The 72089-nt window shown below is 37.8% G+C and overlaps 1 protein-coding gene across 2 annotated transcripts; it reads left to right on the top strand.

Annotated features, from left to right (window-relative positions):
* Positions 1-14127: 14127 nt before the first annotated feature.
* NAMPT (nicotinamide phosphoribosyltransferase) lies at positions 14128-49945 on the top strand. Of its 2 annotated transcripts, XM_081101795.1 has the most exons (11): positions 14128-14439; positions 19961-20117; positions 22298-22401; positions 27042-27170; positions 32983-33141; positions 33677-33813; positions 38018-38243; positions 40180-40299; positions 44764-44904; positions 46111-46245; positions 48627-49945. In XM_081101795.1, the coding sequence occupies exons 1-11, from the start codon at positions 14383-14385 to the stop codon at positions 48735-48737; spliced, it is 1476 nt and encodes a 491-aa protein (XP_080957921.1). In that variant the 5' UTR covers positions 14128-14382; the 3' UTR covers positions 48738-49945. The 2 variants fall into 2 exon arrangements, with proteins under 2 accessions (XP_080957921.1, XP_080957922.1); XM_081101796.1 differs by lacking the exon at positions 32983-33141.
* Positions 49946-72089: the final 22144 nt, after the last annotated feature.

Raw genomic sequence — 72089 nt, 5'->3', positions numbered from 1 at the left:
AAAAGGTGGTTGGGAGAGGACATATAACTCTACACCAGGGGTCCTCAAACTTTTTAAACAGGGGAGCCAGTTCACTGTCCCTCAGACCGTTGGAGGGCCGGACTATAGTTTAAAAAAAAAACAATGAACAAATTCCTAGGCACACTGCACATATCTTATTTTGAAGTAAAAAAACAAAACAGGAACAAATACAATATTTGTATTTGCATATGGCCTGCAGGCCGTAGTTTGAGGACCCCTGCTCTACACTATGTCTTTTGCAGTGCTGTCAGATTTAATCTGAAAAGAAAAACACCTCCCAATAATCAATTCTATAAGAAAACTTTAAAAAAAGGACCAAGAGAAGAATAGCAGTTTATATTAAAACTAGTAGTCCAGTGCATGAAATTCATGCACATTAAAAGGGAATTAATTGCCCTAACTGGTTTGACTCAGTGGATAGAGCATCGGACTGTGGACTCAAGGGTCCCAGGTTCGATTCTGGTTAAGGGCATGTACCTTGGTTGTGGGCACATCCCCAGTGTGCAGGAGGCAGCTGGTCGATATTTTTCTCTCTCATCGATGTTTCTAACTCTCTATCCATCTCCCTTCCTCTCTGTAAAAAATCAATAAAACATATTTTTTTTAAAAAGGGAATTAATTAGCAGAGATATTTTAATATTGCTATTTGCCCTTTCTCTGTAATAGAAGTGTGAGAGATGAAAGGAAATTAGTAAGATATATATGAAAATAATATATAAATTTATTAATAAATAAACAGTAACAAAAGGATATATAACAACAACAGAGGCATGATATAAAAATGACAAAAACATGATATGAAAACAACAGTTATGCAAACAATGACTGATAAAGTGATTAAACTTATTCTAATATCTCCCTGTACACCACATTAAGAGTGAAAACACTTTCAGAGTGCTTGACTAATTTCCCTTGTGAAGTATTTAGAACTTTAACTGTAACATCACATGCTCGAGAGAAAGCAATATATAACTGACCATGTGCAAAAACAGGTTCAGGTAGGAATATGCCTATTCTGTCTAGAGTTTGTCCTTGTGATTTATTAACAGTCATCACGAGAAACCATCGTCAAATCAATTTAAATGGGAGGCCAGTGTCAGATGGGGACAAATTAATTCTTGGAATCAGAACAACCTTTCCCTCTGCAGATCCTGTTAATACTTCAGCTTTGATAATGTTAGGTCATAATCTTTTGATAATAAATCTGGTACCATTACAAAGACCCCATTTACTATTGAGATTTCTCAATAGCACGATGATTGCACCCACTTTCAATTTTAATTTATGACACGGCATTACCGAAGGAGTAATACTATTAAGAAATTTGATGGGAAAATAATCCTTTTCAGCATCATCTGTGGAATCAATGGAATCATCACTCAAATATGTGTGAAAATCTCCACTGAGTATATCCAAATTTTCTTCATTTAATTTTTGAACATGCTCATTTTTTGGACAAAGAATTGCACGTTTAGATATATTTTTAACACACTGTATGCGGGAAACGTATTTATACGTTTTACTTATACGTTTTATGTTGACTGGTAGTAGAGCGCGGGACACATATTAATACGCTTTTTATAGACTAGCGGTAGAATGCAGGTAACATATAAATATGTAAACTAAAGTTATCGTAATTTTACTGAACATTGACATTTGCGCAAAAAATTAGCAAAAATGGCCCACGCCACCTGTTAGCGCGCAATAAAAACTACCCGCAAACAATGTGTTAATATTATCTATAGCAGTGGTTCTCAACCTTGGCTGCACATAATCACCAGGGAATCTTTTTAAAATCCTGATTCCTGGGCCTCGTCCTCTGGAAATTGTTTCTTTGTTATGGGGTGGGACCACAACATTAGTAACAAAGAAACAGAATTAACACTTTATTGTGGGGAGCCACTACAGTGTTTTGGACAGGTTCAAGCCTTGTACTGATGAGAGGGCACAGTCCTCTCATTGCCACATGCAAGTCCAAGATTGGAGGGCAGGGCCCTCCCAGCACAATTATAGCCAACAGCTGTAGTTGTAAGCTTGAACCTATGGTCCGAACATGTGGCCCCATGTGCCTGAGTGATGTAGGCTTGATAGAGTTCAGGTGCATGTAGTTGAGTAGGATTGAAACCCAGGAGAATGTTGTAAACATCTTGGTCACGCCCTTACTTTGCCTCATAGCTTCTGCTATAAAATAAAGGCATGGCTGTGGGCATGGTCACTGTCTCTCAGAGAAGCAGCGTCCCACCAAGACCTGGCTTTCATTCTCTTGTCTTTTCTAAGCCTTTCCACTGCCCCCACTCAGGTTCACCCTTGGCTGTGCTGGCGCGGCACACTTTATAAAGAGATGCCTCCACCCTCCCAGGGCAGGTTCCTGCCTCAAAGCCCGCCCTTACAGGAAACAGCTCTGGGAAACAGCTCCGGGGAAGGCGCAGCCATTGCCAAGACAACCCCTGCAGTACTGACTTCCTTCCGCTTGGTCACAGTTCTGGTGGTCGTGATGAACATCACCCAGGGTTTTTATATAAGTAGATGCTATATTTCAAACTGAATTTTCATTAGATTTCTCTATAAAATAGATCTACCTCTCCTCCTATCCAAAATACCTAGAAAAAAATAATTTAAAAAATAATGAATCACAAAATAGAAAGGTATGATCAGATTGACAGGGAGAGCCCAAAGTAGAAAACCATGATCCATGTCATGTGCAGGAGAAGACTATTCCAGAAACACAAACAATTTCAGAGAAACTCTAAACCAGGAAATCAATTTCTGTTGTGAGCCACATAGTAAATGTTTCAGGCAGAGTGTAAAATAAAGTGAGGCTAGTGAGCTTTACAAAGGAGCACTTCCTTGGTATTACATCCTAGGTGCCTCTCTTTCCTCACCTTAGTCCTAGTCTTGAGTTTAGGTTTTGTGAGTTATGCACTCTATAGCAATTAATCAACTCTGTCATTGCATACTAAAAGCAGTCATGGATATGTAAATAACAGGGCCTTGCTCCAATAAATCTTTATTTACAAAAACAGGTAGCAGGGTGGGTTTGGCCTGAGGGCAATAGTTTTGCTGACTCCTGCCCAAGTTCAGGATCCACAAACACAATGAAGCACAATTGGGCAAGAATACAAAAAAACAACAGTAAAAAGAGTTACACCAGAGGAGATCCTCCCCTTACCACTGGGTTTTCTCCACTCCATACTGAGCAGTGGGCAGCAGTAGAACTTCCCAAGTCCTATAGAATCATGACATGCTCAAAACTGTCTTTTTAAAATGCTCTCACGTTTAAATGCAGTCACATTTGACTGACTATAGAATTCTAACCTATATGTAAAAAAGCCTAAGCAACCTTTACGACTGAACAACTGGAACGTCCAGTTGACCAGTTGCTATGACACGCACTGATTACCAGGGGGCAGATGCTCAATGCAGGAGCTTCCCCCTGGTGGTCAGTGCACTCCCACAGCCAACCTCCCATGGCCGGCCAACCTCCCCTGGTCCTTCCCCCTGGCTGCTCCCTCCCCCCAGATGGCAGCCAACCTCCCGCCGTCCCATCCCTCCCCACCCGCCATGCACAAATTTGTGCACTGGGTCTCTAGTGTAAAGTAATTTCCTCTCAGAATCAGAGACTGTTCTGTTGTCTTCCAGTACCCTGTATTGATGATACAAAAATCCATTGACATTCTGCTTCTTATTTTTTTGTAAGTAATCTTTCTTTTTACTCTGGGAACTTTTAGAATTTTCTTTTGATCTTAGAGAGAAGAGAAAAAAATCAGCAAGAAAGTATAGAAGATAGGAAACATAAAGGAAAATGTCAGGATATGATCTGATCTGATTGTATGAATGGATTAAATTCCTCTAGCAATTTACAAAAAAAAACCTCTATTTTTTTAAAAAAATCAAATCATATATATCAAATGAACTACAAAATGTCTGTAGGCTATGCTAAATATAATCAATAAATATTTACTCAAGGGTCTTAGAGTTTACCGACTGGGAACATAGCTAAGCAGAAACCAAGAAGTGTCCCAAAGAAGAAAGCAGAGTAAAAAGTTCAGCAGGAATGTTATTACACAGCAATAAGTAAATAACACATGCCAGAAGGCTAATGATCACTCCCAAAGGGAGGATGATGGAAGTGATGGTGTGTAACTTCTAAGGCTAGGTCATAAAAGACAATGTAGCTTTCCACCTTGCTCACGAAAATATTTGCTCTAGAAGCCTTCAGCCACTATGTAGGTATCTGGCTACCTTAAGCTTGACATGTTGTGAGTAGTCCAAATAAGCACATTTTGGGTGAAAAGGCCCTGGGACTATAAGAAAAAAGAGAAATGCCCAGTTGGTCCTCAATTGTACCAGGACCCTCCTGATTCAGCTCCAGCATCTATCTGACTACAACACAAACATTGAGCCAAAGTGTACATGGCTAAGTCTGTCCTGAATTCCTGACCCACAGAAACTGAGAGACAGCATGTTTTTATTAAGTGCAGGGTGTCTTATAGTCGACAGTCAGAGTACGTAAATGCCCTGCTTGCCTCCTTCCACAACCACACCAAACTTACTACTAATTATAAAACAATGCCAGAGAACCACCTGAAGACTAGCTAAACAGAACTCCTATAACTAAGGAAGTAAAGAGTAAGCCGCATGGAGACTAATAGGAGGGTCGAAGACATGAAACAGTTTGGTCCCACACCCATGTTTGGCCATTAAGAATCAGGAGTGATGGACACAGACACCAGGGGGGTAAGGGCATGAGCAGGAGGTGGGGGGGGGGGAGCAAGCGGGGGTAAGGACACATATGTAATACCTTAATCAATAAAGAAAAAATAGAATCAGGAGTGAGCCCAACTGGGTGGCTCAGTTGGTTGGAGCGTGGCCCCATGCACCAGAGATGTTGCAGATTTGATTCCCCGTCAGGGCCAATCAGTGATTCTCTCTCATCATTGATGTTTCTCTCATCTTCCTCTCTGAAATCAATAAAAAAAAAATTGTTTAAACAGAAAACAAAACAAAACAAATAAAAGAAAGCAGCATGGAAAGTTCTTTCACAGAAGAATCCTAACAAGGAACTGTTATGGTGTATAAACCTTCCCAGAAGATAAGAAAAGATACAAAGCTTCTCAACTCATTCTTTGAGACTATTATAATATAAAACCAGACAAGGATATAGCTTAAGATAAAGAAAATAAAACTCTAAGCTAATGTCACTCCTGAACCTATGAAAGTTATAAGTATAATATTAACAAATTGAATATAACAATATATCCTATATAATAAACGGCTAATATGCAAATTGTCCCCTTGGGAGTTCGACCAACCTGGGGTTCAACCGCTTGCTATCACGTGCACTGACCACCAGGGGACGGTGCAGAACGAAGGAAGGACCCGGCCAGCGCCCGGCAGCTGGGGAAGGAAGGCCCCGATCAGCCCTGATCACCAGCCAGGCCTAGGGATCATACCCGTGCATGAGGAAGCGGGGTTTATTTCAGATAAACATGGTGCATTCGATATTAGGAAATGATTCCATGTAGTATTTTTGCACTGAAAGATTAAAGGATATAAGCCATGCGATTATTTCAATAGATAGCCAAAATAGAATTTTAGAAAAGTCAACACCCATTCATGTTTAAAAAACTTAAATGCCAGGGCTGACCAGCAACCCCTGAATGACGGATGATTAGATTACTCAGACACAGTTTCACTGTCGGGGAGAGGGCTAAGGGGTTTGCCCAGCTGAAGAAGCCAGGCCACCTTGATTGCCTGTCTTGTTAGGCCTTTATTGGAATTTTTATCTTTAGATACAATCAGTAGGGTACATAATCTTGGGAGGACACATGTTTACATTATCCTCTAGACAAGGGCATCCAAGGATTAAGCATAAGGATTCCAGTAACACCCCAGGGTCTGCATGTGCACAGGCTTGTTTGGAAAGGTCAAGGAATAATTAGGGGCTCCGCCTTCGACACTCCCTTAAGTCTCCCCGAAGTCAGAATTCCAATAAACAGGGCAGGTGGCCTTCCACACACTTCCCCTTTATCAGAATGTCCTCCTTACAACTTTCCAACCAAGTCTCTTGTGCCCCCCAACACTTAAATTCATAGCAAGCTAGAACATGCAAATCAACTTTTATATGCTTCTAAATTCTATAAGTATTTAAGGTAAACTTATGTGTTCATGCTTGTTTAATTTAAAAACTAACAAGCCCTGGCTGGTTTGGTTCAGTGGATGGAGCGTCGGCCTGCAGACTGAAGGCTCCCAGGTTCGATTCCGGTCAAGGGTGTGTACCTTAGTTGCGGGCACATCCCCAGTGGGAGGTGTGCAGGAGGCAGCTGATTGATTTTTCTCTCTCATTGATGTTTCTAACTCTCTATCCCTCTCCCTTCCTCTCAGTAAAAAATCAATAAAATATATTAAAAATAAAAAATAACAAGTCATGCACAAATGATCAAGTTATATGATCAAATTTATTGCATAATTTCCCAGCTCTTCACTTTTACATCACTTTTTCACAGACTTTGTTACAAGATCAAAAATAATACACACTTCCAAATGTGTAAAAATAATTGGAATGAATAAGTATGATCTGTATAAATTTATTTCTTCTTTGATTTTTAAAACATATTTATATACTAATTAGAATTCAGGGCCAACATAACTCATTACATTTCAGTATACTCACACACATGAATAATTAGTTTGAATAATTTCATTGTAAAGAAACTTGTGAATTCTTAGTAAATATGATGGTTCTGGCAACAGCTTTAAAGTCATTCCTAAAACCTGAATATTCTTGGCACATGAAGAACTACACTAGAATATCCAGAACATGGGTATTCTGTAAGGAAAAGATCATCTTCTGAAAGTGAAAACAGAAAGCAATGAAATTATAACACCAAAAGCTGAAGAAACAGCTTACAAATGTACTGTTGGAAAACTTGGAAGATGACCAATACCCACGTCAAGAACATGGCTCAAATGTCACTAATGTAAAATGAAATGGCACTGTAACTTGCCTGGCACATTGAAATGGTGCTTATGGAATTCATCACTGTTTTCTAATACTATCCAAGAAGAGGGTGCATTGATTCTAGAAGACAAACAACCCTAACCTTGACAGAAATGTCCCCAGAATTTTTAAAAAGTGAATTTTTAAGACTTAGATGGCTTAATGGGAGTATTTTTTAAGAGGCTCTAACAATCAATGTCTTATTCTGTATCCAGCAAACAAATTATTAACATGCAAACTGGTTTTCAGAGAGAACCTGCTGTACAGGTAACAGGATCCCATTGTCAAGCCAGGTTTATTTCACATTGCAATTACTTTAATTTTCCATTGAAGAGACCAATGTATTGCTTGTCAGTTTAGTTAGTGTTTCTCAGTCCTCTATAGTTCGATCACCTTCGAGCCACTTGATAAAATTCTTTCTGAACCAGTATCTATGGGGCATGCAGTGCACATGCCCAACTCAAGAATTCTAATTTCAGAGTAGACCACAAGGATTCCTCTCTGCATGAGGAGCCCCTCAGCCTCATATTAAAAATGGGGGAAAGCTTTTTGGGATTGATGGTATGACTAACACCCTGGACAAAGATGGGATCCAAAATGTTCCCTTGCCTCTCATTACCAGGTATTTTAGGAGAACAGAAAACTCACCACTAGGAAAGAAAGAGATATGTAGTCCAGGCCAAGATAAACAGGTGGTTTCTTCTGGGACCTACAGCCAAGTTCCATGGCAGATGGACTGTGGTTAGACTTCTTTTGGAGGAAAATGTTCTCTCACCCTGTTGTCAGAGAGAAAAAAAGAGGAATAATGGTTAAATGAAGAAAAGAAAAGAAACTTCTTTTTCTTTTATTGGTGTTATTAGCCAATATCTGAGAACTACACCCATTGGGTCTGCCAGCTTATATGGCCACAGACAAAAGCTGGTAAAATGAGGGAAAAAGTAGTAGAGATGGGAGTCAGAGACCTCCTTTTTGGAAAAGGAAAGAGATATTGTGATAACTGGGAAATGGAGGTTTTTCTTTCGTTTTATTTTTTCTTTCAAATGAGAGAGGTTCAAATATGTTTATATGCCAAGGAGAAGTCAAGAGAAAGGGGGTGTCTGAAGGTTCAGAAGAGAGAAGGTGTGATGACTAATGAACAGGACCTAAGGAGAGAGGTGGGGAAGGGGAGGGGAGGATGTGGGATGGATCCAGGGTACAGGTAAAAGAGATTTACCAGGCTCTTTCCTTGAGCCTGAAGAAAAAAAGAAAACATGCGTGGGTATCTACATATGTCAGGGTAAACCTGGTCACGCTATGGTAACAGCCTCCAAAATCTTCATGGCTTACAAGAAAGGTTTATTTCATACGCTACATGGCCAGGGCAAGTTGGCTCTGATTGGGTCCACATTTCAGGATTTAGGCATGTGGATCAGGCCCTCACTGGAATACTGCCATCTTTGTGGCAGAAAGAAAAGAGAGAATGGCAAATCATGCATGAGTGCTTACAGCTTCTGCTGGGAAGTGATGCACAACACATCACATCAGTTCACATTTCATGGCTAAAGCAACTCCCGTGATTATGCCTGAGTTCAATAGCACGGGCACATAGGAGAGGAATGAGGAATATGGGTGAGCAATACAATAGAGAGGGGCTTTGAATATGGGCAAACAACGCAGTCTATCACAAGATCCATCCTTCTTTTGTTGGTGATAGAAGTTGCTCCTTCATTCATTCAATAAATATTTATTAAGCACTCCTGCTTGCCTTAATCCCAGCCTCTAACGATCATTGATCTGCTTTCATTGTAGAACTTCTACAATTTTAAAAATGAAATCATACAGTATGTAGCCTTTCATGTTTAACATCTTCAAGAAAACTAATCTTCTGTGGAGGCTATGAAAACAACTTACAGGTTAAAAAGGGCAAGGAAAGTAGTAAGGCTCACCAGTCTGAGTGCCCACCTACTTTGGCTTCATCCTAAATACCAATTCCCAGGAAAAATTGAGTCTTATGTGCTGGTTATATTTTTCTAGAACTCATTAAAATAATTACTAATGTTAAAAATGTTAATTTGAGCACATCTCAGATAAGCAAGCCTCACTTAGGAAAACACTTCATTAAAAGATCTTGACCACCATTTTTTACTTCTAAACTCTCATTCTCTCAATCATTAATTTTGGCCATTGAGTCTTAAATAAAGCGGCCATTAGCAAAATGTATAAGTAATTATAACTCCCAAATCTCCACATATAGCATCATAACATGCAAGTCCACATTTACTTTACTTTTAAAGATAAATTCAAACCTTTTTCTTTTTGCTTTCTACCTTTATTTCCCATTTTATTTGGTTGGGATAAGCAAAATTTGTTTGGATATAATGGAAACCAAAAACACAACTAATAAAGGTGGGAAGATTGAGACTTGCCATGCAGCATACATAGATTGGGAAGACGTCCTGCAGAATATGAGATTTCAAGAAGGTTCTAGAACTGGAACTTTGCTAGCCAGGGCTTATGTACTCTAATGTAATTGGGAGAACTCTACAGGAAGAGTTCTAAGGTTGTAACTCACCCTTTCCTTAACTTCCTTTCCCCCCACCTTATATAAATTCTCCTCTATCTTGGCACATAGGCCAGAATGTGCATGTAGCTTGCTATGTCTGCTTGTACTGGGTTGCAACCCTTTTCTTTTTCCCAAATAAATCCTTTTTGGTGATGAAACACCTGGTTGATATTAATATTCAGTTGAAGACAAAAATAAACTCAAAATGGATAAAGGACTTAAATATACGACGGGAAACCATACAAATACTAGAAGAATCCAAAGGCAACAAAATCTCAGACATATGCCGAAGCAATTTCTTCACCGATACAGCTCCTAGGGCATTGGAAACTAAAGAGAAAATAAACAAATGGGACTACATCAAAATAAAAGGCTTCTGCACAGCAAAAGAAACCATCAACAAAACAACAAGAAAACCCACTGCGTGGGAAAACATATTTGCCAATGTCATATCTGATAAGGGCCTAATCTCCAAAATTTAAAGGGAACTCATACAACTTAACAAAAGGAAGATAAACAATCCAATCAAAAAATGGGCAAAGGATCTAAATAGACACCTTTCAAAAGAGGACATTCAGAAAGCCAAGAGACATATGAAAACATGCTCAAAGTCACTAATCATCCGAGAGATGCAAATCAAAACAACAATGAGGTACCATCTCACACCTGTCAGACTGGCTATCATCAACAAATCAACAAACGACAAGTGCTGGAGAGGATGTGGAGAAAAAGGAACACTTGTGCACTGCTGGTGCGAATGCAGACTGGTGCAGCCACTATGGAAGACAGTATGGAGTTTCCTCAAAAAACTACAAATGGAACTCCCATTTGACCCTGTGATCCCACTTCTAGGAATATATTCCAGGAAACCAGAAACACCAATCAGAAAGGATATATGCACCCCTATGTTCATAGCAGCACAATTCACCATAGCTAAGATCTGGAAACAGCCTAAGTGCCCATCTGTAGATGAAAGGATTAGAAAACAGTGGTACATCTACACGATGGAATACTATGCTGCTGTAAAAAAGAAGGAACTCTTACCATTTGCAACAGCATGGATGGAACTGGAGAGCATTATGCTAAGTGAAATAAGCCAGTCAATGAAGGAAAAATACCACATGATCTCACTCATTTCTGGATAATAAAGACCATTATAAACTTATGAACAAAAATAGATACAGAGGCAGAGCTGCCTCAAACAGACTGTCAAACTACAGCAGGAAGGCTGGGGAGGGTGGGAGGGCGGGAGGGGGGTGGGTAAGAGATCAACCAAAGGACTTGTATGCATGCATATAAGCATAACCAATGGACATAAGACACTGGGGGGTAGGGGAGGCCAGGGGATTGTCAAGGGGGGGGGAAAGGAGACATACGTAATACTCTTTGTAATACTTTAAGCAATAAAAAAAAAAATTCAGTTGAAAACAGGAACATTTTGCAACATAATGCCTGTAGAAGACCCATGTAGGTGCAGTAATTCTTCCCCTATGTGGATTACTGTATCCGTTTCCATTAAACCACTTTCTTTCCCAGTTACTCTGACACTTCCATACTTTTAGGGTAAGAGTCATCAGTTTTCTGTGTGTTTTTTGTGATTGTAGAGGATGTAGCAGCCTGAGTTATTATTAAAGAGTGCTTCAGAGATGGTTAGCAGATAATCGGATCTATGAAAACCCTTTCTGTAGATGAGGCCTTTTCTTTAGCAAATTAGAACTCTAACGGAGGTTTGAATAAGAAAAAGGTCTAACCAATTAAAAAGTTCCTTTGTTATTGTCTGTCTTTGTGGTCATTGTTGCTGCTTGGTAAGGCTAGAGGGAGTTTTGAAGGTTGATGGATAGGAACAGCAGGGTGATGGATAGGAACAGCGTCATGACTTGCAGCGTCATGTGGGTGAGACCCACATCTATTTCTCCAGTGTTTTTTTACTGAGATGAAATCAGGTCAGGTTGGAATTCTGAGGCAACTTAGAAATACAAAAGTGTACCAAAGGCTGTCTGGAAGGGTATGTAGGAACAGGAATGGTGGAGCAACACCCACTTGGCTTGATCAAATGGACGTGTCCAGGCACTCTGTGGGATATAAACACGGAGCTGGATGCCCAATCCACCCTGCTTAGATTAATCCAGGGCTTTGAATAAAGGGGCGGGTCCATTTGAGTCTTTGTACTTGTTGGGTTTTGTCAAGTTGTAAGGACCTATGAGAAAGTTTCTCAGACTTTCCTACATGCTACTAGGTATGCTAGCTGTTATTCTTTTTAAAATGTTTTAATTGATTTCAGAGAGAGGAAGAGGGGGAGAGAAACATCTATGAGAGAAAACATCAATCAGCTGCCTCCTGCACCTCCCCCCACGCCCCCAGGATTGAGCCCCCAACCAGGAATCAAACTGTGACCTCCTAGTTCATAGGTCAAAGCTTATCCAATGAGCCACACTGGCCGGGTTAAATTGTCTTTCAAGGAAGGCCATTTCAAAATGAAATCGTGACTTTGTATATGGTGATAATGTCATAGTTCTAGTTCTAAACCCCGATTAATTCAAAACTGGTCCTGCTTATGCACGTAGTTTCATATAGAGCAGTGGTTCTCAACCTTCTGGCCCTTTACATATAGTTCCTCATGTTGTGACCCAACCATAAAATTATTTTCGTTGCTACTTCATAACTGTAATGTTGCTACTGTTATGAATCGTCATGTAAATATCTGATATGCAGGATGGTCTTGGGCGACCCCTATGAAAGGGTCCTTTGACCGCCAAAGGGGTCGCGACCCACAGGTTGAGAACCGCTGATATAGAGTGTGCCTAATTCTATCATAGACCAATGGTGATTTCTATTGGTAACATGACTGCATTTTCCTCTGGAGATTGCTGTGAGGGTTTAAGTCACTAATATGTGAACAGGTCTATGACTGTCCCTACATTTAACAAGTTAGTGTAATAACATTTTTACCTGTACTGACATTAAACTTTCTCACCTTAAAACTTCCAATTCAATTCAAATACTGCAAGATCGAAGTTTATTTTGCTTTTTAAAAACAAAAATGGTACCATAAACAAAGCCCACTTTGTAATTAGAATCCTTTCCCCCTTGTATAAGGCAGCATAGAAAAATGGTGTTATACAAATATGAATTCCAAGAAGCTAAGCAAAAATAATTTGTCACTTAAGTAGGCTATGAAAATTTTAAATGAATAAAGAAAAAAAGCACCAAACTGAAAGGGACAAAAAGGATCATTTACCTTCTCTGAACTGCACTGCTTGAACTAAATTAACAAAATCTCCCAAAGTAAAAATATTTAAGTAATTTATTTGCATGCTTTTAAAAGTACTTTTCCCCAGTAAATACCGGGTCAACAAAAACAAAAAAACAACTGCTTCTTTGTTTTATTTTAAACCTTGTTGCTGAAAATAATTCTAAGTGTATCGATATTATTTACTACTTTAGTGAGTGTCTAGCGACATCCCGCCCCTTCTGTGAATTTTGACTATGGAATCTATCTGTAGATGGAGGCAAATGTCAAGAATCTGCAGGGACTCCAGAACACAGCTGGACCACCGTCACTTTTGACTGAAGAGGTCTCCGTTTTCTTGTGATGAATCTCTCTCAAGTCACACTCCTCTCTTCACCCATAAAATAAGACTTCCGCCAACTTGAAGGACAGTCTATAAAGTCCCTGTATCCGTTTCCATTAAACCACCTTCTTCCTAGCTACCTGTGTCTTGTAAAACCTAAACCTTAAAATTTAAAAAAAAAAAAAAGCAGGAATTGACTGCGTGGACAAAGGGAATCGTAGTTTTACGCAAAAATGCAACCCCATACGAGCAAATGGACGTTTGCATCTGAAGTCATCCGACTGGTCACTTGCGTCTTCATGTGGAGGTTTCCCAAGAGTTAACGATCGTAACCAGGATAAGTCAGTTTCGCACCGTCCAAGGCTCGGCCCGTTGCCCTTTACCTCTAGGCAACATTTGTTTCAATCAGGTCTTGTCTCCTCATTATCTGTGAGGACGGAATTCATCCCCTGCCTTTCGGTGCAGGCGATTTTTTCCGGGAAAATTAAAACATCCCTCCAGGGATCAAAGAGCTCCACGGTAGAGCCGGAGGAAGGCGGGGCCCACGTGTCTGATCGGAGGCCCTCAGCCCCGTTCCTCGCCGCAGCTGCCAGAGCGAGGCTTCGGGGTCAGGAGACCAGGGGGATGGCGGCCACAGGCTCGGTCCTCCCGCCACGCCGGGGACAACACAACGGGAGTAACCACGGGACGGAGCGACAGGCAGTGGCGCGACTGCAGGACTCAGAACACGGGCCAGGACTGGGCACGGCAGGAAGGGGTCCGCGAGGCTGGCGCACAGGGACTGCAGGAGCGGCGAGGCTACCCCCGGCGCCCTCCGGTCCCGCCGGGAAACGAAACCCCAGGTCACGGGCCCGAGCGGCCCCACGGCCTCCGGCCGCCCGGGGTGGGCGTTCCCCGAAAGGAGCGCGTGCCTCACGTCCTCCCCGCCGGCCTCGCCCCCGCGCACTGCGCACGCGCGCCCCGCCCCGCCCTGGCGCCCGCCTCCACCCCTGGGCGGTGGGCGGGGCGAGGGCCGAGGTGAGGCCGTCCGACTCCCGGCTGCGTGCGCGCGAGCCGCCGCCACCCCCGCCGCGTCAGGGCCGCCGGCCCGCCCTCCTGAGGCCCCGCCCCCGCGCTCCGTTTCCCCTCACCTCCCCCTCCGGCCGAGCGGTGACTTAAGCAACAGAGCGCGGTGAAGCCCATTTTTCCTCCCTCCTCGCTGCGGCGCTGGGCAGCCCCCCCGGTACGCGGTCGCCACTCCGGCCGAGATGAATGCTGCGGCAGAAGCCGAGTTCAACATCCTCCTGGCCACCGACTCCTACAAGGTAAGGCGGGGGCGGGGGCAGGTGAGGGAGAGGAGAGGCGCCGGGGGGCGAGCGCGGGGCGGTGGGGTCGGGGGCGGCCGGTCTGGGGGCGTGCGCCGGGCCGCCCCGAGGGAAGGTGCGGGCGGCGGCGCGGGCAGGTGAAGCTGGCGGCGCCTGGGGAAGGAGGTGGATGGAGGAGGGATGGAGGGATGGACGGCAGGAGGCGGGGCCTGGCGGAGCGTGGTGGGGGGGCGCGGCGAGGGGCTGAGGCGGGCCCGCCGGCGCTGCCGGCTCGCGGGCTCTCCCTGCGCCCTGGGCTCGGGGTTCCGAGCTCCTGGCTCGGGTCGGCGCGGCGGGCGCGGGCCCGGCTGGCTGGGGCGTCTCCGGCCGAGCGGACGCCTGACCCAGGACCTCGGCCTTTTGGCGCCGGGCCGGGCTGGGCGAGGACTCGCCCGAGGAGCGGTCAGTTAAGTAACAGCCCCTGGGACTCGGCGGCGGAGAGGAGCGGGGTTGGAGGAGGGGGGCTCCCGGCTCAGCCGTTCCAGGCGGATTCTGGCTCTTTGCGGAGAGGGTGTGGGCGAGGTCCTGCAGGGGTCCCGGGCGCCGGCCCGTCGCTCGGTCCCGAGGCCGCTCGGGTGCCCCCGGCCGCCCGGGTTTCTCCGCTCCGCTGCACGGGCTCCGCTGCCGATCACTCCTGAGCTTTAACCCCTGGGTGCTCGCCAAGGCCGACCTGCCCTTCCTCACCCCGCTCAGGCCACCACGGGATTTCTGTGAAACGGAAAGTGAAACACGACAAGTTCAATGAACTGCTGCAGTGTTAATTCTGGGGAGTTTATATGCGTCTTGGACTGTTGCATGCATAGCTGCCCCATTACTTTTCTTTGAAACACACACGTTAGTGAAGGAAAGAATGATGGGAACAATCTGCCAGATGTTGACTCCCCTGCTTTCTGGGTGCCGTTAGATATCACAGCGGTAACAGAACTCGCTCTGTGACCTTGGGTATGTCACCCCCTGTGCTCTTTTATGTGCATGGCATTGTTCAAGTGTTGGCTTGTGATTACTTGTTAGAAGTGAAAAAACTACAACTGGAAAAGTGGGTTAGTAGTAGTTGTCGTTGGTCATGTGATCCACTGTGGTAGGAAAGTTCTTGGAAAGATAAATCAACCTGGTGGGAAATCTAGAACCCAGGAGCGACTTTGCGCTCACAGAATTATTTTATGCAGCTTAAATATTTCTCATACTTCTCTTTAAATGTCATGCTTGGGGTTACAAATTTTAGAAGCCTATCTTTTCATGAAGTGCATCAATTACATAACTGAAATTAAGTTTTATTAAAAGAGCTACATTTTCCTGTGTGCCTGCTTTTTATGACACATATATTTATGTACTGTAGTGCTCTGTTAGCTACAGGAAGGCCATACCAGTTTAGGAAACATTTTTAGTGGAAAAGGTTTGCTGAAGATATTATGAGAGATTTCTTTTCATCTGTAAATAATTTTAAAGTTATTGTGGAGCCATTTTCTCTAATAATCTAAGTCAAAATAGTGCTTTAAAAAATATGATTTGGCCCTAGCCAGTTTGGCTCAGTGGATAGAGCATGGGCCTGCAGGCTAAAGAGCCCCAGGTTCAATTCTGGTCAAGGGCACATGCCTGGGTTGTGAGCTTGATCCCCAGTGGGGGGCGTACAGGAGGCAAGCCGATCAGTGATTTTCTCTCATCATTGATGTTTCTATCTCTCTCTCCCTCTCCTTTCCTCTCTGAAATCAATAAAATATATAAAAGGATTTGAGCTCCCTTTTTGTAGTTCACTTTAATTTTGAATACTATGAAACTTTTTGTTAGTATTGCTTAACATTTCTTAAACTGAGCTCTCAATTTCTAGTCTACCCATTCATTCCAAGGCCTTCCACATCTCAGTAAATGGCAGCATTTACCCAGGTGCTCAACCCAAACATTTAGGAGACATCCTTAATTCCTCCCCCTCCTTATCCTCCAGATCTAATCTATCAACCTAATTTCCCTTTACCTCCTAAGATATTGAGCCATTTCACTCACCTAGCCTTGTCTTTAGCAGTAGCCTCTCACCTGATGCCCTCTTCCACTCTGGTCACCCTGTCGTCCAGTGGTTCTCAACCTTGGCTGCACATTAGGATCACCTGGGAATCTTTTTAAAATCCTGATTTCTGGACCTCATCATTAGTAACAAAAAGAATTTCCGGAGGATGAGGCCCAGAAATCAGGATTTTAAAAAGATTCCCAGGTGATTCTAATGTGCAGCCACGGTTGAGAACCACTGCTGTAATCCGTTCTCCACCTCACTGCCAAGTTATCCTTGTAAAATGTAAATCACCCAGCTTAAAACATACTAATGGCTTCCCTTTGCACTTGATATAAATTCAACTCCTTGTTGTAGCCTGTAAGCCTTACCTGTTCTTGTCTCAGCATCTCTCTCTGACTTCAGGACCATGTACCTCTTCCTCCTCCCCATTCTCTAAGCACCAACCACTCTAACCTTCATTCTTTTCTGTCCCTTGAGTCAAGTTATTTCATATCTCCTTGTCATTTAGGTTTTGCTCACATGTCACCATCTCAGAGAAGCCTTCTGGCCTCCCATTTAAAGTACTCTCCCAGGCTCCCTTTAGCCCACCATTTTCTTTTCATTTTTCATAGCATTCATCCAAACCTGACATTATTTTGCTTATTATTTTCTGACTTTTCAGTCTTCTTTAGCCCTATGAGGATAGAAACTACTTTAGTCTATTTATTTCTCTGTCCTCAACATCTGAAACATTGCCTGATATATAGTAGATACAGCATATACAGGGTGGGGCAAAAGTAGGTTTATAGTTATGAGTCCAGGAAACAATTTATTCTTGTATTACATATTCATTATTGAATTATTTCCCATATGAACAACTGTAAACCTACTTTGCCCTGCCCTGTATATTTGTGGATGAATGAACTATTTATAAAATAATCTGTTGATTTCAGTTTCTGCTATATCATCTCAATTTCTGGTGAAGGTTTCAAGGGGTTCAGAGTGACCAGTTTAGCAGAAAGTAAAATGAAGAGGGCAGAAAACCTAGCAAAACTAGAATTACTATAAATCAGCCATTGGCTGTATTTTTAGAATAATATTTACTAAGAAGCTCTATATAAAATGTTTTCCCTTAAAACAATGTTATATGCCAAGATAAATAGATCTGAACATACTCTTTTGTTCTTCTGTAAAAGTATTGGGTAATAGTAGTAAATTATTGTTCGTGTTTAATTACCTGAGAGTTTACTTAGAGGACTTAAATTTTTTAGCTAAATTCTAAAACTATTCTCCTAAGTTTTTCCAAAGAAGATTTTAGAAGTCACTTCATTTCTAATTTAGCAGCCTAGATAATTTTGTGTTTTTAATGACATTTTTTTTCCAGAGGAGACATTCTGAATATTTATGCACAGTTTTGAAGTACCATAATTAAAGAACACAGCCAAAGTAAAAAACTAAAACTGTACCTATAAGATCAAAAATTTTTAATATACTTTTAGACCAAGATGGATTTACATAGTTTAGGGACATTTCCATTTAACTTTAGACTGCTTGGTCTACTTAGAAGATGAAAATAATTCATTTGTGTTTTGATACTTTTAAATCTTTATAGAAAAAGTAAATTTATAAAGATGCACCATTAAGTATCTGAACTGTAAAGAAGGTCAAACTATTGAGAGTCACAACTATGAATCTGCCTTTCATAAACTTGCCTGATGCAATCTAGATCCTTATTCATATTTTACTTCATCATAATTGAGTTTTCTTCTGTCCCACTGCTTATTCCCATTAAAGTATTTGTAGTTATTTATATTGTAAACTGGACATTTTCATTTTTATATACACCTTAGATACGTTTTTAGTGGTATCTTTTTTCTAATCAGTTTTATAAGTAATTGAAATAGTGATAATTTATTACTAAGGTATTCATATATATGTATGTATAGTTATAGATATAAATGTTGTTTTTTAACGTTTTTACTGACTTTTTAGAGAGAGGAAGGGAGAGGGAGAGAGATAGAAACATCAATGATAGACACATCGATCAGTGCCTCTTGCATGCTCCCTACTGGAGATCGAGCCTGCAACCTGGGCATTTGCCCTGACTGGGAATTAAACCCTGACCTCCTGGTTCTTAGGTCAACACTCAACCATTGAACCATACCGGCTGGGCTAGTTGTTGTTTTGCATTTTAGTGAATTGCCTAATAGATTGATTTAAGTGCTCTGGACATAATAGTAGTATCAGTCCTTGGGTTTTAATCTGAAAGAAACTAGCAAATACTTCTAGATATTGATAAGGCCTCCCTATACCTTGTTGTATATAGGTAATCCATCATATGTGAGCGAAACAGTTCTAATTCTGTTGCCTGACTTAGGCAATCAGGCCACATATTAATATAAAGATTGCCGATAAGGAACATGAGGGTGCTATTTTTATAGATTTGCAAGTTACTTTTATTAAAGAGGAAACTAAAATATTTTTTAAATTTGTGGGGGTTTTTTGCCCTCTCTACAGAATATACAGAGTATATTCATTTTAGATGAATGGTTAATGTTTACAGTGGTCATCCATGAACTTTGGTCTGCAAAGATTTATTCCACCATTAACCTGAATCACCACCCAATTAAGGCATTAACTACTCTTTCAACTAGGCAAATAAATACACATTATTCTTCCAGTTATTTTTTATTGGTAAATGTTTTAACCACATTGAAATAGAATAAAATTCAAATTATAATGAGCACTCACTTTATTTTTTCTTGAAACAAAAACAGGTAATTTTTCACCAGTGACTTTTACTCAATTTGATGGAAATTTGTGATAATACCTCTTTATATTTTTAAGCTTATAAGGGTTTGATTTATTGCATAGGCATTTCTTTCACAACTCAGAAGTAATTTGAGCAAAAGGAAAGACTACAAAACAAAATTTTTTTTGCTGCTGCTGCTTCTTTTGCTTTCATTCAGGTTTTCAGTGTCACTGTGAAGACCAGAAGAGGTCGTTCTCATTATCTCATTATACAGATGAAGAAGTAGAGTCCTGGGAAATCATGACTGTTGACTTATCAAACACACTACATTTAGATAGTAATAGGACCAAATTTTGCTTTCAGCTCATTCTTTTATATCGTGTATGTGCGCTCCCCCGGCCCCCCTGAGGCAGCTACATCTCTCTTCCCTTGAATGAAAACTGTTCCCTGAGATCAAAGAAGATACCTGTCTTTGTACTGTGCCAGGTGTGCAGCGTAGAGACCTTTTACTTCCTCAAGTTCATCTGCTTGTTTAGAAAATTTAATACTCTCTTGTGGTTTTGAATTTAAGATACTGAACTATTAAAAGTATCTGAATAAGTATTTCTTATTTTTGGAGCCAGGAAAAGGAGCTGATCAATTGCAAATAGGCATAATTTCTCTGGTTTTAAATAATTTCAAGCCCTTTCCTTTGTGATTTATAGTCTATTCTTCTCATGTTTTCTGACTCAAGTATTTCTCTTTTATAGGTTACTCACTATAAACAATACCCACCCAACACAAGCAAAGTTTATTCCTACTTCGAATGCCGTGAAAAGAAGACAGAAAACTCCAAAATAAGGAAGGTGAAATACGAGGAAACAGTATTTTATGGGTTGCAGTACATTCTTAATAAGTACTTAAAAGGTATTATTTGTCCTATAAATTTAAAACAATGCTTTTACATAAAACTTCATAATTTTTCTCCTATTTTATATTCTAGAGGCCCGGTGCATGAAATTTGTGCACGGGGGTGGGGGTTGGTCCCTCAGCCTGGCCTGCACCCTCTCCAATCTGGGACCCCTTGGGGGATGTCCGACTGCCGGTTTAGGCCCGATCCCTATGGGTCAGACATCCCTCTCACAATCTGGGACTGCTGGCTCCTAGCCGCTTCTGCCTGCCAGCCTGATTGCCCCCTAACCACTCCCTGACAGCCTGATTGACACCTAACTGCTCCCCTGCCGGCCTGATCGTGCCCAACTGCCCTCCCCTGCAGGTCTGGTCACCCCCAACTGCCCTCCCCTGCCAGCCATCTTGTGCTGGCCATCTTGTGATAATGTCACGCGAAGGTGTGATGCCACCTAGGCTTTTATTTTATAGGATTATCTGAAGTAGCATTTTGAATAGTTTAATTTTGATATTTATTTAATTGCTTTAACTACTTTAGGAGTCTTGGAATTTAAAAAACAGAATAGTATTTACTAATATTATTAGTAATACATTCTTACATTTTTGTGTGTGCTGGTGTTCTCAATATAAGGAAGATTTTCTGAAACTAATACGTTTAGAAACTAATTTTCTGAAACTAATACGTCTAGAAAAGTCATTAAATGGGGTCTGGTGGGGGCAGGCAAAGGAGGGGGTATGGGGGACATCTGTAATGGTGTCAACAATAAAAATAAAGTTAAAAAAAATTTTAAGTCACTGATTTTCCAAGGCAAATCTGGTTTGTTAATAGACTTGTCATTAATTCAAAATGAAGGATTTATTATTGGCCTAGGAACTCATTTTGAATTGTAGTAGCAATTATAATTAGAATATTTTTATGCTAGTCAGTTTTACCTTAAAGTCTTATTTTTCAAAACTATCTCTATGAACTTAGTCTCAAATGCATATTAAAGCAGAAAAATCTCCCAAATAATTTCTTTGCCTTTTTACTTGAAAGTCCATTTCTAGTCAGTTTTGTAATTTTATTTCTAGGAGGCAAAACAGTTCCCAAGGGTTTTATATATTTTGGAAAATTTCATCTCTAGCCTTTTCAAATAAAAAATAATCTTAAAATTGAATACAGATTAAGTTGAATTTTTATTTAATATCCTTTTTCCATAATCTTGGCAATTTTAAGATTAGACTGTTCAGATATGTTATACTACTGAAAACCTACTTGGTATCCAAAGTACTTCTTTTGCAGCAAGACCTCCCAGGATATTTTAAATGAGTTTACTAGTGATCTTACATTGAAAAAGTTACCAAAAGACTGATGTCACACTTCAATTCTACAGGTTAAAAACTTCATATTAGTTATTAATTATAGCAAAAATATATTGATTTCCTATTATAAGCCAGCATTATTCTAAGTGTGTCATATGTTATAACTCATTCAGTCCTCACGACTTATAAGTAGGTACCCTACTTTTTTTATCCTCATTTTACAGAAAAAGAAAATTTAAAGTATATATGGGGGGCAAAATGTAGTAATTGTGAAAATTATTGGATTATCTGAAGATATCTTTTAAGAATAAAGTGAGAAGGTTCACCTAGAAAATCATCTGTATCAAAGGCTTACTCTCAAATTTGGAGGGTGTAGAAATTAATAGAGGTAGAAAAGATATCTTCTTAGAAGTTAATTTTAGTATTGTGATTTAAAAAAATACTATACATCTTATAATTTCTTCTGCACATTACTTTTCAAATAAGAAATCAACACACTTAAATTGAGTGATTAAAAGTGCAAATTCAGCCTGGCTGATGTGCTCAGTGGTTGAGCATTGACCTATCAACCAGGAGGTCATAGTTCCATTCCCGGTGTGCGGGTTTGATCCCCAGTATGTGGTGTGCGGGAGGCAGCCAGTTAATGATTCTCATCATTGATGTTTCTATCTTTCTCTCTCTCTCTTCCTCTCTGAAATCAATCAATCAACATATATACAAAAGTGCAAATTCATTTTCTGACTTTGCTGTTGAATCTGGATGAGTTATTTGACCTCTTAGTTCTTGTTTTCTTATCCATAGAATGGGTGAAAAGTCTACAGACATTAATCTTGTGACAGCTCGACAGTTCGCAGAATGTCTTTTGAAATGTAAACAAGAAATGTTTATCTTTTTAGGTAAAGTAGTGACCAAAGAGAAGATCCAAGAAGCCAAAGAGGTGTACAAAGAGCATTTCCAAGATGATGTATTTAATGAAAAGGGATGGAACTACATTCTTGAGGTAAAAACTGGTTTCATGGTTTGGTCTACTATTTTGGTTTTACATTTACTTCAAAATTTCTTGTAAAGGAGTTTGAATAGAAGATTAGACTTTAATTACAACTCTTTTCTGTCTATGACCTAAGTATGGTGGCTACTTTAGACATTCTTGTGAAAAGTTAAGGGTAACAGTTAAACTTTTTTTCTGGTTGCCAATCATTAGTGTCTAGACTCTACAGCAAGTTTAATTTGTTATAATATAAATGAACTATAATTTAAATAACTTTTTTTTTTTTTAAGAAAGGTGATTTAACCCTTTCTTTGAAAATACACTAATTTAAAAAGGATGTGGTTAGTTGGCAATTTCAAAATTTAGGTCTATTTTCTTGATTATAGGTTATCTAAGAAAATAGATGCTGTGAATCTATCACTACACAATAATTCTAGGAAATTTCCCTTATTGAATAGTTAAAATGGTTTGGTGCAGAGCCATGAAGTTGAATTTTATTCTTTGTTTGTACTGTAATATATCTAGCATGTTTGGAACCATTGCTTAAACTTTGGGTATCCAGAGACATGGGAATTAAGTTGACGTCCTTTGGTGTTTGCTTATTTTTTATTACAAAGATAGATTGAGAATGGCATCTATCGGCTCTTGTTATGTTAAGTATTAGTTAATTTGCATCTTAAAAATGTATATATTTTTCATTATAGACTATTAAACACAAAATAATTAGAAATACTTTAACTTTCATGCCTATCTGGTAATAATCAAATTTTACTTTTTGTTACTTATGAATCTTTGAAGAAGTCAGGTAAGCACTCTCTACTGTAGTTTTTCCATATTTAAGTAAAATCTGTTGGGTAACTCCTAAACTTACCCCATTTGGTTTTTTTGTGAGTATAATATTAATAGATAAGTTAGGTACTATGCTTATTAATACAACTCCAGTGGCCAGGATGATAAATGTTCTGATTTTATGTTCAGAGAATTTTAGGGATTCATAGGTTCTCTAGAGGTAATCTTATCTAACCCTATTTTATAAGGAAAGTCTGAGACTTGCCCAAGATCTCCTACCTGCTTTTGAAGTCAAGCCAAGACTTCTAAGGCAGTATTCTTTCTGCTATATCTTGAGGCCCTCAGTGCTTCTCATTAAACAGATTTTTTAAAAAATATATTTTTATTTCAGAGAGGAAGGGAGAGGAGGAGAGAGATAGTAAATAGAAACATAAATGATGAGAGAGAATCATTGATCAGCTGCTACTGCACACACCCCCACTAGAGACCAAGTCTGCAATCCGGGCATGTGCCCTGACCAGGAATAGACCTGTGACCTCTGGTTTATAGGTTGATGTGCAACCACTGAGCAACACCAGCCGGGCTAAACAGTTTAAAAAATATATATTTTAGATAAAATATAAATTAAGCTGGTATTGCTACTTGACCTTTTGAATTTTTTAGAGAGCAGAAGGAGAGAGATAGAGAGATAGAAACATCGATGAGAGAGGAACATCATTGATCAGCTGCCTCCTACATGCCCCCTGACAGGGGACTGAGCCTGCAACCTGGGAATGTGCCCTGACCAGGAATTGAACCGGTGGCCTCTTGGTTCCGGGCTCAATGCTCAATCACTAAGCTATATTGGCCGGGCTAAACAGATTTTTAAAATTCTAGTTACCTTGTCCCAAATCACATAAATAAACTTAGATATCTGAAACAACTTTCCTTCCTAGCCAAAAGTTAGCCCCAACTTTTAGCTTTAAAAGTAGGGAGGCATAATTAAATATCTAGTAACATCCTATGTAGCACATATATTCTCAGCCTAATTTTGGAGAGAATTGTTGCACTTTTGATATTGATAGCCAAAGCTCTAGAAAGTATACTATCTACTCCAAAACAGTTTCAGGTCTACACCAGAATAAAGAGAAAACCTATTTAAGGTTCTTCTACTGGCAGGGATCTCTCTCTGTTTTCTTTTTTCTGTGTGTGTGTATGTGTGTTATTTTGCTCTTTAATAACGTTCCCTCATTTCATCTTTCTGTCTTTAGTCTTTCTTTTTTTTTTTTTTAATTAAATCTTGTTCAGGTTATTACAGTTGTTCTTCTTTTTTCCCCCATAACTCCCCTCCACCCGGTTCCCCTCCCACCCTCCGCCCTCACCCCCCACCCACTGTCCTCATCCATAGGTGCATGATTTTTGTCCAGTCTCTTCCCGCATCCCCCACACCCCTTTCCCCCCCAAGAATAGTCAGTCCACTCCCTTTTCTATGCCCCTGATTCTATTATAATCACCAGTTTATTCTGTTCATCAGATTATTTATTCACTTGATTTTTAGATTCACTTGTTGATAGATGTGTATTTGTTGTTCATAATTTGTATCTTTACCTTTTTCTTCTTCCTCTTCTTAAAGCATACCTTTTAGCATTCCATATAATACTGGTTTAGTGGTGATGAACCCCGTTAGCTTTTCCTTATCTGTGAAGCTCTATATCTGACCTTCAATTCTGAATGATAGCTTTGCTGGATAAAGTAATCTTGGTTGTAGGTTCTTGGTATTCATCACTTTGAATATTTCTTGCCATTCCCTTCTGGCCTGCAAAGTTTCTGTTGAGAAATCAGCTGACAGCCGTATGGGCACTCCCTTGTAGGTAATTGACTTTTTTTCTCTTGCTGCTTTTAAGATTCTCTCTTTGTCTTTTGCTCTTGGCATTTTAATTATGATGTGTCTTGGTGTGGTCCTTCCTTTTGTTTGGGGTTCTCTGCGCTTCCTGGACTTGTAAGTCTCTTTCACCAGGTAGGGGAAGTTTTTTGTCATTATTTCTTCAAGTAGGTTCTCTCTATCTTCTTCTGGCACCCCTGTAATTCAGATGTTGGTACGCTTGAAGCTGTCCCAGAGGCTCCTTACACTATCTTCGTATCTTTGGATTCTTTTTTCATTTTACTTTTCCAGTTGGGTGTTCTTTGCTTCTTCGTATTTCAAATCTTTAACTTGATTCTTGCGATCCTCTGGTCTGCTGTTGGGAGTCTGTATAGTATTCTTTATTTCAGTCAGTGTATGCTTAATTTCTAGTTGGTCCTTTAACACAACCTCGAGGGTCTTACTAGATTTCTTGAGGGTCTCATTAAGTTTATCGGCGGTTTCTAAAAAATTCTTGAAAAACCTTAAAAGTGTGGTTTTGAACTCTATATTCAGTAGTTTGCTTTCCTCCATTTCTGTTATTTGTGTCCTGTTTCTTTGTCTCGGCATTTTTTATGCTTTGCTGTGTCGATAGAGTGGCTTTCTATGCTAAGTGTCCTATAGGGCCCAGTGGCTCAGCCTCCCCAGATACCTAAGGTAGACACTCTTGGTGCACCCCCTTGTGGGCTTTGTGCACAGTCTTGTTGTAGTTAAGCCTTGATTGTTGTAGGTAACACTGGGAGGGATTGACCTCCAGGCCAATTGGCTGTGAGAATCAGCTGTTTCTGCAGTGGGAGAACTTCTGTGCTAGAGACACCCCTCTGGGACAAGACTTGCTTCAATAGGGCTTTGGTGCTCACTGAGTCTGCCTCCTGAGTGTGTCCTTTATGGATCCGAAGAGCTGCAATCTGGATGGTCCCACTCTGACCACCAGGCACACTGGCTCCTGGATCTCTAAGGTGGTGCTAATAATCTAGCCTCTGCCTGAGGCTACCCTGCAGAAGCCAGCTGTGAAGCAATGCAAGTTGCCCTGGGGCTTTGGGCCAGCTGCAGTTTGTTAAGTAATTTTCAGATTGCCTTTCATATGCAGAAGCCTCCATGCACAGCTTGGGCAGGGCGGGGTCCCAGGGGATCAACAGGGTGGGGAGAACAGTTATGGCTGCTCTCAGTCCTGCCCTCAGAGGCCCTGCTTCTCAGTGTCCCGGCAATCTCTGCGAGCACCTCCAAGAGAAAGCTGCCCTCGAGTTCCAACCGATGCCACACAGTCCCGTTTCTCCCGTATGAGTCTGGGTCCCCAGAGACTCACCCAGAACTGGAGCTCAGAACCTGAGACTCCCTCCCGATTGAAAAAAGACAACTGTGTCCTCAGCCGCCAGCCCTCTCCGCATGCACCTCCGCACCTTTGTATTTTACTTCCACACCGCACCTCCTCTGAGTCTCGGTATGCTTTTCTCTTTCCTTCTAGTTGTATAATTTCCACTCAGCCAGCCTTCCTGTGGTTCTGGATGATGTCCGTTCCGTCTTTTAGTTGTATTTTTGAAGTGGTTGTGCAAGGAAGCAATCTCTGGTGTTTACCTATGCCGCCATCTTGGTTTTCTCCCTTTAGCCTTTCTTTTATTGAAAATGACCTACTTAGAAGAAAAATGGTGTTTTTGGAATATGTTGGAATTCTTTTTTTGTTTGTTTTGAAAGAATGAAGAGGAAACAACACTTCTTATGAATTTGAAATTATCTGTATCTTTAAATAATAAATGTTTGTAGCAACATGAAATTTAAAAATTAATATCAGTGCCTAAGCTGTTAGCTGATTTCGTTTCAGGAGAATAGGGATATTCTGACTATCTTACTAACATTATAACACCTATAATTGTAGTTTCTATTACAATAAGTTTAGCTTCTGTAAACTGTAAAGAACCTTATTATAAAAACAGGTAACTGCATATCATCAGTTGAATGAAATGAATTCATTATTGTCTCTTACCAGAAATACGATGGGCATCTTCCAATAGAAGTAAAAGCTGTTCCTGAGGGCTCTGTCATTCCCAGAGGAAATGTCCTCTTCACAGTGGAAAACACAGATCCAGAGTGTTATTGGCTTACAAATTGGGTTGAGGTAAATTGCTTTGTTTTTAATTCTTATTTACATTAATTGAAGATGTAAAAACCATTCAATTGGGATTCTAGTTTAAAAATTGCTACTAATAAGGTGATGTCACCTCCTACAATTTAATAAACCTTTACAATTCTCAATTTCCTCACCTATAAAATGACATTTGGACTTAATAATCTTTAAGGTTCCTTGCAGTGAAATCTAATGTTCTGAGATTTTATCTAAATCAAATTATTAAGAATTATTTCTGTTAAAGCTCAGCTAGCTTCCATCTTATTTGTTGCAATCCTAAGAAAAATTAGAACAGCACAGGTATATTTTTAATGATTTAAGGCATTTTTTGGAAATTCTCTTTCAATTAAACTAAAGGCATTTTTGTTCAAATTTTCAATAACTGCTTTCTCTATTCTTATCTAATTAGTTAAGGGCCTAGGCTCTACCTCCTGATATTTCTCATCTAACTACATTCAAGATTCACTGATTATTTGATTTGATTTCTGAGCCTAAAAGGAGACTACATTATGGGCTCTGAGTTTATATTACAAAGTTTTTGTTTGTTTTCCTTGTATCTATTCCTAAGTAATCATATTTTTTCACATGCTTATAGTTTTGATATTAATAATCTACTTAGCTCCTCACAGCTTAATTTACACTTGATCTTAACTAAAAGGCCAAGAAGCAATACCAGCTTAACTTACATTTTATCTATAAAAGGAAATATTCTGGAAGGTGACTATAGAAATACCATATTTATTTTTGAGAGGTTATTACTTAGTGCTTAGAACTGATTATTTATTAGTTTATTGATTAAACTAATTTGTTGTTACATAGTAAAATACATATGAGGTTCATTTATAAAAACTAGAGAAGTAACATATCTAAGAATGTTTGAAATTCATTTTTTGCTAACATTTTGGTAAACAAATTTTGCTAAATTTAAAACTTTCATATCAGATTCTTAATGAGCTATCAACTAATAATAGACTAATGGGCTCAAAAAAATGTTCAGTTAACTAAAATGCAAGTTTTAAATAGTTCACTGCTATGTCTTAAAACTTTGAATTAATGAACTCAAAGTAAAAGAACATTTATCTTCTTATTAGTTTTGTATAATTGTTATAGTATTTGTACTGGCAAATATTTTATTTTAAGGTGATAGTATTGTGAAAACACAACAGTGGAGGAGTTCTTAATCACATAATCTAGTCTGTCATTTTACCTTCAATGATGCCAAAAGATCCTAAATAGATAAATCTTATTGTGAAAATCATCATCTGTGGATAACCTTTTCTCAATTTTTTCTTTCTGGTTACCTGATTGAGGATTTAGTCAATAAGTACTATCCCCTTATGTTTAATTGAACTTCCATAAAGCAGATATTTATGAACTTCATGAATGTTTTTATTCTCTTCACAAAGTGAAAAAACATAGCCTTAAAAAATAAACTTGTTTTAATAATTATTGTTTTGGTTTATTTCACTAAAAAAACAAAGTAAAAAATTTATATATAGACATCTTAAAGCACTAGTTTGTTAGCAAATATATAGATATTTTAAATGTAACAATTATTAAATGTAAAATGCAATATGAGACTTAGATTTTGAAGAAAAAGTACATAGTTCCTTGTTTTTATTTGCTTATAACCTGAAATAACTTACATCAAGTTTATCTTCTATCCTAATATATATTACTAGAGGCCCAGTGCACGAATTTGTGCACCAGTGGGGTCCCTTGGCCTGACCTGCAGGATCAGGCTGAAACCGGCTCTCCAACATCCCCCGAGGGGTCCCAGATTGCGAGAGGGCACAGGCCAGGCCAAGGGACCCCACCAGTGCATGATCGGGGCTAGGGAGGGACTGAGGCCGGGGAGGGATCACGGGAGGGCTCCAGGGCGTGTCCGGCCCATCTCAGTCCCAGTTGGCCAGACTCCAGCAGCAAACTAACCTACCGGTTGGAGCGTCTGCCTCCTGGTGGTCAGTGCATGTCATAGTGACTGGTTGACCAGTCGACGGTCTGCCCCCTGGTGGTCCGTGCACGTCATAGCAAGCGGTTGAGCGGCCTGAGCATATCATTAGCATATTACACTTTGATTGGTGGAATGGACGATTGAACACTTAGCATATTAGGTTTTGATTACATATAGGATTTTAAATAATTTTAGGTATTTTTATCTAGGCACAAAAAACATGGTCTGACAGTCCCTTATTGTAGTTTCTGATTGATCCATGCTTTATAAAACAATGTGTTTACTCTCAATAACAGGTCTCTAAAAGAGACTTTTTCATGGTAACTCTGCATTCTTTTTGGGCTTTTATGTAGGGTTAGAGGAGGTTTATCCTATTTTTACTCATCCCTAACCCAAGTTTACCACCTTGTATATGAAACATGTTACCAAATTCAATAAACTTTTTATTTATAAATGGAAGATTTTCAGAAAATTCTTGATTTAGAATATTTAAAATAATAGTACTAAATAGGGCTCCTTCCAATTTATGTTCAAAGCTACTAATAACATTCTTCCATTGTTATTAACCATACACTGTTATTCCCCATATACTGACCTTTAAAACCCACTAAAATTATTGAATTGCTTTATCAGTTTCAATATTAGTGCTAGAAGAAATTTTAGACCTCAGATCAAATTTTAAAACATTTAAGAGGGGACTCTCAGACTTTGGAGGGACTAAGGATTGAACATATTAGGCTAAACTTAACTGTCTCTTTCAACCAGAAAAACAAAACAAAACCTTTTGCTGTTAAAAGGATGACTTGAAAAATCATTACAGTAATCAAATAGCCCTCATTTTACAGATGGGGAAATTGAGCCCTGAGAGTTGAATGGACTATTACACTAGAGTAGGCTTAGTCCCCTTTCTGTTATAACACACCATTTTTCATTCTTTAAAATTCTTTATCCTGCACAGTAACATTATAATAAACACATCCTAAGTGAAATCTGCAGGTTCATTTACTTTAGCCTTAGTTTTCAGCTGAAAATTTAACCGTGATTTGTGTGGGCAAATTGCTGTTTTGGAAAAGTTCCAACAAGGCCTACTTTCTTAGACCTTGGATTAACCCAAACTAACTTGGCTTTTTTTTCCCTTGCTTACACCCACAGTGATCTTTTTTAAAGGGGACTGATTTTATTAAGAGTATAATTTAAGCTGATTTTGTTGGACTATGGAAAGGAAATGGTGATATGAAGGATCACTGTGTCTGATAGTTATTTCCTTCCTTCCCTGGCATTTTTCGAGGGGTAAGGTCAATCTTCTACCTTTATAACTCAACTAGAGTCATTCACATTGTTTTATCTTTATCATACTCCTAGATAATACCAATCTAAGTTAAATTAAAATGTGAGAGTTAATTGAATTAAATCAACAGATGAACATTGAGTAACCAGCTATGTACAAAAAAATGGTGGGCACAGAAATTAGAGTAAGTAAAGGGCCTTTGGGGGAGGAGCAATTCATCTTAACTAACCACTAACATAAGAAAGAATACTAAATTGGTAGCAGAAAAATAGGTAATCCCACCTAAGGAATCTGAAATAGAAAAAATAAATAAGCTTTAATAAGGGAGAGGGAGAGCTGAGGAAATGACACAGTATTTTTAGAATGGCAAATAGCTCAAAGGGGAGCGTTGCAGTGGGAAATATAGTAGGAGATCAACAAGACAAGATTATAGGAATCCCAATTTCTGTATGAATTGATGTGTTTCCCCTATGGACAGTAGTTAAAGGATTTTAAGGAATGACACAACCTAAATAAAACTTTTGCTTTAGAATGATAACCAGTGGTATGAAAAGTCAGTCAGAGAAGCAAAAAGAGTGGTTAGAGATTAGAGGTGATTGGTTATAGAGTTTAAATTAGTTTTCTAATGTTACTTAACAAACTGCCACAAAATAAAATAACTATTCACATGATTCTGTGGTTGACTAGATGGTTCTCTGCTGCTCTCTCTTGGACTTTTGTGTCTGTATTGAGTTAAGGGTTCAGCTAGGACTGGGCAGTCTAAATGGCTCACTCCCATGTCTAGGGCCTCATTGAGATAGCAGGGACTGCTGAGCTTCAGTAACTGCGGCTCCTTCACAACATTGTAGTCTCAAGGATCTAGGGCAGCCGTGGGCAAACTACGGCCCGCGGGCCGGATCCGGCCAGTTTGAAATGAATAAAACTAAAAAAAAAAAAAAGACCGTACCCTTTTATGTAATGATGTTTACTTTGAATTTATATTAGTTCACACAAACATTCCATCCATGCTTTTGTTCCGGCCCTCCAGTCCAGTTTAAGAACCCATTGTGGCCCTCGAGTCAAAAAGTTTGCCCACCCCTGCTCTAGGGGAATGAGTGCTGTTAAACCTCTTGAAACAGTACCTTGAAAGTCAGACAGTATGGCTTTTAACCATACTCTGTTGGTTAAAAGCAAATTAAAAGGACAGCCCAGAATCAAAGGATGAAGAAACAGATCCCATCTCTTGAGAGGAGCTGCAAAGATTTGGGGCCACATTAATCAGTCATAGAAGTCTAATGCTACAGTTTTTTGTTTTTTCTATTTAGATGACCAAGGGGAAGTCCAAGGTTAAATGATCGTTTGTTTTTATTTATTTTATTTATTGATCACTTAACTGGTATCAATAAGAGCTAGTTTTGTAAAATTTTATTCATTAAATAGCCTTTTTTTTTTTCATTAACACATTAAGTGCCATGTCAGTCACTGATGTCGCCAGCATATCAGTGCATCGGATATCACAGGCTAAACGGAAAGGAAGACACAACAGGCTTGGCGCTTAACGTGTTAAATAGCTTTTTGATTGAGCTCAGACACTGTTGTCATCTTAGGTCTTTCTAAAACAGATTTGAGGCTGCTTCTAATAATAGACTCTCTGGTTTATAAAATAAAAATGGAAAATTATGATACTATTATGGAGAAGGAATGAATTCCCAAGCCATAATAATTGATATGGTTGCCATGATTAAGCATCAGACTTAAGAGTTTCCTGGCAGCCAAGGAAAAAAAAGAAACCAAGGTACAGTTCTTATAAAAAATTAGGAACCTTGCAATTCTTCCTTGTCCTCATTTGGGAATTTATATAATAGGTATAAGTTAAAAATAGACGGTGGCCTCACAGTTTTATATCATATGCAGAAATGTTTCATGTGGCCTTCTATACTGACTTTTGATAAAAGCCAAGGGCATAAAGCATAACTTTAGTGAATAAAATTCTCTAGTGCTACGCAAAAGTATTTCAAATATATAACCTACCAATAGTCATATTAGATCCAAGGAAAAATTAAATCCAAGTCGACCTAGAGGAGTAAATGAATAACCTTAGGCCCATACTATTCAAGGTATAGTCCATGGACCAGTGCTGGTCCATGAATTACTTGATGCAGGTTCACATTAAATACAGAAATTAAGGATAAGCATTTAGAAACTTTTATGATAATTGCCCCACCATTCAAGCGTGTGTGTATTTCATAAATAATTGCTCCATGACAGATTGAAAATCTTTTTAAAAGTTGGTCCTTCATCACAGTCTATTACTTGCTTCTTTGGAGCTTTGGAGAGAAATGTGACATTCTCAACTGTTAAGGGCCTGGTGTGCTTTCTCTTCGTGTTGCTGATTTGAGAGCCAAGCTATGCACTGTATCTGGAATGCTCATATTAGCAATCTGTTACACAGTTGAAATGTCTAAATTGCATTTCCGGTAGTATGGAAGTCCAGAACATACCTCTGGAGAAAGCTAGGATTTTCCTCAGAAAGAACCCAATATTTTATGTATTAATATTTGTGGTTAATTTTATTACTGCAGACTATTCTTGTTCAGTCCTGGTATCCAATCACTGTGGCCACAAATTCTAGAGAGCAGAAGAAAATATTGGCCAAATATTTATTAGAAACATCTGGTAACTTAGTTGGTCTGGAATACAAGTTGCATGATTTTGGCTACAGAGGCGTCTCTTCCCAAGAGGTAAGAAACTGAAATGAACCTCATTGAATAAAATGTAGATTGTCAATAGATTACCATTATAAGCATTCTAGGAAGTTATGGGATCAGTGTTGGTTCTACATAGGCAACATTTTGAAGTTCCAGAGATTTAGTCAACAGATTAAGTACCTACTGTATGTTAGACTCTGTTCAAAGTACATGGAATATAGCCTTCAAATAATGTTTCCATCCTTTATATATTAGATGGATGGGTAGGTGGACTGATAGACAGACAGACATAATAAATATAGCAGATGCCAGGTAATGCCACAGAGAAGCATTAGGCAGAGTAAGGAAAAAGAGTGATGGGAAATGGGGGTAGGTCCTATTAAATACTCTTTGAGAAGGTAACAGTTGAATCCTTAAGTACTAAAAAAAAACTGAATGTTTGTCATATAACTATTATCTCTGATAATAAATTCCTTTCTAAGAATAATGGAAGACAGTAATTCTTTGGGAGCTATGTCAAGTATGGGTCTTCTTCTTTTTTGATTTTGGTTCATGGTTTATTTTCCAGACTGCTGGCATAGGAGCGTCTGCTCATTTAGTTAACTTCAAAGGAACAGATACAGTAGCAGGAATTGCTTTAATTAAAAAATACTATGGAACGAAAGATCCTGTTCCAGGCTATTCTATTCCAGCGGCAGAACACAGGTAAAATTGTTTTCATTCTTTTATTATCTAAACATTTATTTTCTATAATTACTAAGTTTTCTCTCTTGTATTTGTAATTTAGTGATGTTCTGCTTAATTACAAAGTCATGTACTCCAGTAAATCTTCATGAACTAAAGCAATACAAATTCATTATTGATACTTTGTGTAAAGACTAGTATCAGGGACCTAGAGAACTTTTAACCATTCTAATAGAAACAATATAAGAGCTTTTTAAACTGCTATATTGCCATGTAGGTGGGTTGTGTGTTTCTTTTAAGGACTTTTTCAACTGCTCTGTTGCATATGCAGATGGATTTTATGTATTGTATCACTTCTACTCACTGTAAAACCTGGTCACTTTTTCCCCTCTCCCTGCTCTACATGACCTCCACCTATATTTGCCATGGAAATTGTCATTTGGAGCCGGTATCCTCAATTGTAGAAGAGCTAGTAAGCTCTTTTGATGAAAGGAAGAGAGTTCAGATTCTTCTTATGCTTCCTTATGTGATCTTACTAAACCATCTGAAGTTGAACTAGAAGGCAATTATAATCTAGGCAGCAGCTGCTCTGATCCTAGAGTTAACTTGTTTTTAAAACAGGTCGAACCTTATTTCTGGTTCTTATAATGAAATGTATTTACTCTTTGAGGTGGTTTCTTAAGTCCTACTTAAACTTGAATAGTTCAGGGTGCCAAAACCAGTAGTAAGTTTAGGATAAACTGAGCTTTTAAAAAAATAGTTGATATTTATTAAGCACTTGTTTTATATGATGCAAAAGGTGAGATTGTTATAAAGGCAATCTACTGAGTGCTATAAGGAATAGAAAGTTAAAATACTGTCTTTAGGGTAAAATAGTACACTAGCAACATTTAGCTCTGTTGATTAAGTGTTTTTAAAGAGGCATAATTAAAGTGCTCTAGTGGTGCAAGGGAAGGAAAGGAAGGATTGCATTCCACTGGCAGGGTCAAGAAAGGTTTTAAAGAGATGGGATGTGAAATCTTGACTTTTTGAAGGAATGATAGCATTTAATGGCAGTCATGGGGATCACTCATTCTCTAAGTGAATATTTACTGCTTACCCATCATGTGTCAGGCATTGTCCTAAAAGAGCAAGAATGAAAGAGGAGACAATGTGTTTAGGGAATCAGGTAAAATATAGAAACAGTAGGGAACATAGGGTAAACTGGGAAGACAGGTTAGTGAAGGCCCTCAGATTTTCGAGTGGAAGTGGACATTGAAGTTTTTTAGCAAAGAAGTGATGTCAGAGAATTATTATAGAAACATTATTTTGATAACAGGTTTTCTTCTTTTATGGAAAAGAGAAACGAAAAGGTAGGAGGCTATCGTAAAGCTATTGCAGTAGTTTTGAGAGATGACAAGGTTCAAAATCAAGTGTCTAAATAAATGGAAAGATGCAGCTAAACATGAGCAATGGCTTGGGAAATAAAATTGCCAGAACTTAATGATTGGAATTGGGACCACGTAGAGAGTAGATTCAATTAACATTTATGAGAATAGCTGTATTAGTAGGGCCTTATTGAATGTCACATTTAAGACTAGTGAAACTGGGAAAATTTATCAACAGATAATGGTTTTAGGGTTAAAGTATTTTTATTTCAGACTTAGATGTATGTACAGTTTTTAAAACTTAATTTAGTATCCATTTATTAGACTCTTAACTAGTGGTTTTGTGGCATTATAAATATGAGAATAAAGATAGTATCTTCTTTAGAGCTTTCATGATAAAAAGGTAAAAATCCATTTACTTTAAAGTCACATAATACTTACTACATTTGTAAGTGTTCGATTCTTTAATGTAGAAGAGTATTTCAGATGTCCTTAAATAGAAAAGTCTTAAACAACAGCATAGTATAGTGAATAGAACTTTATAGCTGACACCTTGGGTGGCCTTGGGCAAGGCATTTACCTCTCTGTTTTTCAGTTCATCCAACCAAATAAAAGGAGGAGCTAAAATTTTGCATCTTTAATATCAGAAAGTCATTGAGAATAAATAAGCTAACATCTAAAATAATTTTAAAATAAGAGAACTCTAAATTTTATAGCACCGCCATTATTCTTATAAATATTTTCTTAAAGAATATATGAACCTGGATTTAGAAATATTCAGTTATGTAACTTTTCCCTCAAACTTTGGAAAGTTATCTAATTTGATACTGGAAATTGGAATATTGCCATGAGTAGAATTCACTGAATAAATATTTATGATCTCCATATACTAAATATTATACTAAGAAGAATGGTTGTAACAACTGGATTATATAGAGAATGCTCTAAGAAAAGTCTGTGGTATGTTGAGATGAACATATTCATCTTCTACCTAATCAAGTGCATCTGGAGTACAGAAGCAAAACTTGGGCTAGGGTACTTTGGAAACCCTCACCAAGAGGGTATTTTTTAAAAGCTTGAGGTGTTTTTTTTCACACATGGAGGTGTATGAAGGGAGACAGTGCCCAGATCAGAGCCTTTGGTCAGATTGAAGAAATGAGATAGCATAGCATCTGGGGGATATGGAAAAGAAGCCATAGAAATAGGAAAATCAAAATGTGGGAGGTGTCATTGCAATCATGGGAACGAAAGCTTCAGGCAAGTTCAAATGCCACAGGGAAAGCAAATAAAGGCTTAAAATAAACAATTACGTTGACTAGATATGATAAACACAAATAGCAGAGTTAGATGACTGTACTGATACAATGCTGGTAAAATATTACTGCATAAGCAGTGACTTCTAACTAGGATTTTTTATTCAGTTACTAAGCTCTCCAGTACTGGTATTCTTTGCTTTTAATTGTCTCTCTTATATAGGGGACAGTAGTAATTCTTGATATGAAGAAGGGGCTTTTTTTCATCATGTCCTAATTTTCCCATAGCCTGCAGTTTCTTGAGTGAGTTAGAGAGTTAGCAGCATAGCTACTGGTAGCCTTTATAGTTTAGAAGAGTGTTCACTACATAAATAGACTATCTTTCCATTTCAGACAAGAGTAGTCTCTCTAACCCTGAATTGTATATACTCTGCTATCCCCAGCATACCATTGACAGCACGGGAAAAGTTGGCTACTCTAATCCTTTAGAAAAAAAGTAAAAATAAAATGACAATTTCCAACCTAAATTCGTATGACCCTTCAAAAAGTTTTGATAAACGTTTACCTACATGGGATTTTATAGTGAATGAGTTGTCTTATTTTTCATTATTTTACTTACAAAAAATGGGGTAGAGGCAAAGACTAGAAAATTAGGGAAGAAAAATTGCTTGGCATGAGAAAATGGCAATTTTCAAATTCATTCCAAGAATTTTAAAAATTATATACAGGAGTGGACAAAAGTAGGTTTACAGTTGCGAGTACTCAAAACAGTTTATCCTTGTATTATTTATTAATTATTGTTATATTTATTATTTAACAATTTATTATTGTTATTATTAACCTACTTTTGCCCACCCCATATTAGGAAACCAACAGGTTCTTAAATTATATAATATTAATCTATTGAATAAGAAGAACCATTATTGAGGACATTGTAAAAGTCACTCATAGAAACTCTCACACTTTATTTTCCACCTAAATTATGTTTTGCTCAAACTAAATATTAACATTCTTATTCCCTGGATATATGTTAATTAGTGGAGAACCTATAAATGAAATAAATGACAATTAGGAGCCATTTGAAGACATAACAGGTAAAGAATTAGTTGACTATATGTATCTACAGTATAGTTTAAGTAATTGCCTTTAAGTATAAGAATTTGAAAGGTGAAAAAGATAAAATATATGCCTACTATTATTGGTACATGGTTTTGAAAATTCACAGGAGGGAGCCAAGTGTTTACATTGCCTAACAAATGGTGGGAGCATGTGTTCATTCTTTCTAACATCTTGACATAACAAATAAAGTGCATTTAGTAAGTGCTTTATAATTCACTAAGTTTAAATGCCCCCAAAAAAGTTCAATAGGACTTGAAAGCTAAAATAATTACTGGAGAGGAGTGATATTACTTTAAGTCTTTAAAAAAATTATAAGAGGGGTGGTTTGGCTGAGCTACTCAGTTAACCCTCTGGTGTGCATTCATTAAACTAAATCACTCACTTTTTTTGCAGTGTTGATGATATAGTATAGTAACCATGAGATATGATTCAGGAATAGGTAATGTGTCTGCCTGAGTAAATCTGTATTTTCATTTTGTTTTCTAGTACCATAACAGCTTGGGGGAAAGACCATGAAAAAGATGCTTTTGAACATATAGTAACACAGTTTTCATCAGTGCCTGTATCTGTGGTCAGCGATAGTTATGACATTTATAATGCGTGTGAGAAAATATGGGGTGAAGATCTAAGACATTTAATAGTATCAAGAAGTTCAGAGGCACCACTAATAATCAGACCTGATTCTGGAAATCCTCTTGACACTGTATTAAAGGTAAATTTTAATACATAACTTGATTATTAAAATACTATCAACCAGCTGCATCACCACTACTTTTATTTTATTTTTTAAAAAATATATTTTATTGATTTTTTACAGAGAGGAAGGGAGAGGGATAGAGAGTTAGAAACATCAATGAGAGAGAAACATCGATCAGCTGCCTCCTGCACACTCCCTACTGGGTACGTGCCTGCAACCAAGGTACATGCCCTTGACCGGAACCGAACCTGGGACCCTTGCATCCGCAGGCTGATGCTCTATCCACTGAGCCAAACCAGTTAGGGCAACACTACTTTTAATTACATTTATACACATACCATTTTCAGAGTTATCTTAGCTCTTACTTTAGAGTTGCAGCCCAGAGAGAGTAATAGATTTGCCCAAGGTCACACAATCATAGAAAGGATACCCTTAGTTATGGGTTATTTATATATATTGTCAAATAAACAATTAAGTACTCTTGATATTTTCTGCTTACTTTCAAAATTGATAGCATTACCATTTTAATGAATCCTGTGATTTGGTTACCAAGTTTATGGTTTGTTGCTATAACTTTGAAATTCTTAGTGCAAAAGAAACATGTGCAAGGTGAGGTGGTAAAAAAAATATTAGAAATACTTTTCAAGTAGTGTTTTTTAAAAAATACTTCGATCATCAACATAGCAGTATTGTCTGTGTTTAGTGTTCAGGACTTGGTTTGCCTTCTTTGAAAAGTACTAACTAAGAGCAGGTTATTTGATCCCTCCTACTAGAAAAATACTTTGTTAGATGCTTTACTTAAGCTGTGTCACTTAATCTCTATGAAAACTCTGATAAATATTACATTCTCTTTTTTTATAGACAGATTTAGATAGAGAGGTTAAAGTAACTTGCTCAGGGTCACACAACATGTAAAATAAGCCAAGTATCCATTGTCACCTTCTCACTTTACCACAGTTTCCCATCTAATAATTAGATAATAAAATACCCCTTAAGAAAGGGGGATATAGAATCAAGGAAATCTTTTCCTATCCTATTAATAATGGGCCAATCTTAAAGTCTTATCTTAGCCTGAAATATTTACAGATCTGGTTTTAGCAAACTTAACAGGTTTCATGTTTTAACTGTTACCTAATAAAAAAATGTGTAGACCTAGTTTTAAAAATAACCTAACTCATCAATATGGAATCTATGCATTGTTAGAATCTTAAATCAATTTATTTAGGAAAAGGGAATGATTGTTGTGGAGAAAAATTCTCTGATAGGTCTTTTGAATCTCTGGCCAAGCTTTCAAAGTTAAATCAATGTTTAGGTATTTCAGCTGCTATAAAACTTTTAGTAGTTAATGAATGAGTGGTATGATTCACATATTATGCAATTTGGCCTAAAAAATGGGTGTCATCTTTAAGTGAGGGGAACTTCAGGGAAACTGGGTTATATGAGTTTCATTTCCAGCTTTGCCTGCATACCATATTTCTCTGAACTTTGTAATTCAAATAGATTTATATTTGTTTTGTCAAAATTAAATCAAATAAAACTATTGGGCACAAGCAGAATAAATGAAAATCAAAAGTATAATCATGATAAATGGTGTTTTATATACCTTTTAAAACTATTTTTGTATTTACTGTTTTAAGCTCCTAATGTTAAGATGTTTGGGGTAGGTTCTTTTCCTGAATCTATATAATTTGAGAGAAGGAAAATCTTATGGTTTGAGCCACTTTACTGTATAAAATGACTTGATAGAAAATGTGTTTTATGTCTGTAACATAAAAGGAATTGAGACTAAATTTTAGAAGGTTTATGCATAGTGTTAATAAAATTTTTTAAGTAAGTTGATTATATTCTCAAGATTGTCTAGCAAAGCAAAGTCCTTAACTTTGGAAAGCTTTTACACTTGTTTTTCATTTTCACTTTTAGTTATTTTTTTGTTGGGTATTTTTCTATACAGGTTTTGGATATTTTAGGTAAGAAATTTCCTATTACTGAGAACTCAAAGGGCTACAAGTTGCTGCCACCTTATCTTCGAGTTATTCAAGGGGATGGAGTAGATATTAATACCTTACAAGAGGTACGTGTTTATACTAAGTGTTCCAATAAGGTAATAATAATTAAGTTCCTTTTTATTAGTTTGATAAACACATAATTTCAGCACAATTGTGATTCTTTTCATAAGTGTTTTTAATAATATATACTGTATGCCTTTTCTGTTAATTGCTTAAATTTTATAAATAATAGTAACCATTTGTACGACATCAGCATCTACAGACACAAGTGGCAGACCTTTTTTAATTAAATTCAAAATGTCATGGCAGTTAACTAGTTAAGGTATAAAAGTACCAATGAAACCTCATTTATATTCCTAGTCCTCAGTGGCCACCCTGGATGATGAACCTAAAGAAATATCACTGCTCTGGCTGGTATGCTCAGTGATTAGAGTGTCGGCCCTCAAGCAGGTCACAGGTTCTATTCCCCGTCAAGGGCAGGTACCTGGGTTGTAGGTTCACACCATGCCTCCGCTTGGGGCACATGTGGGAGGCAACCAATTCATGTGTTTCTCTCACACCAATGTTTCTTTCTCTCTTCCCCCATATCTCCCTTTCACTCTTTGAAAGCAATGGAAAAAATATCCTCAGGTGAGGATTAACAAAAAAGAAAAATATCATTAAGAAACAAGAAATTGCCAGTCAAGGAATGTTTCTTGTATTAAAACAAGTCTTAACACTGCTCATATAGGTCCCAGTTTTAATAGAATGGAGCTTCACATACTCTAACAATGTGAAACCCAAATGGTATTAATATGTGCTTTTTCAAAATTATAAAATGGTTTGTTAGCTCTTCTAAATTAAGCCTTAAATGTTATCACTATTTTTGTTAGATTTAGCAACATAACGCATACATCAAAACTTTTGCTTCTTTTATTCTCAAATAAGCTCCTAAAGAGCTATAATTTCATAAAATATACTCCATAGAAGTTAAGGATATCACCAATTTCATAATGTGGACTGTCTGCCATTGTAGCCACTGACATTTTAATGTATGTCAATCTCCATTGGCATCCACTTGTCTAACACAAGTTATCAAAGATTTTTCTGCTTGAAAGAGTTTGGTGTGTGGTTAGAGTGAGATCAGTACCCAAATTATAGTTTTCCAAAGGTTCACTTAAAAGTAAGAACTACTGAATATAACAAAACAGTATTTCTGTGGTAATGTGCATTTAATGTTCCAAAAGGAGGTATCTGAAATAGATTTCTTGGAATAACAAATGAGGTTTCTTCCACCAACTCTCCCAAACTGCTTTGCCTAAGAAAAGTGGAAACTCCCCCAAACTCCTCTGAGACATTTGATGTTGGGACATTAGGAGCTTTCATGTGAAAGAGAAGGAAGAAAAGTTTTCAGTGAGGAGGAGGATTATAGAAATCCCAGCTGTCATATGTAGTTGCTGTTGTCTCCTTAGCTCAGCTGAATTAAAGGTTTCTTATCTGAGTATCAGTTAAGAACTATTACCCAATTCCTGCATTTTAGGCAGTTTAGTAGATATCTTCTTTATTCCCCTTTCAGATGAAGAAACATGGACAGGGTTCTGTACCAATTTCAGAAACCCCATTGTATTGTGCTTTTCCCACTGCTTATATCTGCCCGTCCTTATTCTGGTGGTGAACTCTTAAAGTTGGTTTGTTCAATCCAACTTGTTATTTTGACTTTCTTTAAAAAACTGAAGCTCTTGGCTTTTCTTTCTTTGCCCTTTTTAACTGTGAACAAGGAGTCAGATATTGAGACAAATACTCTTTTGCATTGGTGAAACTTTGAACAGAATGATCAGAGAATGAAGTTTGTGTAATGCGAATGTACTCGTGTTGATTTACCTTAAGGGTGACAGCTGCTTCCTTCATATTGGAGGTGGGTCAAATAAGTTTTTAGAAAGAGAAAGAATAATCCATCTAGTGGTTTTGCTTTGTATATGTACTAAATTAGATGCCTAATTTTGACAAAATGAAAAATCTGTTTAATTTCAAACAACTGGCTTCTTTTATTGACTATCAGCCTCACTTCCTGTACTGTTACTCACCATCAGTCTTCCCCATGAAGTTTACAATGTTAAGCATGTCCTAGTTTGTGTGTACCAAAATCAATCTGCTTATTTACAAAAAGAGGCAAAATTCTCCTGTGTTGGACAAAACAGATTGTCTTCTCTGTTTGTATCTCAGTTAGCTATTCAGTCATCTTGATTATCGTGGAGACCTTTCTATTGGAGTAGTTCATTAATGATGTTAAGATGATACCAAATTCTTAAAATTGGAGAAGATTTCTTTGCAAATGAAGTCCCACATAGTTGAAACACTTTTCTTTCACTGTAACTATCCTACTGTTCTTTCCCTAGAACCCTTTTCCTTTCTAGGAAATTTCCCTTGACCTTCATAACTTTGGTCCAGAGACTAAATAGAGGATTTATATAAATCTTAATGATAGGAGCACATTAACTTCTTATCTAAATACCATGGGCATAAAATAGGAAATGAAGAGTAGTGTCTTAAGAGTTAAATTTTGTCAGTTTATGTCTAGTCAGATTTCCTTCTGCTTGACTGTATGTGTAAATATTTTTAAGTAGTATTTTTTCCCTAATTCTGTAATTTCCTGTACTCTTAACAGAATGATTCACTTAAATTTTAACTCCAAATTTTCTAAATTTTATAACTTCTGGTGCAGCTGTATGGAAAGAATATCTTAAAGTAACTGGGCCAGAAATACACATACTGTGTGATTACTGTTCTTTGTCATTTCTTCATTCTTACGCTTCTGAGGCATATCTAAAATCATGTGACAGGTCTGAAACAATTTTCTCTATTTTTTCTTGTTAATCCTCACTCGATATTTTTCCCATTGATTTTCTAGAGAGTGGGAGGGAGGGAGGGAGAGGGAGAGAGAAACAGAAACATCAATGTGAGAGAGACACATTGATTTGTTGCCTCCCGTATGCCAGGGATTGAACCTGCAACCCAGGTACATGCCCTTGACCTGGAATGGAACTCAAGACTCTTGGGTGCTCTGGCCAGTGCTTTAACCACTGCTCACTGGCTAGGGTGATGCGTTTTTAACTAAACCACTTTATCCTCCATCTATCTGTTTCTTTTCTACTCTTTGCATTTCTCCCATATTGAAATCCACTCTTTTGGAATATGTCTTAATTTTGTATTATTTTATAAGGATTTTATTATTGTTTTAGTTATACTTTGTTCAGTTATTTCAATGAAAAATCTGAATCCAGAACCTTAGTATACTGTTGGGTTCTGATATAATAGACATGAGACTGAGTTTATGTATAGCCAAGGAATCGCTTTAAAATAAATTGTGTATGTTTTCATAGTGATTCCTGACATATAGCAATAGAATTTGATTGTTGGGATTTAAGGAAAAAGTCTGCCTTTTTAAATGTGAGATTGTTAAAAGTTGAAGGTCCTTGGCGTTTATATACTTTTATCATTCAGAGTTGAAAATAATAGATGTCAGGTCAAGACTCTTAGTATTTGAGGGGAATATGGCAAATTTATATTTATGATTTACATAAAACTATTAAATTTGCTTATGGTTTTCTAATCGTTTCTGAAAGTTCTATTTCAGTAAAATGGAACCAGATTTTCCAATACTTCCTTTTGACTCATCTCATAAAATTAAATTGCACTTGCACCCTTCTATTACAAATAGACATGCTAGGTAAATAAATCCTACTTGGGAAAAAGAAATATAAATGACAATAATAATGTAGCTTAATAAATTAATAGAACTTTAAAATTATGTGTCACTTGAAAAAACTACTTTAGCTGCCAGAACTATATGTTCATTCAGGTCTCTCTGGCTTGTAGATCATCATTCTGCCAAAAGTGATCCAATGATAAATGAATGCCTAGTCTATTCATAATTTTGCTTAGGGCACTGGAGTTCTAGCCAGAGTAAAATAACTCTGCCAATGTCTGAATGATATGTAGCAGAGAGTATTTTATATTGTTTTACCACCAATATCTGTTGCTTTATTTAAATGCCCCATTAGATATGATATGCATTATGACATGTGATAACATGTATTGAGATTTATTAGGAGTGATTAGTCATTCCTAGAGTGTAGAAATTCGGGGCAAATGTCTAGGTCCCATTGCTTGTGCTACTGGTATCTGGGCAACAACTACAGGAGACAGGTAAGTTTACTCAAGTAACCTTTTCAATAGCATGTATAGCCAGTTTTTTCTCTCATTTCCCCAACCCTAACCACAGTTACAATGATGACAACAACACAAATTCAGGGACTATGAATGAAATCCATTCCTTCCACACTTATCCCTCAGTTTGTCCTTTTTGGGGTATTTGGGGCTTTTAAAAGAAAATGTGGGATATAGTTTTGTATAGGCCTACTCTTAATTTCATCATTCACTATGTTATAATACAACTTTAGGATGCTTTATTCATCAATATGACTCAAGGAAAATTACCTCATTTCTTTTCCAGTTTACTTAGTTTTTGTTTTTATTTTTTAATATTCTAGGTTGTAGAAGGCATGAAGCAAAAAAAATGGAGTATTGAAAATATTGCCTTTGGTTCTGGTGGAGCTTTGCTACAAAAATTAACAAGAGATCTCTTGAATTGTTCCTTTAAATGTAGCTATGTTGTAACCAATGGCCTTGGGGTATGTCTTTTAACTTTTACTCCTGTGTTAGTACCTTCTTTATGTATCTAGGTAGAATGCAGTTATTGAATGCAATAATAAAGGATAATAATGGTCCTGAAGCATAGAAAAAATAAGATGAGAGATTAAAAGATAATGCAGGTCAGTCATTTTCCACTGCTTCTGTATATAACTTTGAATCAAAAAGTTGACCGTATTTGATCTGGAACATCAGCTAACCTAGCCATCGTATATGAATGATAAGCATGTAAACACTATCAAAACAGTATTTTAGGAAAGTAGAGTATGATACTGGAGTTGTGACACCAGAATCATGTTCTAGTAGCCTTAGAATAGGGAAACCCAGGCTGCTCGGCAACTGAACAACAATCTCCCTAGGCCAGTGGTCGGCAAACTGTGGCCCCTTGAGTGTGGCTCTTCCACAAAATACCACATACAGTGCGATTGAAACTTCATGGCCACACTGTGGCTTGCGAGCCACAGTTTGCCGGCCACTGCCCTTAGGCTTCATAGCTCTTGAGAGTCTGTGGGTCAAAGGGTGAGGGTGGAGAATACTCTCCTAAGAACACCTGGTTAGGTCCCCTGCTTTATTTACCTCCATCTTTCTTTGGAGAGTTATGGGATTGACCCATCTGCTTCTTAGGTTTTGCCTCCTACCTTTCTGATCCTGAAACAAACATTCTGCTCTTGAGGTTCTCTAGATCATTTTTGCTTCTGACAGTAACAATATAATAGAGTAAAAAGTAACAAAATGCAAAGGTTATGAAATAGGAAAGCCATACTTAGTAAAATCCTAGTTCTGGAGCCACAGATTATATAATTGAGTTGACGTAGATTTGTTTTTCAATAGCATGTCTGTGCTATACTTAGATCAGTATAAAGATAAGGTGTGATATAAAAGGAGATACCTTAAGGATCACATGTTAACATCAAATATTTCCTACAAAAGGAGTATTAGGTATTCGGCATTGGTAAGAAAAAATAGTCAAGATTTGGATTTTGCTTTTTTCCTAACAAAGAACTCACTCTGTCCTCCAAAACAGGTTAGAATTATGTTTCTAAAAGCCTGGTGTGGATTGGTTTCATTACACCTAAAAATTGCCTTAAAATTTATTTGCAAATTATGTATATAGGGTTACTTTTTAATAGGAATTGAATGACCATTTCTAACGATTAATCTTTTTTCTTTCTGAATTTGGATTCAAGGTTAATGTCTTCAAAGACCCAGTTGCTGATCCCAACAAAAGGTCCAAGAAAGGTCGATTATCTTTACATAAAACACCAGCAGGAAATTTTGTTACACTTGAGGAAGGAAAAGGAGACCTTGAGGAATACGGTCATGTATGTATCTATGCTGATTGGATTTATTTTGCGCCCCTCCCCCCCTTTTTTTTTCTGTTTTCCTTTTACCAGTAGTAGCTTGGCTCTCCTAATTAAGAAAGGAGGCTTTTATGTTGTATTTTAATTTTAAATTATCAGAACAGTTTTTTCTTGGAGGATAAAGTAGTTTTATTGTAAAATAAACAATAGTTGACTGAGCCTGCCGAAATAAGACGAAAAACAAAAAGTGGCTAAATCATAAATATGAGACTTGTACATATTGGGTAAAATATTTTGTAACATTTAAAAAGTAAAAGTGTTTCCAAATAGTGACTAGCAGGGTAGTTACTGCTGAGCTTCAACAAGCTGTGTTTTTTATCTTACTCTTACTGTCAATTAGCAGTCAATTTTTTCTGAAGAGGCGTATTAAGAATACTTTAAGGATATTATTATGTGCTTGCTTCAGCAGCACATATACTAAAATTGGAACGATACAGAGAAGATAAGCATGGCCCCTGCGCAAGGATGACACGAAAATTCGTGAAGCATTCCATATTTTTGGCCCAAATGGTAAAGTGCCTCCTGTGGGGTCAAATTTGTTTCCCAGCCCAGAGAGGGGTAGAAAGAAAACCCTTCTTTGTTGAAACAGATTCCTGAGACCAAGGGAAGACACATACTTCCTGTTAAGACTTTTTCCTTGCTGTTATTCATATATTTTCTACCAAAAAAAAAAAAAAGGATATTATTATTACACTTCTCATAGCTATTTATATTATATTAAACTTTGGTCATTTTAACAGAAAAAAGAAGGGCTTTTATTTTATCCAAATTCTAACATGCTAAAGATAATCCCATTTTTAAAAATAATAGAATCCAATTTAGATGGTTTTTTTAGTCTCATTTGATTCTCAGGGCAACTCCATGGGCTAAAAAGGCAAATTATGTTATCTTAGTAGTGTCAAATGTGAAAACTACATGACTGATTCAGATTACATAACGAATAAATGGTGAAACCTAGCCTTAACCAAGTTTTCTGATTCAGGTCAACCAAATAGGAAAAATGTGTAGTATGCTTATGCTAAAGGAGTCCATATGATCTTTAATATACAAAAGTACATTTAAATTTGTGAACTCAAAAGTTATAAAATTTCTAATTCTTAACCCACTGGATTAAAAACATTCATTTTTTTTTAGGGAAACTAATGAATACTTATATTTTCACAGAAAAGTTTATATTAAATGTAAGCACACTAATTTAGTACTTGAGATTCATTATACCATATCTGATATTCTGCTTGTTACTTTTATGATTTTGAGCCAGAATGAAAAATCATTTTGTTACCTTTAATTAAAAAAATATGTTTCTAAACGAACTTTTAGAATTAGATTCCTTTATATAGCCTGTTAATACTGTCCTTTGAGTAGCCTTCACTTAACTCTTATAGCTACCAGGACTTTGCTGAATTACTGTAGACAGTCATAACTTATTGTTTTAAAGGCATCATCATAACTTATTTTTTAAAAGGCATTGATTTTTAAGAGTATGTGAATTCTAGAATATTTAAGGTAGTAATTAACTTAAAATTAAGCATTTTGATTTAAGAATAAGAACCACCATTTTTTAATAGATTGTTTAACTTTATGAAAGATACAACTAGAGCAGTGTGATTTGAAACATAATGATGAAAATATTAGATAATGTTATGTATCACAATCTTAAGAATAAATGGAAAAGTTAAGCATGGTAGATTACTTACAGATTTTTAAAAGAGAAATTAGAGATAGATAATTCCTTAGTGAGACAGGAGTGGCTTTCCCAAACTCAAAAGGGAATTTAGTACTGATTTCTTAGTCTGTCTTTGCTACACTTGCCGGTATCAAATAGGTTACTTGTATCAGTGACTTTTGGATATACACAAAATAAAAATCAGTCACTGTGCATTAGCTAAGAAATAATTGTTTTTGTTTTTATTAAACTCCAGGCTTATGCATTTATTAACCTGGTGTTGAGCTTCTTGGGTAGGAACAAGGGAAGGTTTCCTTTGTTGCACTGTCAATGGTAATTATCAACAGCCATCGTTCTAGGCAATGCATCTTCCACCTGAAAAAAAAAAAAAATGGGGCAACTAAGTGTTTTGGTTTATCCTTCAAGGTCAACTTTTTTAAGAATGTAATATTTAGATCATTCCTGTTCATAAAAGTTAAATATTTCTACATAGCCATTTTAGATAGTGCCTTGCTGTCTGACTGCTCCACCAGCATCCTTTGTGTATAAAATTATTTTATAATTGAACACCATCAACATCTCTGTATTTGACTAGTCAGTCTAATTCATGAGCATGGCTTAAGTATTTTGCTTGAGAGTATAATCATTAAACTTTAGTATTGTTAAATTTGTGCAGGATCTTCTCCATACTGTCTTCAAGAATGGGAAGGTGACAAAAAGCTATTCATTTGATGAAGTAAGAAAAAATGCAAAGCTGAATATTGAACTGGAAGTAGCACCTCATTAGGCTTTGTTTTATGACTAGGTGCGTGTCCTTGCCTCTGTGTGTGCGTGTACATGCACGCACCTATACACCGGTGTGGGTGAGTGTGTGATACATAATGTTCATTGTACAGATGTGTGGGGTTTCTTTGTTTTATGATACATTACAGCCAAATTATTTGTTGGTTTATGGACATACTGCCCTTTCTTTTTTCTCCCCAGTGTTTAGGTGATTTTAATTAGGCAATGCACTTGACCACATCAAAGATTAATGCTAAAGTAAGCTTTTTAGGGCCCTTTGCCAATAGATAGTAATTTAATCTGGTATTGATCTTTTCTCAACAGAACTGAGAAACTTTTATATATAACTAAAGATCACATAAAACAGATTTGCATAAAGTTGTCATGATTGCTTTATGTTTATATTTAACTTGTATTTTTGTACAAACAAGATTGTGTACGATATATTTAATGTTTCAGTGATTTAACAGTCTTTCCAACTTTTCATGATTTTTATGAGCACAGACTTTCAAGAAAATACTTGAAGATAAATTACATTGCCTTTTGTCCATTAATCAGCAAATAAAACATGGCCTTAACAAAGTTGTTTGTGTTATTGTACAATTTTAAAATTATGTCCGGACACACCCTATAGAATTACTAACCTCACTGCCCCTTGTAGAATATATATTAATCATTCTACATTAAAGAAAATAATGGTTCTTACTGGAATGTCTAGGCACTGTACAGTGATTATATATATTGGTCATTGTATTGTACCAGTGAAATGCCAAATTTGAAAGGCCTGTACTGCAGTTTTATATGTCAGATATTGCCTGTGGCTATAATATGCACCTCAAGATTTTAAGGAGATAATGTTTTTAGAAAGAATTTCTGCTTCCGCTATAGAATATATACATAAATGTGAAATATTGACAAAAGTGGAAGTAGTGTATTTTAAAGTAATTACACGTCTGAATTTATTTTTCCTATTCTATAGTTGATATGACTTAATACTGGAATGGGTAGTGAGTGTACTTATTTTAAACTTTTTGATTCTGTTATATTTTCATTAAGTTTTTTAAAAATTAAATTGAATATTAAATTGTATGGACATCATTTATTTTAAACTGAATTCCTAAATAAATAATATTCCAGCAAGTTCTTAAACGAAGATGAATTATCCCCAGTCAAAAGCATGATGACATGAGTTTAAATTGAAGAATCTTAACCAAAACAAGAAAATGGGCTAAATTCAAAGTATTCAGCATCAACATGTTCTAGAGCAGTGGTTCTCAACCTGTGGGTCGCGACCCCTTTGGGGGTCAAATGACCCTTTCACAGGGGTCGCCTAAGACCACCAGAAAACACACATATAATTACATATTGTTTTTGTGATTAATCACTATGTTTTAATTATGTTCAATTTGTAACAATGAAATTGGGGGTCACCACAACATGAGGAACTGTATTAAAGGGTTGCAGCATTAGGAAGGTTGAGAACCACTGTTCTAGAGTGATTAACTGCCAGACTCTGAGTCAGTCATCACATCTGACTGGAGACCGACCATTTGTTTTGGTGGGTTTTTTTTGTTTTGTAGATGATTTGTTTATATTTAGGTCTGCTCTTTTAAGGCAGCAAGAGGTTGACAACTAAAGCCCACAGGCCACATTTGGACTGCTTTTTTGTTGTTGTTAAATAACATCTTGTCTATGGCTGCCTTCCCAGACAGCAGCAGAAGAGTAGTTGCAATAGTGACCACATGGCCCAGAAACCTGAAATGTTTATCTGGCCCTTTAGGACTGTGCCTTCAATTTTAAGAGAAATGTTGACTTTCAGGGAAGGTAGGAGGTTAAGTTGATAATGGAGTTTGTTTCTCGTCCTTTCTTTTCTCATTTAAAAATCTGATTAAATGTGAAATTTTAAAAATTGAAAAGCCATAAATTTTCTTCCTGAACAATTACATGAGAAAGTATTTTATTAGTATTTTCTTAAAATAATCTAATGAGCGGTGAGTTACCTTTATTAAACATCTTTTATAACATTAAAATTATAGGTTTTGCAGATGATTCTAAAGCAAGTTTTATTCACTTTCAGTAAAAGTTTTCATCCTGTAATTTCTGGTAGAAAATAATTTTAAGATGATTTTTAAATGTATCTAAGTAAAGATTATTATTATTAAAAAGAACGCATCTTTTCACAAAATGTGCTCTAAGGGGCTTATAAAGAATTAAAAGAACTATATTACAAATAACTGATACCACCTGTAAGTTTGATTTAATTTGTTTAAACACTGGAATTGAACTAAAGGCAATATTCTTTTTGTACTGTGAATATCAGCAATTTCAGAGTACCTAGAGGAATTTTAAGACTTTCAGAGAATGCTAAAATCTGTACATTTGGATATGGCCATAGATTGCGGGGTGGGATGATTAATTCTGTTCACTCTTACTCATTTGGAACTGATTAACCCTGAATTTCCATCAATAAACACCACTCTGAATAACAATGGTTAGCATAGGTACCAGATAGAACTCTGCTGTGTTGCCCTTTAAATCAGCCTAACTGTTACAGACAAAAGCAAGTGGCATGTATGGCTTTCCTTAAGTCATTAGATGGGCAGCTGACATTGGTTAATCCCTCTCAATTCATAATATAAAGTATTTGTATTTTAAATAGGAGATAGGTGTTCTGTATTAAGTCTCTTTATTTGTACTATATAGTTAAAGTGGTTTTCGTGATTACCCCTTATTTCCTTTATTGCAATAAACTGTTATAAAAAATATTTTATCATTTGAAAAACTAGAAAAAGGAAAAATGGCAAGGTATTTATTGTTCTGTTTGCCATAATTTAGAATTAAACACTTAAACAAGTATTTTGTAGTTTTACATTCCTTTTTAACCCATTCAGTGGAGAATGTCAGTTTTTCTCCAAAGCTGTATGTTAAGTCTATTCTAATATATGTATTCAGTGTCATAGATAAACATTTCATAAACATGGAAATAAAGTTTAGCTCTATTAGTGAAATGTTAAACTTGACTGTGTGCTTCCAATAATGGCATATTTCCAGACTTGCCTTTTTAAGGTATTCCTTCCGTTCAAATAATTAGAGAATGAGAGGGAGAAGTATCAAAGATGACTCCTGTATTTTACTTTGTGCAACTACTAGTATATGAATGGTAATGCCTCTTACTGAGAGAGAACACTAGAAGGAGACCAGCTTTGCGGGGAGAGAAAGAGCACAATTCCTATATTAAGATTTAAGATACCCTTGAAACATTTAAATGAGGATACTAGGTAATGGTCTGGGGCTCTCACCTATCGACTAAAGCCTCCACCCATTCAGATCTCTAGCCCAGACCTCTGAATTTCCCTACCTGTCTGCGATACATTGCCATCCAGATACCTACTCAAATGCGACAGATCCAAACATCATATTCCTCCTGTGTGCCTGCCTCATTGGGGGGGGTGGGGAGAGAAGGGGTTGACCACCCGCTGAGGTGAGACTTCCCTCTCCATTACCCCACACATGTAATCAACTTCACAGTTCTACTGATTTACCTACTAAATAATGTTATATCCTGTCTTCTCTCCAGCCCCCATTTCAGGCTAATCTCTTTGTGAAGCAATATTTAAAGTAAGTAGATTTCCTATCCTCAGCCCCCTCTCCCTCCCACTCTGCTACCGGAGTATTGTAGCAAAATCTAGTCATTTTTTCAGTGCCCTGCTTAAAGCATTTGGTGCTCCTCCTTTTAGCCGACTGGCTGACGTTCAGAATCCAGCCTAACCTACACAAACCTCCCTGATCTGGCCCATGCAACACAGAGAGTCTCGTGTCTTGTCCTTCATTTTCTGTGCCAGCATCACTGACTTGCTCTGCCTCATCTACACACATGCATACAGACACACTGTACCATTTTCTCCATTTCTCTGCCTTTGCTTATGCTGACCCCTCAGCCAGAATGCCTGCCTTTGGTAGCTCATTGTGATGACACCTCCAAGAAGCATTCTGCAGGCTCACTCTGCTATCCCCACCCCACATGCCCTTTCTCTGGCCTCTATAGGTACTGAGTGTATTTATAAAACAGCACTCACCGCCCATGGGTTTGTGTCCTAAATAAGGCAGCAAAGGATGGTGTTTTATTCATCTGTGTCCCCTGAATTCAGCTCAGAATAGACAGTCAAATGTTTGTTAATAAAATGTCCTTAAGATAAACACGTTTTGATACCCTCTATAATATATCCTGAACATTTTAATAAGTATTTCAGAAGGGTAGAACATTTTACTAAATGTGTTTAGAGATAGGTAACTTTCAAAGTATGTTCACATATTATCTTTTTGAAAAATCCTTACAATAAATTCATGAAGGTTGTTTCTTCAAAATATAGATTAGAAAACTAAGGTAGAAAGACAAATTATTTGCCTAAGATTGCCTTGTATGTAGTTCAGTGGTTCATAACTTTCCTTCAGTCTTAGACCTCTGAGAATTTGCTTAAAGCTATGTACCCTCTTCACAGATCAATTCTCATTTACAAATAAAACGATTTCCACAGACCACAAAGAACTCTAGGTAACTGCAGAGAAGATTCAAATTCATGCTTTCAAATGCTCTTCCCTCTCTATTTGAATGAGCTTCTAGTGGTACTCTTGGGAATTTTAAGATTTTTATCGCCTTAAACAGTTTTTGAAATAAGGCAACGTAAATAAATATAATTTTAATTCAACTCTCAAGAGGGTCTATGGAATTCATTGATAAGGATTCCAAAATTGATGGCTATTTTAAATGGCATTTTTTACAGATGGAGAAATGGAAACTTAGGAAGTAAAATTAAGAAATCTGACCATGTGCTGTGAGAAGGTTAAAGAAATTCCAGGAATCTTCTGTGCAGTCCAGCAGTATCAAACTTTTGACAAAAAAAATGTCTATGTATTTTTATGAGAAGATTTCTATTTTTAGATATGTAAGCAGGCTAGGTAATTCTGACCATGTTCCTACCTACTGAAAACAAAAATTAAATTTTAAAAGTATTGAACAGGACAGTAAGAAATTACCAGGTTAAAATCCAAGTGAAAATGGGATTCTGAAGTGAGAACCAATCACTGCAGCTGCTTTTGTCCTGGACATTTACCAAACTTGGGGACTCTGACCTTTAATTTTTTTAAGGCCTGACAAGACATGGTAAACAAATGAAAAAATCCTCCTGCTATAAAGCACCCCTCTTCCCAAAGTACTACCCTTAGAATGATGATGAACCAGTGATCAGTAATAAACCCATCCCCACATCACTAGGGCAATGCAAGGAAAGTTTTAGCTCTGGGCAGACCAAATTAGGAACAATACCAATAGTCATTGCCACCCTGGCCTGGCTAGTGTGGCTCAGATGGTTGGAGTGTCATCCTATGCACCAGGGCTCTCATTTTTTACTGTTATTAGTTTCTACCATGAGCAATATTAAATTTAGCTAGTAAGCTCTTATCTCTCATCCTTCCTTCTCCTTCAGCATCTAATTTGAAATAATATTGTTTTATTCCCAGGTAATACCTATAAGGCAATCAGTAAGCTTAATCTGTTTTTCATATACTCATCCTATTTTCCCCCAGTTTTTGATAGTTGCACTCTATTACACTATTAAAACACACAGCCATCACACACCATACTTACACATATCCTATATAATAAAAGGCTAATATGCAAATTAATCAAATGGTGGAACAACGTTGCTATGATGCATACTGACACCAGGAGGCACTCAATGCAGGAGCTGCCCCTTGGTGGTCAGCGTGCTCCCACAGGAGGAACGCTGCTCAGCCAGAAGTCCTGAGCTAGGTTCACAGCTGCTGAGTGCAGCAGTGGTGGCAGGAGCCTCTCCCGCCTCCGTGGCAGCGATAAGGATGTCTGACTGCTGGCTTAGGCCCACAGGGAGCAGGCCTAAGCCATCAGTCTGACATTCCCCGAGGGCTCCCAGACTGCAAGAGGGCACAGGCTGGGCTGAGGGGACACCCCCTCCAAGTGCACAAATTTTGTGCACCGGGCCTCTAGTACCTTTATAATCTTCGATCTAGATCTAGTTCCCCAGATGTTTAATACTTACTACTAGGCTTTATGTCAATCTCTCCAATCATTTTGCTGTCTGAAAATAGTTCTTTAGTAGGTTCCTCAGGAAAGATCTTCAAAGTAATATTTCCTGAATTCATACATCTTCAAAATTGCCTAAAGCCTTTATAACTGTGTCAGATTGATTAGAGTCTTTGATTCATGTTTTCTCCCCTAGCATAAACCATTGCTATAAAAAATATGTAATTTATTTTCCTTTCTCTAAGAACTGTTTTTTGATCCTTTTATGAAAATATTAAAAAACATTTTATTTTTAAATGCCAATAATTTTACAAGAATGTTTTAGTGTAGTCTATTCTGAGTCATTTTCCCTTACACTGTATCCTTTCAAGATGTAGTTTTTGAGGTCTATTTTTATGGTAGGTTTTTCTTGAATTACAGTTTTTAGGATTTGCTCTATTCAATGGATTGGTTCTCTTTTTCAGGAACTCCTATTATACATATGTTTGATCTTCCTTAAATATCCTTTAAATCTATTTCCTCTCAAATCCTGTCTCTTCATTTCTTTTTTTATTTTCAAAAGTTTCCTCCTTTTAATCATTTAAAAAATAAATTAAAAGTATTTGCTCTTATATTCAATATGGTGTAACCATTTCTGAAGTGATTTTTAAATTTTCTAATTCTTGTCTGAGGTAGTTTTGTCACCTTTATTTTCAAATATTTCTATTTTCCAGACACCTCATTTGTGAGTTTCTCTATGTTCTTCTTTCATAGGTTTTATTATTTCATTTTAGCTTATTTTAAATAATAGGTTTTACAGTTTTCATTTCTTTGTGAGCATGTGCTTTCACTGTCTAAAAGAATGTTACTGTGCTCCTTATTCTATCTTATCAAAACTTTGTATGAACTTTGACCATGGTCTTTTCCTGTTGCTCATATTTAAGTGAAATGAATTTTACTTTTGCAAAGGATGGTTTTTCTAGCTTCACATCTCTAGAACTCCTTCTGTTTTGTTATTTTGTAATAAAAAATATGTCCTTAAATACTTTCTGAAATAATGTTCCAATTTACCCTCACCCATTTTTCTTCCCTTTTTCTTTGCCCCTACCATCCTTTTCTGCTCAATTTTAATTCTACTTTTTCCTCAGTGTGGTACTAAGAAGACTTGGTAGGAGAAGACCAAGAATATGAAGCAGTGATTTTAAGTAGCCATAAAGCCTAATATATTTACTATCAGACCCTTTACAGGAAAGTTTGCCAACCCTTGTTCTAGCACAATGCTACATTTTCTCTGGAGGATTCTCCCCCATTCCATGGGGTCTAGATGGTGCTATTAATCATGGTGCACCATCGTGTCAGTGAGGTGGGACCCAAGTGGGAGATAATAAATGAAGTATTTCCTGGAATTGACATGCAGATACGAGGAAAGAGGTCTTTTTATTAAGGTGTTTGGCTATGGATTTGTGAATCTCAGGCTACTGGTGGCCACTCTCTGAGCCACATAGAGGAAGCCTATTTCCAATTAGAGAAAAGGAGGCTTAGGTTGTGAAGGAAAGTGATTAATGTAATCTCTGAATCAAGCTGAAGCAGCTGAATCTCTGGACTTTCCAGTTACATGAGTCCATAAATTCCCTTTTCTTCTTGAGCTTGTTTGAGGTGCATTTTGATCTGGCAACCCCAAAACCCAGCCTAACACACTTGTATACTTGAAAACACATGCATGTGGTCATTTAAAGAGTTTTTCTAAATTATTTTCTAAGTCTGGGGTGGGTTTTTTAAGTTAGAGGATTAAAGACTAATAAAAGAAATAAAAGCTTAATAAGAGATGTAAGAGAAATTGCTTTGTGAACAAAAGAATACCATAGCTAAGAGTTCATAAATAGTCTAAATTTGTTAAAGGTATGGGCTTAAATAAATTGAGCTTATGGTTTATAACTAAAATAAACAGGGTAGGCCTAGCCATTTTGGCTCAGTAGATAGAGCGTCGGCCTTCGCGGACTGAAGGGTCCTAGGTTCAATTCCCATCAAGGGCACATGCCCTGGTTGTGGGCTCAATCTCCAGTAGGGAGCATGCAGGAGGCAGCCAACTAATGATTCTCATCATTGATGTTTCTCTCTCTCTCTCTCTCCCTTCCTCTCTGAAATAAATAATAATAAATGCTTGTGATCAAAGTTAACGATATTGATAAGTAAAAAACTTAAATGGGGTAATTAGGTTAGTAAAAGCAACTAACATCATATGACCTTGGTGCCGGTAGAGTTTGAATTTTTTTAAAATGACTTGTGGAATGGAGCCTATCAGAATCACCAGTGGAGCTTTTTTAAAAACCAGATTGTGAAAGGCTGTACCAAGTACCTACTGTGGTAACCCTAATAAACAAAAGTTTGAGATCCACTGCTTTGTATGGGCACCTTAATCTTTAAACATTATGTGTATATTTTGCTTTTGTATTTTTTTTAAATGATAATGGTTCAAAGTCCTTATTTCTGTCATCTCTAAATATACATTCATATCACTACTAGATGGTCTCACCAATGCTACATAGTTTTTCAGTTGAATACACTTAGTGATAGCAATGATCTGGGTAAATTTTGTGGCTCTCTTATAACAAGGTCAGATCCAAAACAAAAATTAACAATGACTAGGGAATCAAAAAGCCACAGAGCAGACATTTAAGATTCATTAAGATGTTGAATAAGAGTGAACAAAAATCTGACCCAGATAAATAATTTAGGATTGGCTTTAATTAGCTCCTGATGTGATTCTCTGGATACTAAAAATCATTCATGTGTAAGCCTGACAGATGCCAAGCCCTCGGGCTCTTGAAAGCAACCTCTTTTCTCTCACCATTAGAGTGGCTACAAAGACCACCAAGGGCTCTCTTAGACACTACACTGGGACAACAGGCCCAGAATAGCTGCAAACTCATCTCGAGAGCCCCAGTGATTTAACAGAATGCTCAGTGGTTCTATGGAAAGGACCCAACGTGCTGTGAAGTGGGAGCCTCTGGGCCACCTCGTGGGGGAGAGTTCATTCCAGTTCCATTGATATCTGCATTGCAGTTTGTCCACACAGTGTCTGTTACTCTGCTAATGCCAGAGAGATATGCGTGAGAAAGAAAAGCAGGCCAGGAAGAAACAAACCCTTACCATTTTACTCGTGATTTTTGTTTTATTTTAAAAAAGAACTCTTTCTGTACATTTTTTTCTTAAAGTCTCTGAAATGTATGGGGGTTAGTTCTTGTTTCGGATGAGAGAGGGGATCAACATGATGCCTATCACCCTGTGTTTTGCTTAATTTGTTCCAAAACAGTAAATGCATTTTTTCCTGATTTGATCTTGTTAGAACTAAATGTGGCCATTTCCCAGGCAGCTCTAGAAGCTGGCTAAAAATCAGAACTTGGGTCACAGATTAGAAAATAATTCCTTGAAAAACCCTCCTGGCTTTCCCATACATCATATCCCCAGCCACTTCCTTCTCCATTTTGCAAGCTTAAAATGACTTGTAGCAAGTTTTTTATACACTTCTATCTTATTATAGTCTGGAATGAGGACCTCCTGCCAACGCCCTTAATTACAGCAGCAGCAATAGCAGTAACAAGCAACAAACCAATTTAACATTATCAGATCTGATTTCTGTGAGGGAAGTACTATCGTCTTAATTCTATGGATTCACAGACTGAAATTCAGAAAAGTTAAACAAGAAAGGGAGAGAACAGTCCCTTGAAATTCACGTCTTGCAGCTGTAACTCCGTTTAAGGATATGAACCCTTATGTTCAAAAAAAATTCTTTCACCTGCCCAAGTTATCACAACTAATTAGTTGCAAACCCTTAAGTTGACTGGTTAAATAAGGAGTAGAACCAGAGAAATCTGCCTCTCAGATGTTAACAGGAGTCTGAATATGAGTAGCTGGTGTTGCTTCCAAGGGCTTCCTGTGGAAGATGAAACGAGTCTGAATATGAGTAGCTGGTGTTGCTTCCAAGGGCTTCCTGTGGAAGATGAAACATGCTCTGTCATGTTCTAGATCAGTGGTCACCAACCTTTCGGACCTCACAGACTACCAGTGATCCGCAGACCACCAGTTGGCGACCGCTGCTACAAAGGTTTTCCTTAAACCAGCGGTCGTCAACCTTTCGGACCTCACGGACACCAGTGGTCCGTGGACCACCGGTTTTCGACAGCTGTTCTAGATAGCTCATTAGTGACAGAATGGGGGAATGGATTTTAATTTGACATAAGAAATTATATCTAATGCTTACATTCATCAGTCATATACCTCAGAAGTGAAGAGATAGGGATTCAGAGATGGCCTAAAACTGCAGGCTATCCAATGAGACCCAAGCCACTTGTGAGCTCAGAAAACATCTCCAGTTCCTCCCAGCCCCAAGATTTCTACAAGTCCCTGGAAAAGTGGGGAGGAAGAAAGGAGGCTTTGAAAGTGGAAGAGATGATTCAACAAGGATGATGCCTACTTTTTCACTCCCAACAGAAACTCAGAGGATAAAGAACGGATATTTTTCCAATGTCCCAGTAGAGAGAAATGGAGTATGAATTTATACAGTTGGATCTAGAAACACAAAAGAATGGAGGGAAACAAATAGGGAGAAGAAAACAAGGAATATGTTATGTTTCCTTAGAGACAACCATTTGAAGGGATACTACATCTCAAATCTGATAATACTTGATAAACTCAATTCCTTAAGTAATCTACAAAAATAAGAGAAAGGTTTCACCTAACTGAAAAATTCAGAAACCTATTTTTAGTCCATTTCTTCACTTCTTCAATGGAGAAATATTTAACCAAGCATTATGACTGGTTTTATGAGTTGGCTGTATAGTGTCCTTTAAAAAAGATACCTCAGACTGTGACCTTGCTAGAAAATAGGGTCTTTACAGAGGTAATCAAGTTAAAATGAGGTAATTAGGGTGGACCATAATCAAATATGACTTGGGTCTTTATAAAAAAAAAGGGGAGAGGACTTGGATACACTGATGGAGAGGCACACAGGGAAAGTGCCATGTGAAGATGGAGGCAGACATTGGGGTGAAGCATCTACAAGCCAAGGAAGGTCAAGCTTGCTAGCAAACACCAGAAGCCAGGAGAAAAGCATAGAACAGACCCTCCTTCAAAGTCCCCCAGAGGAACCAACCCTGTAGACACCTTGATCTTGGACTTCTAGCCTCCAATACTATGATAAAAAAAATTTCTGTTGTTTAAGGCACCTAGTTCATGGTATTTTGCTACAGAAGCTCTAGCAATCTAATACAACTGGCAATTCTGAGTTTCACCTTTCTTAGACACTTTCTAGTAAAGATTTGGAATACTCTGAAATTGTGAAGCTCATAAGCAAGTTAAAGCAGAAAGTAAGCTTAGAGGTCATTGAGTACAACGGGAAAAACTGAAATTCAGGAAGAGTGAGTGAATTGCCCTTGTTTTCACTGTGGCAGAACCATGACTAAAGTCCATGCATCCTGACTTCCAGGCCACAACTATTTCCACCAAGACTTAACTGTACCAAAACTGCAAAGACAACCTTTGAATAAACTGCCTGCTGGTTGATAAGTATGATTCTAGTTATGTCTTAATAGCATGTCAATTGGGAGGGAGGGGTCATTTTACTCACTAGGGAATATCACCAAGGACTCTCATCAGGGAGGCCACAGTTGGGAGGACTAGATGTACCTGGTGTCTATAGACAACATTGCATTGCTGATCCTCCCCACATCCCTCCTCTGTACCCTTGACCAGATGGTGGTCAAACTGCAGAACTGGGGGAGGTGCTCAAATGCCAAGAAAGAACCAGTTACTGAAACATGTATTTGCACAGGAACATATGTAATTCAGCTCAGAGTGAACTTTATGACCCCCAGACATATGTTCACCAGTGGAGGCACTTCTTTCTTCTCATCTACATCTATATAAAAAGATAGTACTGGCTGGTTATCTTCAGTTATACTGATTCGAAAGCTGGGACCCTGAGTTTTTAAGGGGCATGTCCTCCCAAATCAGAAAGTCTTTGGGGTTGGTCCCTTCTCCAAAAGTTCTCAAAAAGTGCAAGAGGAAAATAGTTCCTTCATGAAGAGGGCTCAATCAGACTTGATTTCTGTCCCACCTGGTAAAAATGCCACATGCCAGACAGTCACACAGGTAAAGGATAGCAATTAAGCGAAACCCTGGTGGGTATGGCATGGTTTTGTCTACAAATCCAAGGGAAGGGAAGGAGGAGGAGTCTCCCTGGGACTGGGCTGCTCTTTATTTTCTCTCTCAGCAGTAGAGATGAGGAAGAGCCACAGTGAAAGTGGCCCAGAGCCTTGAGGGGCTGATGGGCAAGGAATGGCCTCAGATTGCCTATACAAAAGGGCACCAAAGAAGTCCTTCGTTTAGATGCTCAGACGCAGGCCTGTGGAAAGAAACCAGATACAGCTGGGGCACGGAGAGACTGAGGAGGTGAAAGAGTCCATCTCTTTCTTTCTCTCAGGGCTGGTGGCCTATCTTCTTAGGTATTCTCACACCCTACACCTACCCTGACAATAACCAGACATAACTTTCTCAAATTGGTCAGATTCCTAGCTGGCCTTTTTTAAACCACCATTTTCTGCTCAATGCAGACAGACACAGCAGTGAAAGCGAATTTGTGGCTTATTTTCCTTCAAGGTATAGAATCCAGGACGTCTCTGCTTATAGTCTGACCTACCTGACCCAGCCACTTAGTACATCTCTGGGCTTCAAGGAGAACCACATGAATCCAAAAGTGAATAACTGTCCCTGCCATGGCTTTTACATCTATAGGATATATAATACATACTATAGACCAGTGATGGTGAACCTTTTGAGCTCAGTGTGTCAGCATTTTGAAAAACCCTAACTTAACTCTGGTGCCGTGTCACATATAGAAATTTTTTGATATTTGCAACCATAGTAAAACAAAGACATATTTTTGATATTTATTTTATATATTTAAATGCCATTTAACAAAGAAAAATAAACCAAAAAAAATGAGTTCGTGTGTCACCTCTGACACGTGTGTCATAGGTTCGCCATCACTGCTATAGACTGAATGTATGTGTGCCCCCAAAATTCATATGTTGAAGCCCTAACCCCCTTTGTGATATGATGGAATTAGGAGATGGTACCTTTGGGAGGTAATTGGGTTAGATGAAGTCATGATGGTGGGGACTTTGTGATGGGATTAGTGCCCTTATAAGGAGAAGCAACAATGAGATATCTCTCTGCCATGTGAGAATGAGACTGTCGATAAGCCAAGAAGAGAGCTCTTACCAGAAACCAATGCTACCATCCTGATCTTGGACGTCCATCCTCCAGAACTGTGAGAAATAAATGATTGTTTAAGCCAGTGGTCGCCAAACTTTCAGACCTCACGGACCACCAGTGGTCCACAGACCACCGGTTGGCGACTGCTGCTCCAAAAGTTTCCTTAAGCCAGCAGTTGCCAACCTTTCGGACCTCACGGACCACCAGTGGTCCGAGGACCACCGGCTGGTGATCACTGGTTTAAGCCACCCACCCAGCCTATGGTATTGTTATAGCAGCCTGAACTAAGATAATATGTCTATTTTTGTGCAGGGAGTGGGGTCTGCCCAACTCTTATTCTCCAATTCTCACACACTTTACTAGGAGTTGCACATCCCCTCCTCATCCACAAAGCTATTAAGGAAGCAGCTATGTTTGGACAAGGAGCCCCTTTCCCTCTACCCCACCACACCTCCTTTGCCCACTGGACCAGCCAATGACTCCTTCTTGAGGAATTTGAACTCAAAATTCAGCCCCAATCAGGTGTGCTTATAAATGGAGCAGATAAGGCACAGGAGCTTTTGGCAAAGGACATTTTCTGCCAAGTGTACTAGAAACTAGAAAAGTGCTTCTTCGGCCAGATAGATAAAGTAGACTTGGAGAGGCAGGAAAAAAGAGAGTGAGGGAACCCTTAGGTTTCCATGGGGCTTTTATCCTGGTTCCAGAACATCCCTAAGGCCCAGTTGCCTCTTGCTCTTCTTCCTTGAGAATCCTTTGGCTTGAGCTAGCTCACATAGGCTTCTGTGGCTTACAGCCAAGAGTCCTCATTTACCGGAAAACATCTATGAAACTACTGGCTGGGGAATGGCCAAAGCCAGTGCACTGTGGGACTCTCCTGAAAGCACCTTTCAGGTCTTGCAAAGCCACCTAACCATATCTTTCGAGCCACATTGTACCACAACACCGATGAAGGTGAAATTAGAGTTTTGGGGATGACTTTATCATACCCAGACACTCTCCTCACCCCCTAATAAACTTTGAGCTGATACAATGACCACAAACTAAGTCTTGCATTCATTCTAGCTACCATATTTTTAAAAAGAGAATAATGGCTCACAGTCCCTTATCTGAAATTCTTAGGGCCTAATGTTTTTGGAATTAAGAATTTTTCAGATTTTAAAAATATGGCCCGTAAATTATAAATTACATAACTCAAGATAATAGTTCATGTCACTTTCCTGCCAAATAGATTCCAATCAGCAGACCAGATTTTACTCTCAAGTGAGTAACTAAAAACCTTAGATTTGGAGCTTTCTGTACTGTGATCATGGGCCATTACTAACCCCCATTTAATAGATAATCTTTTTGGCCATCTATTTACTTAAATACTTTATTCAGGGCCAAACTGGGACGCAAATCCTAGAAGTCTAATGCCAAAGTGTACAGCTTTAAACTACCACCCCATCCTGGCACTCCACTGTTATAGTGCCTCTCCAAATACACTACTAGAGAGTATCAGGCTGGTTCCAGATCTGGAAAACTACATGGAGAAAAATTAAGAGAACTAGAGCTGTTTAGCGAAGAGTAGAGAAAGCCAACAAGGCGATGTAATTTTTTTTTTTCAGATAGGTCTCCTTCCCAAATTTCTTCCCTAATTCCATTTTTAATAAGAGGACGTCGGGGAGGTGACGCCAACAGCACAGCAGCGTGAGATCTCCAGGTCTCTCCCCTTCAAGTCACAACGTGTTGGACAGTTACAATTCAACAGAGGATTTCCTGATCAACACGCAAACATGTCTGAGACATAGTGCATTGAGACATCTGAATGTGGGCATATCTGAGTGAACAGCAGAGACAGGACAGGGAGGGCGAAAGGGCAGAAGCTGCATGCAGTCCCACACTCGCCTTAGTGCCAGCAGATGTGATAGCAGCGAAGGGTTGAGGTGCAGCCCACAAACAGACAGGAGCAACAGAAACAGCAAGTGGGCCAAAGTGGCTATCACACACTGAGGCTGGGCCCAGGGTCAGAGACAAAGAAATGGCATAAAAAAAAAATCAGTGTTCCAAAGCCCATCAGCACCTGACAAAATATTTCACAGATGCTAAACCTGGCCATTCTATTCCCATGTGGCCCACCCAGCAGTAAAATCCTCAACTGGCAGTTTGCAAAAGGGCTGAAAGTACTTCCTAGCCAAAGTGGCTAAACCTATAGGAAAAGCAGAACCACAGTTCTGCAAACCTGCTTGCTCCCTCCCACTCATCCCAGTGCAGATGGTAGAGGCAGCTGAGTCAACTCAGACAGAGCAGCCCTGCCAGCAGCTTCCGGTTACAGGAAGGCAGCACAGGGAATACACAGGTGAAGCACAGCCCACCACTTCCAAAACCACGGGAGTGGTGCCCTGAGACTGAGGTAGCTGGGTCATAAAGGGAATGCCCACTTCCACAGGGAATACAGAGCATTTTCCCACAAGCAAGGCGACAGTCTCACAGAGATCCTGGAAGCCCCAGCAGTGCAAGTAAGAGAAAATAAAAAACCTGTGCTTCAGGTCCACCTACTGGAAAATAAAGGAAAGACCTCTACTCTCAACCTGCTAAATAGTGAAATAAATGTCAAGTACAATAAACCCTCGATTTTGCAGACCTCATTCTATGAGGTCAACATTATCTTGATACCAAAACCTGGCAAGGACAACACAAATAACAAAAATTATAGACCAATATCTGTTGAATATAGATGCAAAAATTTTAAATACTAGCAAATTGAATACTACAATACATTTAGAAGTTAATACATCACAAGGGGTTCATTTCAGATGCACAAAAGATAATTCAACATACAAAAATCAAAGTGATACTCCTCATTAACAAAATAAAAGGTAAAATCGCATGATCACATCAATAGATGTAGAAAAAGCATTTGACAAAATATACCATCCATTCATGAATAAAACAATAAAATGGGTATAAAAGGAAAGTGCCTCAACATAATAAAGGCCACATATGACAAACCCTCAACTAATACTATACTCAATAGTATAAAACAAAGCTTTTCCTCTAAGATCAGAAACAAGACAAAGATGCCCACTCTCGCAACTTATTCAATAGTACTAGAAGTCCTAGCCAGAGTAATCAGACAAAATGAAGAAATAAAAGGCATATAAATTGGGAATGAAGTAAAACTGCCACTTTTTGCAGATGACATGATTCTTTATATAGAAAACCTAAAGACTCCACCAAAAAAACTATTAGAAACAATAAACAAATACAGTAAAGTTGCAGAATACAAAAATTAATGTACAAAAATCCATTGCATTTCTATAAACTAACAATGAAATTTCAGAAAAAGAAATGAAAAAAAAAATTCCCATTTGCAATTGCAACAACAAAAAATACCTAGGAATTAACAAAGGATGTGAAGGCCCTAGGACAGTGATGGTGAACCTATGACACGCGTGTCAGAGGTGACACGCGAACTCATTTTTTTGGTTTATTTTTCTTTGTTAAATAGCATTTAAATATATAAAATAAATATCAAAAATATAAGTCTTTGTTTTACTATGGTTGCAAATGTCAAAAAATTTCTATATGTGACACAGCACCAGAGTTAAGTTAGGGTTTTTCAAAATGCTGACACGCCGAGCTCAAAAGGTTCGCCATCACTGCCTAGGAACTATACATTGAAAACTAAAAGACACTGAGCAAAATTAAAGATGATACAAAGAAATGGAACAATATCCCATGTTCATGGTTTGGAAGAATCAACATAGTTAAAATGCCATATTACCTAAAGCAATATACAGATTTAATGTAATTCCCATAAAAATCCCAATGGCATTTTTCAAAGAAATAGAAAAAAAAAATCATCAAATTTGTATGGAGTCACAAAAGGCCTCCAAAGAGCAAAGCAATCCTGAGAAAAAAAGAACAAAGCCAAAAGTATCACATTTCCTTGACTTCAAATTATACTACATAGCTATGACAATCAAAACAGTATGGTATTGGCAGAAAAACAGACACAGACCAATGGAACAGAATTCAGAGCCCAGAAATAAACCCACATGTATATGGGTGAATAATTTTCAACAAAGAAGCCTAAAACATACAATGTGAAATGGAAGCCTCTTCAATAAATGGTGATGGGAAAATTGGACAGATACATGCAAAAAAAATGAAATTAGACCACCAACTTACACCATACACAAAAATAAACTCAAAATGGATAAAGGACTTAAACGTAAGATGGGAAACCATAAAAATCTTAGAGGAATCCACAGGCAGCAAAATCTCAGACATATGCTAAAGCAGTATCTTCATTGATACAGCTCCTGACCTAGGGCAATGGAAACTAAAGAGAAAATAAACAAATAGGACTAGAGGAAATGGACATATTCCTAGAAAAATATAACCTTCCAAAACTCAATCAGGAAAAAATCTTATAAATTATAAATTAGTTCTTATAAATTAGTAATATTTACTCAAATAAAAATATTTGTAAAATCCCATGACAATGGTATTAAATTATCTAACTCTACAACTAGATAATATGGTTCTATATTCAACCAAATATGTCCATTTCCTTTTTATATCAAAATAAAAAGCTTCTGTACAGCAAAGAAACCATCAACAAAACAACAAGAAAGCTCACTGCATGGGAGAACATATTTGCCAATGTTATCTCCGATAAGGGTTTAATCTCCAACATTTATAGGGAACTCATACAACTTAACAAAAGGAAGATAAACAACCCAGTTTAAAAAAATGGGCAAATATTGAGCATAGTGGTTTGGGTCTATTTCTGGGTTCTCTATTCTATTCCATTGGTCTATATGTCTGTTCTTGTGCCAGTACCAGACAGTTTTGAGAACAGTGGCTTTGTAATACAGCTTGTTATCTGGTATTGAGATCCCTCCTACTTTGTTCTTCTTTCTCAGGATTGCTGCAGCTATTCGGGGGTCTCTTTTTATGCCAGATGAATTTTTGGAGAGTTCGTTCTAGGTCTGTGAAATATGCCATTGGCATTTTAATGAGGAGTGCATTGAATCTATAGATTGCTTTGGGTAGTATGGGCATTTTAATGATGTTTAGTATGTCTTCCTCTATCTCTTTTTTCAGTATCCTGTCGTTTTCTGAGTATAGGTCTTTTACCTCCTTAGTTAAGTTTATTCCTAGGTATCTTAATTTTTTTGGTGCAATAGTAAATGGTATTTTTTTAAAAATCTTTCTGTAAGTTCACTATTGGTGTACTAGTATAGAAATGCCATAGATTTCTGGGCGTTAATTTTGTATCATGCTACATTGCCAAATTCATTTATTAAGTCTAATAATTTTCTGATGGAGTCTTTAGGGTTTTCTATTGTACAGTATCATGTCATCTGTGAATAATGACAGTTTTACTTCTTCTTTTCCAATTTGGATGGCTTTTATATCTTCTTCTGGTCTAATTGCTATGGCTAGCACTTCCAGTACTATGTCGAACAGGAGTGGTGAAAGTGGGCATCCCTGTCTTGTTCCTGTTCTTAGGTGAAATGGTATTAGTTTTTGCCCACTGAGTATGATGTTGGCTGTAGGTTTGTCAATATAAGGCTTTTATTATGTTGAGGTATGATCCCTCTATTCCCACCTTGCTAAGGGTTTTTATCAAGAAAGGGTGTTGGATTTTGTCAGATGCTTTTTCTGCATCAATTGATATGACTGTGATTTTTATCTTTCAATTTGTTTATGTGATGTAACACGTTTATTGATTTGTGGATATTGTATCATCCTTGCATGCCCGGGATAAATCCTACTTGGTCATGGTGTATGATCTTTCTGATGTAATGCTGGATCCAATTTGCTAGTATTTTGTTGAGGATTTTAGCACCTATGTTCATGGGGGATATTGGCCTGTAATTCTCTTTCTTTGTGTTGTCTTTATCTGGTTTTGGTATTAGTAATGCTGGCTTCATAGAATGAGCTTGGAGTGTTGCTTCCTCTTGAATTTTTTGGAATAGTCTAAGGAGGATAGGTTTTAGTTCTTCTTTGAATGTTTGGTAAAACTCCCCTGTGAAGCCATCTGGCCCCAGGCTTTTGTTTGCTTGAAGCTTTTTGATGACTGCTTCCATTCCCTCCATAGTTATCAGCCTATTGAGATTTTTAGATTTTTCCTGATTGAGTTTTGGAAGATTGTATTTTTCTAGGAATATGTCCATTTCCTCTAGGTTGTATAGTTTGTTGGAACAGAGTTGTTCACAGTACTTTTTTTTTTTTACAGTCCTTTGTATTTCTGTGGGGTCTGTTGTTATTTGCCTCTATCATTTCTGATTTTGTTTATTTGGGTCCTCTCTCTTTACTTCTTGGTGAGCCTGGCTAGAGGTTCATCAATCTTGTTTATCCTTTCAAAGAACCAGCTCTTGGTTTCATTGATCTTTTGTATTGTTTTTTGGTCTCAATGTCATTTATTTCTGCTCTGATCTTTATTATCTCCGTCCTTCTGCTCACTCTGGGCTTTTCTTGTTGTTCTCTTTCTAATTCTTTAAGTTGTAGAGTTAGATAATTTATTACCATTTTTTCTTCTTTTTTGAAGTAGGTCTGGCGTCTTTTTTAATAAGAGCACCTATCCCATTCAGGAGGGATTCACCCTCACAACCTAATCACCTCCCAAAGGCCCAGTCTCTTAAAACCATCACATTGAGGGGTAAGATTTCAATGTGTTCAACACAAATGATTCTGATGCCCACAGAAAATTGAGAGTCGCTGCTATAATGAAATGAGAAGAACAGCATGATTCTAGCATATACATGGCACTAAAATGTCTTTGAAAAATAACAGGATACACAAAAGACATAAAGGAAAATGGTTACATTGGTCTACATGAAAAATGTAAATGGCAGTATAACAAAAATTACAAAATAAATGGAAAACAAACATAATGAGAAAAAATATTTTCACCATAGGTAAATAGCCTTAATTCATGGAGAGATCGTATAAATTAGTAATATTTACTCAAATAAAAATATTTGTAAAATCCCATGACAAAGGCTAGAAATAGGCATAGACTGTTCAGAGTTAGAAGACAATCTGAAAATAGCCAATAAATCTATGTATAGGTACATCTTTCTTTAGAAGTCAGGAAGATGCAAATTAAAATAAGAAAATCATTTCTACCCATCATTACCCATCATGGCCAAAATTTAAATGATTCCTAATCCTATGTTGGTTAAGTTTGGGGAAGAAGACCACTCCTGTTCACTAACAGTAGGATGATAAATTGCAGCAAACTTTTTAAAAAAATTGATTGAGAGAGAGAGAGAGAAAGGAAGGCAGGCACCGGAGAGGGAGCAGGGGGGTGGACAGGGGCAGACATTGATTTCTTATTCCACTTATTTGTGCATTTATTGGTTGCTTCTTTTATGTGCCATGACTGGAGATTGAACCCACAACCTTGGCATATGGGGACAGTGCTCTAACCAACTGACTATTGCAAACTTCTTTGTTGTTGTTGTTAATCCTCACCTGAGGATATTTTTCCCACTGATTTTTAGAGAGTGGAAGGAAGAAAGGCAGGGGAAGAGAGATTGGGGAGAGAGAGAGAGAAACATTGATGTGAGAGAGACACATTGATTGGTTGCCTCCTGCACACATCCCAACTGTGGTCTGGGATCACATCTGCAGCCCACATACTTGCCCTTGACTGGAAATCGAACCTGCAACTCTTTAGTGCATGGGCTGATGCTCTAACCACTTAGCAACATAGGCCAGAGCAACCACTGCAAACATTTTAGATAGTAATCAGGCACCATGTATTAAAATGTATAATGCACACACACTTGGGCTCAAAAAATCCTACTTCAGGGTATTCAGCCAGGAGAAATAAAAATATAAGTATACTAAGATATGTTTTATAATAATATCAGTAACATTTATTTTTTATTTTTATTTTTTTAATTTTTATTGTTGAACATATTACATATGTCCCCTTTTCCCCCATTGGCCCCTTCAAGCCCCCACTCCTGCCACCCCAGGCCTTCACCTTATTGTCTGTATCCATGGGTTATGAATATGTGCATACAAGTTCTTTGGTTGATCCCTCCCCTCCTACCCACCTCTGCCTTCCCTCTGAGATTCCACATTCTGTTCTATGCTTCTATGTCTCTGGATCTATTTTGTTCATCAGTTTATTTTGTTCATTAGATTCCACATGAGTAAGATCATGTGATACTTGTCTTTCTCTGTCAGTAACTAACATTTACTGAGTGCTTTCTACATGCCAAGAGCTGTACTAAATGTATTACAAAGGAGGTCTGAATTAATCTTCATAACAATTTTATGTAGTTACCACTATCTCATAAATAAGGACTAACATTAAGCAAAGTGAAATGTGTTGCCGAAATTTGTCTTCAAATGTGCTAGTATATGAAGCTAGAACTTGAAACCAGTCACTACAAATACAGAGCTCATATTCTTACCCACTGCAATGTGCTGCCAAACTAGGGACAGCCAAAAAAAAAAATAAATGTAACCCAAATGCCTTTCGTAGAGGAATAGTCTTAACAATGACCTCAACCACTAGAAACACAAAACGCCGTCCCACTTTGGTTTCACAACTAAAATCCACTTTGCTGGTAGGGAGGAAGGAACACATATGTTTTCCATAGAAACAGAAAGAAATTGTGATAAGGAAAAAAGAGACAAGTATGAAAGTCTTCTAGGTGGGTGGTTTGGAAAGAGATTTTTCTCTAAAGCCACCTCAGCTTCTCCCTGTAACTGCCCAATTACAGGATTCTAACCAGGCCAGTGATGGGGGGAGAGAGTGCAGGCTCCCCAATTTTCCCATTAGAAGCTGCTCTGCTGGCCTCACCCCAACTGGCCCTCCCAAGAAAAAGGGTTGAGAGTGTGAGCAACTTTTTTACCTGGCAGAGGAATGGTGATTATGAGATTCACAGGACTCTGGAACATGGCCTTCCTTTTCCTAGAAAAGGATCACTTGTTTGTTTTCTCTCCTTGGAATTCAGGGAGGATGCCATGAATACCATGCTCTCACCAAGCCTGTGGCTGACGCTGCCCCTAACACTTAACCCCTGCTGGGAAGGAGAGGAGCTGCTTACCGATGGCACCGCATTCTGGGGCTCAGGGCTGACTCTCCAGAGCCATTTCCTCCTAGTTTCATGTCCAGAATGTGGGAAAGATTTCACAGATAAACCAAGTGCCAGAGCTATAGCCCCGGGTCCAGAGTACCCAGGAGCACATATTAGAATATGTTCTCACTTAATTGTGGGTTAAAATAAGAATTTTTAAAAACAATAATCAGTATAAACCAGTCACAAGGTCCAGTGTAGACAATGTGCTATAAAGCAAGGATTATGATTAATCTAATTCTGCGTGCCTGAAACCAGTAACAGTAGTACAAAATAAACAAGTAGCATATATTAGCCTGATGAGCAGACTGTGGCATCCACAGTCCATGGTTGTTTTTCCTTATAGTCAACTGTTATTAATAGCTACTTAACCCAACCTTGTTCTCTCTTCAGACCCATGGCAGTAAACACACTTCTAACTTGTCTAAACCCCTACCTTACAGTGAAAATCTCTGAAGCATATTTACTGTTCTCAAGTCAATAATGTGGTATTTTCCAGACAACTCTCCCGACGCCAAAGTCCTTGTAGAAAGTCCCTATTAAATGGTTACTTTTCTTGTAGTTGAAGTTTGCTTATTTCCAGCTTGCCCAAAGTGGCGTGATGTGCTCCCTTGACATGCCCAAGAGTCCCGAGCACCTTTAACAATCTAAGCTCCCTCACTCTTCCCTTGCCTTTGACCAAAACAGATGAGAAAAGACTGGTTAAAGCATTAGACAGATTGGAAGTATCCAGATTCTTTTTTTTTTTTGATGGTGTGCAACAGTTTATTTTGAAGTTATCGGCTTTAGAACTTTTTTTTATTTAATTTTATTTATTTATTTATTTTATTGCTTAAAGTATTACAAAGAGTATTACATATGTCTCCTTTTTTTCCCCCCGCCCTTGACAATCCCCTGGCCTCCCCTACCCCCCAGTGTCTTATGTCCATTGGTTATGCTTATATGCATGCAT

Source organism: Myotis nattereri (genome assembly GCF_964212035.1).
Source record: "Myotis nattereri genome assembly, chromosome: 11".
Taxonomy (NCBI): domain Eukaryota; kingdom Metazoa; phylum Chordata; class Mammalia; order Chiroptera; family Vespertilionidae; genus Myotis; species Myotis nattereri.
This window is presented reverse-complemented; position numbering and strand designations above follow the sequence as displayed.

Excerpts from the sequence above, each read along its gene's own strand:
- NAMPT (XM_081101795.1), top strand. The coding sequence starts at position 14,383 with ATGAATGCTGCGGCAGAAGCCGAGTTCAACATCCTCCTGGCCACCGAC. Across the intron at positions 20,118-22,297 it reads TCTTAATAAGTACTTAAAAG|GTAAAGTAGTGACCAAAGAG; the intron begins GTATTATTTGTC and ends TTATCTTTTTAG. Across the intron at positions 27,171-32,982 it reads GGCTTACAAATTGGGTTGAG|ACTATTCTTGTTCAGTCCTG; the intron begins GTAAATTGCTTT and ends TTATTACTGCAG.